The sequence below is a fragment of the Schistocerca nitens genome, chromosome 2, assembly GCF_023898315.1.
Source record: "Schistocerca nitens isolate TAMUIC-IGC-003100 chromosome 2, iqSchNite1.1, whole genome shotgun sequence".
NCBI classification, from domain to species: Eukaryota; Metazoa; Arthropoda; class Insecta; order Orthoptera; family Acrididae; genus Schistocerca; species Schistocerca nitens.
Window position 1 is genome coordinate 1,028,524,900 of NC_064615.1, and position 72,089 is coordinate 1,028,596,988.

Here is a 72,089-nt window from a genome sequence, read left to right on the forward strand (position 1 = left end):
GAAATTTGTTTTGTTACTTACTGAAGGCCCCTCATAGAAATGCTAATGCAGGGTGTTATGGTGTAGATATGGAGATATTTTTATAGGTGACAGAAGACAGTGCACTGAACAACTTTACAAAAGTATTCCCTTCATTTGCAGACTATGGCTATTAAGAGTAGTATATTTTTAGGCTAGTTCGTACCTTCAAGTACATGTTGTCAGAGCCTGCCATTAGTGTATATTTTCTCCAGGGCAGCAGGCCAGATGTCGAAATGTGAACAATTGGACACAAAACTGTTAGCTTATGTAGTCCACTTAGTGGTCCAATTAGAATAGTCCAGAAAACATCAGTTAGTAAATTGTGTGAGGCGTCTGAAGGAAGACTCTTAGATGCAGAGAAAAACAACTAATATACTCAACTGGGCATATGTTAAGATACTAATAATCACAATATCTGTGTACGGGGCGTAAAAAACTAGGTATATAAGATTTTGGAGTTTTTTAGAGGAGAAAAAAAGAAAGACTTATTTATGTGACAAAAGTGTTACAGGTGCACTGTTTCGCCACTAGCAGTCCTTGTAGGTTCTGACGCTAGTGAAGTTCAGAGACGCTGTTCAGTGTAGCGTATAATGAATATTGTTTCTCGGATGTTACTGAATATGTTACGTTAATCCGCAAGTGGTCTCTCCACGTTAATGATTGTCTAGCATGCTCGAAACAACCAGGTTTATCGCAAATAATGGCTGCACCTTCAGCTAAATGTGCCGCCAGCTCTTGTACAGTGTCTGTCCGTGAGTCACAGACCAAGCGCTACATGCTACATCTCTCCAGCCCGCCCCCCCCCCCCCCTTTTCTCTCCTCTTCAAAAAGAAATCCATGGCTCAGAAACATCTCTAAAACAATATTTATTACATGTCAGATCCAACAGCGTATTTGAACAGCACTAAGAGTCAAAACCTTCATGGACACCCAACAGGAGAAAGATGTATCTATGAATTTTTGTCGTATGGTAGAAGTGTTTCTTTTATCTCCACTGAACACACAAAATTTTTGCATGTGTAGCTTTTTTTACACACTATATGTATGGTTTCAAACGGTAAATTACTAACATGGCCTGTTGCTTAAACTGAGGATATTTGTCTTTTAAACAAAGTAGTGTACCCCTTTGAAATTATCACACGAAGTCTACATCAGTGTCACTATGGCCCTCAATTATTTGCTGAAGAATGTACCTGAATATAGAATATTTTTGAATGAAATTGGGCTCTCATGTACTAAGCTCATTTCATTTCAGCTCTCACGTGTACTTTTTCAATCACTATTAATATTAATGCATTTAAAATTAGATCAAATGGTTCAAATGGCTCTGAGCACTATGGGACTTAACATCTACGGTCATCAGTCCCCTAGAACTTAGAACTACTTAAACCTAACTAACCTAAGGACATCACACAACACCCAGTCATCACGAGGCAGAGAAAATCCCTGACCCCGCCGGGAATCGAATCCGGGAACCCGGGCGCGGGAAGCGAGAACGCTACCGCACGACCACGAGCTGCGGACATCCAAAATTAGAGACTAAGAAAAAACTGTCATGGAAACGTTTCATTGAAGAAACTTGAAAGTGAATCTAAAGACTTAATTTGCTGTTTATTTAGATGAAGATGCTATTCATTTAATGAAATGCACATATTATACTAATATTTCGAGGTTTTCTCAATTACTTATAAATCCGTTTGTTCATTATTTCCATAGTCTTGGAATATGGACTACAGTATTATGAGCAGCTCGCAGGCTTATTCTGTTACGGACAGCTGTGTTCGAACAATGACCATTCTTACCGTGCATGACCGTATTTTCTTCATCGATGTCTGCAGATTCCGCAGACTGATAAGTTTTCTGTTGTCAGCAACTGCTGCAGGAACAACGGCTTGAGAATCACTTTCCTCACGACTGAGTTCTTCTAATAATGCTTCCCTTATAGCCTCTTCCATTAGCAAAATGTCATTCCGACGTGCCAATTTCACATAAACCAACTTCACACTCAGCCACAATACAGTTACACAAGTGTACGTCAGGGTCACAGCAGCCCTTTAAAAAAATTTCTGTCAAATTAATTAAGAACAGTGTCTCACAACTTCGAACGTCGGTCCTCCGCATTGGTGGCAGCGGGCTGTATATGTGCAGTGACGCATGTAAATGTCGTGTGACTAGGGCCTCCCGTCGGGTAGACCGTTGGCCAGGTGCAAGTCTTTCGATTTGACGCCACTTCGGCGACTTGCGCGTCGATGGGGATGAAATGATGATGATTAGGACAACACAACACCCAGTCCCTGAACGGAGAAAATCTCCAACCCACCGACCCAGTCGTGAATCGAACCCGGGCCCTTAGGATTTCCTGAGCGGGGAAAATCTCCGACCTACCGGCCCAGTCGTGAATCGAACCCGAAGCCCGCACCCTTAGGATTTACATTCTGTCGCTCTGATAACAGCAGTAATTTAATTTTTCCTTCGAACAACTAGTCAGATGTCAGACCAGTAAAAATTTCGTCTTTTTCTAGTAATTTGGTGGTATGTCGGGAATGGATAATAAATGGATTTTTAATTCATAATTCATTTTGGTATTTAATCTGATGTTCATTCGGAAAATACTGATTATAAGCTTTATTCAAGCCTTTCGGGTGCTGAGTAACATCATTAATAAATGTCTCTACTATATCAACCCCTCGTTGACACTTAGGAAGCAATCAGGCTAGTTGAAACGCATACAGATTATCCAATATTCTTCCTTTTTCTTGAAAGCAACGGCTTTTAAGTGAGCAGCAACGGCATAAAATTTTTGTCTTGAATGTTAAATTAAGTTAACTGATTTTTTTAAATTCGTCGCTTAACTAGGTAATTTGAAGCCTAATGTTTGTCTCCTTTCTGATGAGAGACGACGGAGTGATATGGAGTGGTGTAGATGCGGCTGCAACGTGAGACGGACGACGGTGGCGGTTTGAATGGCTCGCTGTGACCACTCCTGTGCGACCGTCCTTCACTGTTGGGTTTGTTCTCTGAAAAGTGGACGTCTGGCATGTGACAGATTCAGCCACAATTGGTGTCACTGTCGCATTCGTACCTACCATCCGAATTAGTAAGTGGGAGCGAGGGTTGGTTGTATTCTTTTTTCTTTTAATTTTCTGAATGCTTTCATTTTAATTATTTTTTAAAGTTATTTTTTTGAATGTTATGAAAAAAAGACACGTAAACTGAGTGACCTCGACGGAACACCAAGAGTCTGACGCAACTCCAGATTCCCACGGGACAATTTAGGGAACGCTGCATAAAAACGAACGAATCACTTCTTTCAGGATGACGTAATGTCTTAGCTTCGATCTTGTTCGATCTTAGCTTCTCGTTGCAGACATAAAGTTACAATCTGAACAAGAATGTATAATTTTACCTTCTTAGATTCGTATGTGTTCAGCGGCAAGTTTCACAGGAAAGTCCGCATGCAAAAGAGAAGTTACGAATCTCTGTTTATCTTATTCATGATTCAATCGCGCATATGGTACCACCGGGTTTCATTAGTTTTTTTATTTTTTGTTGCCTCTCATCGTTGTGAACAACAAAAAAATGACACTTGACGCTGCAACTACTCATAAGTCCCTCGCGCTCAACAATACAACGAGTAGTCACCAAGTTTTAATTACGACACTGAATTAGTAACTTTATGTAATTAGTTTTTTGTTTGTTTTCAGGTAAATATCTACAGTTCTGGTGCACATTGAAATCAGCGCGCTGCAGTACCGCAACACGCCGCCAGAAGAACCAAAACAGAATTATGTAGTCCATACGTGAGCCATGGCCAGCTAGCGTTGATGCCATTGTTCTTTGGCATTTTGTCACAATCGAGTGGCGTCTTATTCCTCCTTGAGTTACTACCATAAGGAGTTTCTGACTTGCCTCCGTCAGTGACAGCAGCAGCGCTTATCGATACTAGTACTGCTGTACCATCTTTGGTGTGATCGATATATTTCCATGTGGTGGTGTGTGTGGCAGTCGGTCGTTTGGGTCAGAGCAGCGAAGAAGTCTCCATGGGGCGTAGTCAGACCGGGACCACTGGCGGCGTGCATACGCAGTTGGATTGTGAGGGGCTAACTGCGAGAGCTACAAAGTTCGTTGCCCACCGAACCTGGACATTGAGGTTGAGTGATCAGTTAACCTGTTATGAAACCTCAACTGCTGTGACATCTCTTCGTTCATTGGCGGTTGTTGCTTCCTCGACCGTTCCAGCTAGCAGCAACGTATGATATGTTGGAGTCGGCGAAATTTTGCAGCGCTCTTCCTGTATGGTCTTTAAGTATTAAATTTGTTGTTATTTATCAGTAGAGTGCACCAGCGGTATTTTCTGCCTTGTGGCCGTTAACGCCCCAGTTACCTGCCCTGGTCGTCAGCGTAGTTGTCTGGCAGTGTGTTTTTCCTCACCGTGTTGAAGCTCTCCGGCACGGTGTGTAGTTCGACAGCCTTTTAGTTGTTTGTTCATATTTTTTTAGAGTGGTTATTGTGCCTTGGCTGTTTTTAGACATCAATTTTGAAGACATAGTGCTGCTGGTTTCTTCGTCCGCGGCTGATACTTTCCGTTGTTGTGCCACTGGTCGGGCGGAAGGGAATTGATCAAGTTGTTGGTCGGTCCTTCGGCAGTCCATGAGTCGGGATGCCATCCGATTATTAACCTTACTCTTGGCTGCCTGCCTCACTTCACCTTATGTTAGAGCTACCTCCTCAGGCGGACCCTTGGAACACTTCTGAGCACCACTGTTCTGTTGGTTTTAGATTGTGATTTTCATTTTAGTCTGAAGTACTGTGCGAGGCCTTCAGCTATCTATTAATTGACTTTGTTTTAATTTTAAAATAAGGCCTTCAGCCGACTTAATTTTTTTTAAAAACTAAATTTTGAATGTTTGTTCTATCTGAAATTCTTGTTATCTAGGCCTCAAGCCCTGAGTTGTTCAATGTCCAGTTTGTGGCCTTCAGCCGAGCTTTCATGTGAAATATTTTTAAGATAAGGCCTTCAGCCGTCTTAAATTAAAATTCGAAGATTCATTTGTTTAAAACGATATTTTTTAAAAAATATTTTGCTGTATCTGAAATTCTTGTTATCCAGGCCCTAAGGCCCCAGTTGTTCAATGTCTTGAGTGTAGCCTTCAGCCGAGTATTTACGTGAATATATTTTTTAGTGTGGCCTTCAGCCACATGTATTCTTTAAAACAATTTTTTATAACTTGTGTTCAAGCCCTCAGCTGTTCTTGTTTTTGTTGTGGTTTTGGGCCTTTAGCCCAGGAGGTAATTCAAGTTTTCTTAACTGGACCTTCAGCCATATTGTTTTATTTTGATCCTTTTAAGGCAATGTGTAATTAAGGAGTTCTTAGGAAAGTAAAAGTCTGTGTGTTTTGTGCAACTGACAGAAACTGATTACGGCCCCCTCCACAACCATAACCTGATCCGCTCTGTCCTGTGAAACCAGACAACAATACGTAATTAAGCAATTTTGTGTTTTCGAGGTGGCAAAACTTTGCTATACCCTCGTACATTTAAGACCCAATACCCGGATACCGCGGCAGAAAACTACTCTCCAACAGTGCCATACGATGAAAATTTGTTTTATCTTCATCTTTATCGTCGTCCATTAACAGTATTGATACGGTGCCTGTCCTGTAACCAGATGAATTACTGACGCCGGTAGAATATACTGTTCCCTAAATGTTTCTTTCGTTAGAAGGTGTGGCATTTTATGTGGCGACCTATCCCATACCTTAGATAAATTTACTTCATTGTAATTGGTTAAATTAGTCTCTGTGTATGACTGGTCTGTAAATTACAAAATATGCCTATCGAAACACATAATTCAGAATGAATGTCATCTACCTCAGGGACCTGATTTACAATTATGTCTTTCAGTGATCTATCAAATGGTTGTCGTGGTATTACATCTTCCACCTCATGTTCATCTACTTTCTGTTCTCTTCCATAATACTGTTGCCCGGTTCGTTTCCACTGTGTCGTCCTTCTACATATTCCTTCTACCATTCAGCCTTCCTTCTTTGAATAGTACTGGGTTGCCATCTGTGCCCTTAATATTCATACAAGATGATTTCTTTTCTTGAAAGGACTCTTTAATTTTACTACAGGCAGCATCTATCTTTCTGACAGCCGCGCAGGTTTCGAAAGCTCTGCTTCTCTCTTCTAGAAATTCATGATTTGCCATTTTGCACTTTCTGTCAATTTAATTTTTTATACGTCAGCATTATTCATCTGCTGCATTCCGTTAGTTAAATTTAGTATCTTGTGTGTTACATAAGGATTTCTCCTAGGCCATGGCTTTTCGCCTATTTCTGATTCTGTGATTTGACATACTAGACCATTTTATTGGAAAACTTACGTTCAGTTCTTCTATCGAAAAATATACACTATGCAAACCTCCAAAGGTTAATTCAGCGCAGTCTATGGAATCTGCTGAAAACTGCAGATGACAAATTTAGAAACGTAAACGAAACACTGTTCAATTAATATAGGTGAACATAGTTCGTTAAACATTTTTCTCTTATTTTGCAATAATTTATGAACAAAATGGGTTACTTCAGTCTGGAAAGCTACGTCTTTTAAATAAGTGATACAGCAAATCACCACTATCATCGTTGTTATTATTAGCAACAGAAGCCATTTCGCATCCGCTGCTGAATGGGTTACCGTCCTCAACTAAACGTATCCGTGTCTCTCATGTATTATTGCATCTCTCAGTCATTTTTCCATCTTATATATCATCTTATTACCTGATCCTTTTCTTTGTTTCCCTGTCACCCTTAGTCATTTCCAATACTAAACACTCCACTATGTGCTCAGTAACTCAAAGTTTCTGAATCCTCTTAGATTAAAAGCACACGTCTCATTCTCGTAAGTCAAAATTTGTAGTACGCTATGATCGTAAACTTTTCCTTTCAGACACTGCAGTGGATTCGAAAATATTTTGTTTGCTAAAAGCATGAAAGGAAACTTTTACTATTCCGTTTTCGTTTACACGAAACATCCCTTCCGCCAACGATCTACATACGGTTGTCAGAGCTTCCCAAAAGTGATTTATAATTTACTAACTGACGAACAAAATCGCAAACGGACTGCTGGAAGAATATTAGGAAAGTTGCCACCGCGGAGTTCTTAGGGTGCAAAATAGGGAGCATAAACCAACAGCGAACGTTAGAGGAGCGGAGACTGAGTGACGGCATTGTACGTGTGCAACTCATATCTCCATCATTAGCCGTCTAAATCCTCGTGAAGACCTACACGCACGACACTAAATGTTCAAATGTGTGTGAATTCCTAAGGGACCAAACTGCTGAGGTCATCGGTCCCAGGACTTACACACTACTCAAACTAACTTAGGCTACGAACAACACACACACACCCATGCCCTGGTGAGAGGGGCCGCGCAAACTTTGCATTGCGTCTCAAACCGCGCGGCCACTCCTCGTGGCTCCACACTATCTAACCAACGGAGAAAAGAAGCGCAGTTCCTACATCTGGCGCAGACTGAACACTACATCGCACTAATCTAACGTTCCAGTGGTTGTCTGACTAACGGAAACCATAGAATATGATACATGTGAAATACAATTGTAACTTCATCAAGTCGTACGTCCCACAACAGGTGCTAAGAACGACCCTGGAAAGGGAGCATAGACTCTGGAAGTCCGAGTCCCACCTGCAGGATAGCAGGGAAATTGAAAAAGTCTTAGAAGGTGTATATTACAAGATTACAACATACGGTCACTTTTCTCGGACTACCTTCAAGTTCATTTGAAGTATCACTGTAAAAGTAAGTAACTTGCTAATGTTTCCAAGTAAAAGTAACGTTGAAATGTACATAAAAAAATTCTTCAATTTTACACATACTATATATTTTTCGAAAATGTAATATCATGTTAATTGATTCTTCCGTTACTGCTTGCTAGAACAAATCCATATTTATAAATTAAAAAAAACTATAAATATTCCACAACAAGACAGACAGTAATATTTTCTTGCCCACAGCATGTAACAGCATACAAACATGTCGTTTTGTATTCAATAAATAACGGTCTCAAATCCGTTTCAGTTTTCCAAGCTGATACCATGACACTTATTGCGTCCACCACTGCCTATGATCCAGTCTTCTGTGACCATATCTTACATAAGAAAATTACATCCCCCTATTCTGCGCTCCCTGTGCTGTTCCTTCCAATGTTTGTATGAGGTGATGCATTATACAGTACTGGCCATTAAAATTGCTACACCACGACGATGACGTGCTGCAGACGCGACAGGAAGAAGATGCTGTGATATGCAAATGATTAGCTTTTCAGAGCATTCACACAAAGTTGGCGCCGGTGGCGACACCTACAACGTGCTGACATGAGGAAAGTTTCCAACCGATTTCTCATACACAAACAGCAGTTGACCGCCGTTGCCTGGTGAAACATTGTTGTGATGCCTCGTGTAACGAGGAGAAATGCGTACCATCACGTTTCCGACTTTGATAAAAGTCGGTTTATGGTATCGCGACCTTGCTGCTCGCGTTGGTCGAGATCCAATGACTGTTAGCAGAATATGGAATCGATGGGTTCAAGAGGGTTATACGGAACGCCGTGCTGGACCCCAACGGCCTCGTATCACTAGCAGTCGAGATGACAGGCATCTTATCCGCATGGCTGTAACGGATCGTGCAGCCACGTCTCGATCCCTGAGTCAATAGATGGGGACGTTTGCAAGACAACAACCATCTGCACGAACAGTTCGACGACGTTTGCAGCAGCATGGGCTATCAGCTCGGAGACCATGACTGCGGTTACCCTTGACGCTGTATCACAGACAGGAGCGCCTGCGATGGTGTACTCAACGACGAACCTGGGTGCACGAATGGCAAAACGTCATTTTTTTCGGATGACTCCAGGTTCTGTTTACAGCATCGTGATGGTCGCATCCGTGTTTGACGACATCGCAGTGAACGCACATTGGAAGCGTATATTCGTCATCGCCATGCTGGCTTATCACCCGGCGTGATGGTATGGGGTGCCACTGGTTACACGTCTCGGTCACCTCTTGTTCGCATTGACGGCACTTTGAACAGTGGACTTTAAATTTGAGATGCGTTACGACCCGTGGTTCTAACCTTCATTCGATCCCTGCGAAACCCTACATTTCGCCGGCCGAACTGGCCGTGCGGTTAAAGGCGCTGCAGTCTGGAACCGCAAGACCGCTACGGTCGCAGGTTCGAATCCTGCCTCGGGCATGGATGTTTGTGATGTCCTTAGGTTAGTTAGGTTTAACTAGTTCTAAGTTCTAGGGGACTAATGACCTCAGCAGTTGAGTCCCATATTGCTCAGGGCCATTTGAACCTTACATTTCAGCAGGATAATGCACGACTGCATGTTGCAGGTCCTGTACGGGCCTTTCTGGATACAGAATATGTTGGACTGCTGCCCTGGCCAACACATTCTCCAGATCTTTGACCAATTGAAAACGACTGGTCAATGGTGGCCGAGCAACTGGCTCGTCACAATACGCCAGTCACTACTCTTCATGAACTGTGGTATCGTGTTCAAGCTGCATGGGCAGCTGTACCTGTACACGCCATTCAAGCTCTGTTTGACTCAATGCCCAGGCGTATCAAGGACGTTATTACAGCCAGAGGTGGTTGTTCTGGGTATTGATTTCTCAGGATCTATGCACCCAAATTGCATGAAAATGTAATCACATGTCAGTTCTAGCATAATATATTTGTCGAATGAATGCCCGTTTATCATCTGCATTTCTTCTTGGTGTAGCAATTTTAATGGCCAGTAGTATATTATACTTGGAACAGGTATCACAGATTGTAGAAAAAACGCTGAAATCAGAAACCTTTAAAAATTCATATGATGTGGGAACATCAGAATCGAGTATATTTTCGACAGCAAAGGTAATACTCAATTTCTAGACAAAATTTATGTGACCACCTGTCAACAACCTGAATAACCATCTTTCGCGAGGACCGCTGCAAGACGTGCAGCAAACGATCTGCAAACGGTCTGTGATGTTCCGGAAGGTACTGACGGAGATGTGGAGCCATTCTGACTCAGTAGATGTCATCGTACCGAGGAAAAAAAAATGCATGTAGTAGTGTACATGGACGCCATGGATAGATGCATACCTATGTTGATCTTCTGTGCTTTCCAAAATGATGCGATTACGCAGGAAATGATAGGAAAATGTTTCCCAGATCATTACCCTCCTTCCTCCGGCCTGGACCATTCCCACAACCATTCCCACCATTCCCCAGAGTTTTGGCTTTCAATCCCATAGAGCGTAAAAGTGGTTGATCTGGAAAGGCCGCCTATCGCTACTCAGAGGAAGTCCAGTTGCGCTACTGTCGTGCATATTCCAGCATTCGTCGTCGACGAACAGCAGTCAGCATAGGTGCGTGAAACAGGCGCCTGCTGCAGAGTGCCGGCCGAATTGGCCGCGCGGTGCTAGGCGCTGCAGTCTGGAACCGCGAGACCGCTACGGTCGCAGGTTCGAATCCTGCCTCGGGCATGGATGTGTGTGATGTCCTTAGGTTAGTTAGGTTTAACTAGTTCTAAGTTCTAGGGGACTAATGACCTCAGAAGTTAAGTCCCATAGTGCTCAGAGCCATTTGAACCATTTTTTGCTGCAGAGTACCCATAGCAGCAACGTTCGCCGCACGGTCGCTGATGAGACACTGTTGGTAGCCAACTGGTTCATCCAGGCGGCCAGTGCTCAAGAGCTGCACGTCTGTTCGCCCGCACATAAATCTCCGCAGCCGTCATTCACGCCTATCACGTATGGCCAGTGGTGCGGCGGCGGTTCTGGGTAGTGCCACTTTTACATGCACGGTGTACTTTACACACGGCGACACGCGAACAACTTACAAACTTGGCCGTTTCTGAAATGCTTCCAACCTCGACCCGAAAGCCAATGAACACACCATTCTGCCGGCCGAAGTGGCCGTGCGGTTAAAGGCGCTGCAGTCTGGAACCGCAAGACCGCTACGGTCGCAGGTTCGAATCCTGCCTCGGGCATGGATGTTTGTGATGTCCTTAGGTTAGTTAGGTTTAACTAGTTCTAAGTTCTAGGGGACTAATGACCTCAGCAGTTGAGTCCCATAGTGCTCAGAGCCATTTGAACCATTTGAACACACCATTCTGGATGTCAGATGAATCGCTCCATTTTCGCATTACGACACCGCCTGCATTGTTCTCTGCGACCCCCGACAGCTTTATATACCGTCCACTGCTTGTTCTGGCACCCACCGCCTCTGAGTGTTTACTGCATGTTGACGTCGTTGGGCACATCTGGACCGCGTATAATCTATCGTTTGTGCAAGTCAGCCAGATTTGTTTACCATCTTGAAGGAGAGTTACGTGTCCTTTAATTTTGAGAACGATGGCTTTTACTATTTACCGTGACTTACAATGGATTTCGGTATCTCTATGGCCGCCGCTGTTGCTCAACACAGTCAAAAGTCATATTTAGGAGAGAAAAATAAATAAAAGGTATTGTTTGTAGCCACGCGGGGTTGTCGCGCGATCTTGGGGCCTCTTGTCACGGTCTGCGCGGCTCCCCCCGTCGGTTCGAGTCCTTCCTCGGACATGGGTGTGTGTGTCGTCCTTAGTGTAAGTTACTTACAAGGGGAGGCCGCCAATTGTCAAATTCAGATTCGATTCATACTGCGCATAATAAAAGCTCATGGCCAGAGGTGTAATGTGGCAAAGCACCAAGATGCACTTCTTAGCCGTTGTCGAGAAAGTCGACAGTTAAAAGAAGCCGTTACGGTGAAATACTCTCTACGATTAATAATTTTCTACAGCGTCGTGGCGCAGCGGTAAGCGCTCGGGTTCGTAATCCGAAGGTCGCCGGATCGAATCTCGCGCCATGCAATTTTTTTTTATTATTAGTTTTTTGTAATATATATATATATATATATATATATATATATATATATATATATATATATATATATATATATATTGGTGAAGGCGGATCGCTCTCCAATCGTACCGCCTCCATTTTTCCCTTTTTTTAACAGGGTGTACCAAAGCTCTCCCGTCCGCACTGATTTTCGACGATGTTATAAGTTGCGCTAGGGACCGCATCTACCTTCTTTCGAAGTTAGCACGCAACTACGCTGTTATGCGGCGGCTCGTTTCGGCACATTCAACATCTGTCCTTCAAGTGTAACGAGCGAGTAACGGAGTTTATATTTCATACCTGCCACAGCAAATTTGTGTTCGTGGGGTGTCTATTCTAATTCGAACGTTTGATTTACGCTATACGTATTCGTTTCGGAATATCGTTTCTACGTGTTCCGTTAACTATACGTGGATAACATTATGAAGATAATTAATAACACTTGTGAAATACAACTTTGTTTGCGGAAAACATAGTGATGTTCGAAGTCGCCAGTTTTTCCACGACAGACGACTTTCAACAACTTATTATATGCATAACTGTTGCAACTGATTGCCGGGAATTTTATATATATATATATTTGAATTACAAAAAACAAATAATAAAAAAAAGTTGCATGGCGCGAGAGTCGATCCAGCGACCTTCGGATTACGAACCCGAGCGCTTACCGCTGCGCCACGACGCTGTAGAAAATTATTAATCGTAGAGAGTATTTCACTGCAACGGTTTCTTTTTCTTTTAACTGTCGATTTTCTCGACAACGGCTGAGAAGTGCATCTTGGTGCTTTGCCACATTACACCTCTGGCCATGAGCTTTTATTATGCGCGGTATGAATCGAATCTGAATTTCACAATTGGCGGCCTCCCCTTGTTAGATTAAATAGTATGTAAGGTTAGGCACCGATGACCTCAGCACTTTGGTCCCATTTTTATTGTTTGTACCTTTACAGTGAGAACATTGCTGACAAAACTAACTGTGAGCAAAGAGTGCCTTAAAATGAAAGGGAACAATAAACTGGAACACACACACACACACACACACACACACACACACACACACACTTTTTATGGAAGACCTTGAAAAAGTACATTCATCTTCCACGGATAGTCACACAAAGGAATAATTTATTAAAGACCTAACTTGTGTTCATTTAAAGAGTGGAGAATGAGCTAGGGAAGCGAACGACGAGATGAGCTCACCTCACTGTAAAAAGCTGCCCACACGTAGGCGCAGCTGCTTCTATCCAGATGGATTGCATAACTGAAATTTTAACAACGAAATGCTGGTGCCTTTGTACCTTCTCCGTTCAAATTTTTTCGTTGAGCAGCTCTCACACCACCTGGCTCAGATACCAGCTCCAACGGGGGTGAATTGAAGGAACCAGCCAAGACTGTTGACAGAGTAAGTTGATATCCATCTTTTGATTTACAGCTCCTTGTATTGGCGTTTGCAGTAAAAATTTTTGGGATCTGAGGTCCACCAGTTACACGATACACCGTTTTTCTCAGTACCCAAACATGTTTCGGCAGCACTGTGCCATCATAAGTGGTTTTTCGTTTTTATTTATTTTATTAAGTTGTTCCCGCAACTGGCAGGACGGGGGCACACAGTGCAGAAGGTAGCAGGCAAAAATGGTGTGCTGTACCCTTGGCGCCATGCTGTCAGCAACGTGATATCCCTATGTCTAATGGCCAGAACTAGCGCCATTTTTACTGTACCAAGACTTTCGGAACAGTTTCCTTGCATTTACGGACTACGTTATTGTCATTACAAATAAATGAGCCATTGGTGTCGCACTTAATGTGACGAAAGTAAACGCTGCGGACTGTTTAGTGAGGGGATTAGCTGTTCTGGCAGTTAACAGTTATTACGTTTCGCTGGTCGATTAGAGTTTGGTGCTCCAAGGATGAACAATTTAAGATCTTCGGTTTCGTTACATGCGACCCGCAGCAAGAAAACTGCAGCTCTGACGCCACCTGCGGACGGGTGCGGGACGTCAGCCGTGCCGCGGTGATCACAGCACGGTGCAGACCGGTTCGCTGGGAAAATTGATACTGTAGACGTCCAGCACCGTAGCTGAGTGGAGGCCGGCACGGTAGCTCAGCGTGTTCGGTCAGATGACTTTCTGTATTAAAAAAAACTGAGTGAAAGGATCAACGAAGAACTTCAACGGTTGGCATGGGACGTCCGCGTCGAAAAAGAAAAGAAAAGAAAAAAGAAAAAAAAATGGACAGCGCGCCGGCTTCTCATGCGGGGGGGGGGGGGGGGCGGATTCGATTCCCGGCTAGGTTGGAGATATTCTCCTTAAAGGGACTGGGTATTGGTGTCGCCTTCATCATCATCATTACATTCTCATCGACGCGAAACTCGTCAAAGTGGCGTCACCTCAAAAGACTGTTTAGGTTTTTATGTTGATAACGCCACGTAGCGCTCTGTATGAAAACCACTGACTGTGCTGTGTGCAGTGTGTGGCTGGTTAGCATTGTTGGAATTTTTGATATTGGAGTGTTGGGCAGTTGGATGTGAACAGCGCGTAGCGTTGCGCAGTTGGAGGTGAGCCGCCAGCAGTGGTGAATGTCGGGAGAGAGATGGCAGAATTTTGAGAGGAGACGATCTGGACGTGTGTCCATCAGAAAGAGTAAATTTGTAATACTGTACATCATGAAGTGACCGGTATATTTGAAACGGCAATAAAAACTAAACGAGCAGCGATAGAAATACACCGCTTGTTGCAATATGCTTCGGACAACAGTACATTTTCAGGCAGACAAACTTTCGAAATTACAGTAGTTACAATTTTCAACAACAGATGGCGCTGCGGTCTGGGAAACTCTATAGTACGATATTTTCCACATATCCACCATGCGTAGCAATAATATGGCGTAGTCTCTGAATGAAATTACCCGAAACCTTTGACAACGTGTCTGGCGGAATGGCTTCACATGCAGATGAGATGTACTGCTTCAGCTGTTCAATTGTTTCTGGATTCTGGCGGTACATCTGGTCTTTCAAGTGTCCCCACAGAAAGAAGTCACAGGGGTTCATGTCTGGCGAATAGGGAGGCCAATCCACGCCGCCTCCTGTATGTTTCGGATAGCCCAAAGCAATCACACGATCATCGAAATATTCATTCAGGAAATTAAAGATGTCGGCCGTGCGATGTGGCCGGGCACCATCTTGCATAAACCACGAGGTGTTCGCAGTGTCGTCTAAGGCAGTTTGTACCGCCACAAATTCACGAAGAATGTCCAGATAGCGTGATGCAGTAATCGTTTCGGATCTGAAAAATGGGCCAATGATTCCTTTGGAAGAAATGGCGGCCCAGACCAGTACTTTTTGAGGATGCAGGGACGATGGGACTGCAACATGGGGCTTTCCGGTTCCCCATATGCGCCAGTTCTGTTTATTGACGAAGCCGTCCAGGTAAAAATAAGCTTCGTCAGTAAACCAAATGCTGCCCACATGCATATCGCCGTCATCAATCCTGTGCACTATATCATTAGCGAATGTCTCTCGTGCAGCAATGGTAGCGGCGCTGAGGGGTTGCCGCATTTGAATTTTGTATGGATAGAGGTGTAAACTCTGGCGCATGAGACGATACGTGGACGTTGGCGTCATTTGGACCGCAGCTGCAACACGGCGAACGGAAACCCGAGGCCGCTGTTGGATCACCTGCTGCACTAGCTGCGCGTTGCCCTCTGTGGTTGCCGTACGCGGTCGCCCTACCTTTCCAGCACGTTCATCCGTCACGATCCCAGTCCGTTGAAATTTTTCAAACAGATCCTTTATTGTATCGCTTTTCGGTCCTTTGGTTACATTAAACCTCCGTTGAAAACTTCGTCTTGTTGCAACAACACTGTGTTCTAGGCGGTGGAATTCCAACACTAGAAAAATCTTCTGTTCTAAGGAATAAATCATGTTGTCTACAGCACACTTGCACGTTGTGAACAGCACACGCTTACAGCAGAAAGACGACGTACAGAATGGCGCACCCACAGACTGCGTTGTCTTCTATATCTTTCACATCACTTGCAGCGCCATCTGTTGTTGAAAATTGTAACTACTGTAATTTCGAAAGTTTGTCCGCCTGAAAATGTACTGTTGTCCCAAGCATATTGCAACAAACGGTGTATTTCTATCGCTGCTCGTTTAGTTTTTATTGCCTTTTCAAATATACCGGTCATTTTTGAAACACCCTGTATATATATATATATATATATATATATATATATATATATATATATATATATATATATATATATATATATAGGGTGTTTCAAATATATATATATATATATATATATATATATATATATATATATATTTTTGATGACTTTTGAATATTAGTAAGGTAAATACATTGTTTGTTCTCTATCGAAATCTTTCATTTGCTAACTATGCCCATCAGTAGTTAGTGACTTCAGTAGTTAGAATCTTTAATTTGGCTGGCAGTATTGGCGCTCGCTGTATTGCAGTAGTTCGAGTAATGAAGATTTTTGTGAGGTAATTGATTCATGAAAGGTATAGGTTATTGTTCGTCGGGGCCATTCTTTTGTAGGGATTATTGAAAGTCAGATTGCGTTGCGCTAAAAATAATGTGTGTCAGTTTAGTGTTGATCGGAATAAGTAAAGAGAGAAATGTCTGAGTACGTTCAGTTCTGCTCAGCTGTTCGAAAATCAAATAATTTAAGAGGTTTATCGGCACAGTCATTCACTAATTGTTGTAAGGGGATGTTTCAACTTGCACCAGGCGATCAGGTCTACCCGCCGGGAGACCCTCGCCACACGGCATTTCATTTAAGTACCGTAAACCATCCTCATTTTTTTGTTTTTCTCATTTGTACGTAACAACAGACTGTGTAGTGCACTAGCAGAACTGTTATTAGTGAAACTCTTACTGTATATTCGAACTGCAGTATACAGGGTGATTCAGCTGCCCAATAGTTTTAATGCAACCCACAACGCCTTCGAATACGACGCCTGAGATTTTCTTATTCTCTCACTCGTTATGCAAAACTATTAGCCCTACAGAAATAATTATCAGGACTTTTTTGTAGGAAATTTGATGTAGTTAAATTTTGTACTGGAATACGTTTTCACTAGAGGTCGTAGTTTTTGAGTTATTCAAGAAAGAGTCACAAAAGTGACCTTCAAATCCACGATCCCCCTTCCCCCACACTCTCAGACTGAGTCGTCACCAGTCATGATTTTTCGAATAATATGTTGCTCATGGCACTCCCTCCTTCTGCTGTACAAAACTTTGCGACTGCGCGAATTATTTCCCACACTTGACCATTCTTCGTCTTCATGGACTGGTCTTATTACGCTACAGCGATCGTGTGAGACCCAACTCGCTTTATTTGTTCATGAGACCCAGAAAATATTAGATACAGGCTCCCAGGTAGATGCTATTTTTCTTGAGTCCCGGAAGGCGTTCGATACAGTTCCGCACTGTCGCCTGATAAAGTAAGAGCCTGCGGAATATCAGACCAGCTGTGTGGCTGGATTGAAGAGTTTTTAGCAAACAGAACACAGCATGTTGTTATCAATGGAGAGACGTCTACAGACGTTAAAGTAACCTCTGGCGTGCCACAGGGGAGTGTTATGGGACCATTGCTTTTCACAGTATATATAAATGACCTAGTAGATAGTGTCGGAAGTTCCATGCGGCTTTTCGCGGATGATGCTGTAGTATACAGAGAAGTTGCAGCATTAGAAAATTGTAGCGAAATGCAGGAAGATCTGCAGCGGATAGGCACTTGGTGCAGGGAGTGGCAACTGACCCTTAACATAGACAAATGTAATGTATTGCGAATACATAGAAAGAAGGATCCTTTATTGTATGATTATATGATAGCGGAACAAACACTGGTAGCAGTTACTTCTGTAAAATATCTGGGAGTATGCGTGCGGAAGGATTTGAAGTGGAATGATCGTATAAAATTAATTGTTGGTAAGGCGGGTACCAGGTTGAGATTCATTGGGTGAGTGCTTAGAAAATGTAGTCCTTCAACAAAGGAGGTGGCTTACAAAACACTCGTTCGACCTACACTTGAGTATAGCTCATCAGTGTGGGATCCGTACCAGATCGGGTTGACGGAGGAGAAAGAGAAGATCCAAAGAGGAGCGGCGCGTTTCGTCAGAAGGTTATTTGGTAAGCGTGATAGCGTTACGGAGATGTTTAATAAACTCAAGTGGCAGACTCTGCAAGAGAGGCGCTCTGCATCGCGGTGTAGCTTGCTGTCCAGGTTTCTAGAGGGTGCGTTTCTGGATGAGGTATCGAATATATTGCTTCCCCCTACTTATACCTCCCGAGGAGATCACGAATGTAAAATTAGAGAGATTAGAGCGCGCACGGAGGCTTTCAGACAGTCGTTCTTCCCGCGAACCATACGCGACTGGAACAGGAAAGGGAGGTAATGACAGTGGCACGTAAAGTGCCCTCCGCCACACACCGTTGGGTGGCTTGCGGAGTATAAATGTAGATGTAGATGTACCAGCTTAGTCAGCAGTTACATAGCGTAAAACTGACGTGTGTGTAAATTTTATACAACAATTTTGTGAATTTTAACAGCACAATATAAACAATTACATCATTGTATTCATTAGACTGTCTGACTACTAAATAACTGTACTTGTAAGGGTTAAGTTTCGATCGAATGGTCTATGTAAATAGTTTTAGTGTAACATGTATAAAACTCGTTTTTCTTTCATTATTCTCACACACATGTTTCAATTCATTATGTTGGCTAAATAGGCGACTATGGAGACGTCAAAGACGGAAAAAGGTAAAATATCGGGAATAATTAATGTAACTGGAAACTTTTGTTCAGTGGTAGGGTGTGTGCCAAGAACAACGTACTAGCAGTCCCAACTGTTGAGGGAGAACTGTGCATGTGAAGGTGCGTTTGGAGGCCAGTTTTGTATATTTTTATTGAATAACTCGGTAACTGAGATTTCCAGCGAAAACGTATCCCATTACAAAATTTGACTACATCAAATTTCCTATAAAAAGTTCGTGTTCATATTTTTCTGTAGGACTTATAGTTTGCACACAGGCTGTGAGAGATTGTGAAATCCATCGTTTCTGAAAACAGTGCGGATTGCATAAAACCGATCAGCAGGGGCAACTGAATCATCCTGTATATTCGAAATGTATTTATCAAGATTGTATACGATGTTGTTACTGAAACTAAGATTGTACGTTTCTGCCTTGTTAATTACAAGTACTATCTGACAGAGTATCTACACTATTAATAAAAGTGTCCAGACACCCCTACGTAATGCTGAATCGTTCATTAGACGGCGGATCAGCCAGTATTTTAGAGGCGGGGTGTACTCTGTTGTCAGTAGAGAAGCAATAACATTGGAATAATTCAGTCAGGAGAGATCAGTGACTTTGAACGTGCACTATACATTGGATGTTACCTGAGTAACAAATCCGTTAGGGGCATTTTAACCTGTCTAAAGTTTCCCAGGTCGACTGGCGATGATGTGACTGTGATTTAGGAACGCGAGGAAACAACCTTAGATAAATCAAGATCAAGCAGATCTAAAGCGCTGATGGACAGGAATTGTCGAGCATTGCAAAGGTCGCCTGATCAAAATCGCTTGAAATCAGCCGAAGGAATCACTCGTGAGTTTCAAAGTACTACCAGTAGTTAGGTTAGCACAGTAACTGCCCACACGGAGTTAGAAGGAAGGGGGCACAATGGCCGGGCAGCATCTCAGAAGCCACACATTTCTCAGTGCTAAGCGACGCTTACGTCCGAAGATTTATCTGCGTTCTCTTTACTACAAACTCTCAATACAATAACACTAACGGTTTTAGTTTGCTTATCAGATGGCAGTTTGAAACTGCACTGAACACCTTCTGGAAGTCAAGGAACACGGTGTCAATCTGGGCACCGGTATTTGCTGCTTTCTGAGTCTCGTGGACGAACATAGCGGGCTGGCTTTCCCCACATACTTGTTTTCGGATCCCATGTTGGATATTACAAAATGGTTCAAATGGCTTTGAGCACTATGGGACTTAACATCTGAGGTTATCAGTCCCCTAGAACTTAGTACCACTTACACCTAACTAACCTAAGGACATCACACACACCCGTGCCCGAGGCAGGTTTCGAACCTGCGACCGTAGCGGTCGCGCGGTTCGAGACTGAAGCGCCTAGAACCGCTCGGCCACACCGGCCGGCTCAGAAATAAGACATTTTGTACAATAACCTTGAACTTTGTCTATTGATGCTCAACATTTTCGACACTGCAACTGAATTGCCCATGTAGATACACAGGTAATCTGAAATCTGTTTTTTTGTCGTTGCTCTTGGTAACTAGAAATATCTCCCTACGTTTCTTTATTCTCCTGTTTATAGCAGTATTGGTTCAAAAGTGGTTCAAATGGCTCTGAGCACTATGGGACTTAACTGCTGAGGTCATCAGTCCCCTAGAACTTAGAACTACTTAAACCTAACTAACCTAAGGACATGACACACATCCATGCCCGAGGCAGGATTCGAACCTGCGACCGTGGCGGTCGCGCGGTTCCAGACTGTAGCGCCTAGAACCGCTCGGCCACTCCGGCCGGCTATAGCAGTATTCAGCGACGCTGTGACAGTCTGACGACCTTTGACTGCTACGCTGATGAAGAGAACACGACAAGTGCCATAATCTGATTTCCTAGAAACTGAAATTGGAATGTACCTTATAAAGTCTGTTGAGGGATGTATATATCCTAAAACATCCATATGTGCACTCCACGTGTACTAAACTGCCACAGTATTCGCTTCCTGCGTGCAATGTACGCCTGAACTATTAAAGTGTACCCTACAAATTTCCACCCGACAGCGAATGTCGAGAAATCAGCATCTAAACAGTCACAGAATCGTGTGAACTTCTAGTTTATTTTTCAGATCGGCTCCAAAACTTAAGCACTGAAATCGGTTCTGAGAACGATGCTCTGCTTCCACCTTGCGTACGATTCTTGCTTGTCTTCATCAAACAAGTCAGCCGCCTTTAGGAACCAGGTGGCAGGCATCATTCGTGCCGACATGAGCTCTGATTTACAGATGGCTGCAACCAGTGTGCATAATCGCCGTCGGCAGAACCTCTTTCAAATCTTGGACGTTACCTCCCCATCCCGCACCTCCCACCCGCCTTCATAAATAGAGCTGTAACTCGAATTCTGCCCAACCTGTCCACTATTTCCCTGCAGGAATGTTGGAGCATCCAATAACAACCAATTCTACCCTCTGACCTTCTTCTGACCGTTCAGACGAGGCTTTCTGTGTTGGTTCAGATGTTCATTTAGCAGCAGCCAATGCTTCAAACCTGTTTTTAAGGGATAAGGAGACAGCTAGCCGGATAGCCAGGCGTATTAGGCACCACTTCCGGCACGGGGATGTGTGCCGGCTACGGCGGATTAACATCGAGGGCCAATGTGCTGGCTAGCCTTGATGTGGCTTTTGGGCGCTTCTCCACATCCTACTAGGCGAATACTGGGGTAGAACGCAAGTTGCGCCTGTTACACGATTCGCAAACATTTAGAAAACTTATCTGACTTTTGTGTGATTAACACTTCTCACAGACAGCTGGGGTACATACATTACATCCCAGGTGCTAATGGTGTAGCAACAGGAAGGGCATCCGACCACCTCTTAAACTAACCATGCCAAATCCGATAATAACTATGCCTACTCTGGGTAGATGTGGCACAAAGGCACAAGAAAAAGAAGAGGTTAGGGTACAGATGTGTGGCAAGTACTCATTTTCACCTTCCGCCCAGAGATTCGCGACCATGCCACTGTTCGCCATTCACAATCTGATTAGTGTCGACCAGTCAGGACGAACGAATTGAAAGGCGCTGCGATATCACACACTCTGCACGGGCCCATAGGCACCAGAGTTGTCAACGCATTCGTTGCAGGTGTGCCAGCACCTCCGGAGTCCGGGCTAGCAATCTGAAGCCTACTAATAGTAGTGTAAACTCCGTCCACAGGCCATGGCGGGCCCGTCGGTACCGACCGACCGCCGTGTCTTCCTCTTCCAACGACTTCATTTGATGCAGTATGGAGGGGAGTAGAATCAGCACATCGCTGTCCTCGCCGTTGTCAGTTTTCGTGAACTTTAGCCGCTACTGCTAGGTCAAGTAACTCCTTAATTGGCCTCACGAGGCTGAACGCACCCTTTCCCTGTCCTTCCCTGGCGGTACCTGGAATCGAACCCAAGTTCTCTGCATGGCAGTCACCCGCGCTGACCACTCAGCTACAGGCACTGGCCTGTTGATCACCGTCAAATTCCAGCTATTTATGAATGGTGTTCAAATGTTCAAATGTGTGTGAAATCTTATGGGACTTAACTGCTAAGGTCATCAGTCCCTAAGCTTACACACTACTTAACCTACATTATCCTAAGGACGAACACACACACCCATGCCCGAGGGAGGACTCGAACCTCCGCCGGTACCAGCCGCACAGTCCACGACAGCAGCGCCCAAGACCACTCGGCTAATCCCGCGCGGCTACGGATGGTGGCCAATGTCGCCTGCAGAAGTACACAACAGCCACAATTTTAACCAATGTTCGTCTGTACTGCGAAGAAACTAACACTAACCGAACTAGTCGTTGGATGCAATTGAAGTACCGCTGCTACGTTGGATCTGGCTTTTACTACACTTCACAGTCAACCCGCACAGAGTTTAAATACACTAAAATTTGAGCAAAAAATTAGAATAAGTCAGTACACACCGTTCAAAACAATAGAATACGCAGGTACTATTCACTTCTTCGCAGAATCACGTGAGAAAAAAACTGAACTAAATCCTGTGTACAAACAGAAACTGTTGCTGCGACTACACTACAAGCACGTATGCACTTAATCAGAAGCCAGTTGCGCTTATGGGGGCTTGAAGCTACACTAGAATGTCAACTCACACAGCGAAAATGCTCTAAAATTTTCACAAAAGCCTAGAACGAGTTAGTATATACTATTCAACAACAAAATACACAGACATAATTCACTTCTTTGTAGAAACAGGTGAGAACATAAATGTAAAATATCTTGTGTATAAACTAAAACTGCTGCTAGAACTCCTGGCGCGCCCACGCTACTCGACTGCTGCGGCTTGGTGAGGGATCAGAGTGCATTAATAATTCTTCACTGGGAGCCATAGTTTCTCGAGTACACCTGTGCCCATCTCCATTCTGTTCTCTTACTGGACTGCAAGACGGCAGGCTCTCTGGCCCCTTCATACATCCATTACGGGCCATCAGACCAGCCTATCTTGCATTTCTAAAATCTAAATTCGCATCCATAATTAATGTCATTTCACTACCGTGTTACATTGCCATACACAGTAGGTAATCGGATGCTGTGTACCGGCACGTATACGTGATTCGATGTAGGATGCACGCATATCACAAGTCTGTTTATTTCACGTTGGAGACAGAGTGGAAACTTTTGGGCTGTGAGAAGACCAACGACTCACAACAGCCGGTCACTGGTAATTGTCGACAGAGTCCTGCCCCTTGGCTGACGGCTTTTTCCTTTGATGTCGGAAGTCAGGGGCCAGAGCGACGGACGATCGTTATTTTTACAACGGCTGTGGCCAGTTTTCTCACGAAAGCCTCATTTTTTGGGTAGGAATGCGCCAGCTCGGCAACACGGCACGGCTGTGCTACTGTTTGGGATATTTTAGGAAAATGGCCGCTGTGCTCCTCAGGATAGCCAACGTATGGCGCTACACTTAGCACCCCATTTATTATCTTCCATTGGCGACCATCGCCTCCTCGCGGAGGCTGCGATAGGCTGCTCGACTGCTACGTCAGTACACCTTTGCAGTGATCGTCGGAAATTTGTGGGATATAGTGATGTTGGAGCCTACGTTAACGGAGTACAGTAGTTGCAAGGTCATAATTAGTGAAAACTTTGTTTATCGGCACCGACTGGCTGACTTCTGGCACAGTGGAATAGTCGCTCTCTGGGAACGCGGCGGAAGAGAATTTGAGACAGTTGGTTTGTGGCCGTCGCAGGAGCCGGTCACGTACTTTGCTGCCCTTGCTGCAGAGTAATTTCGTTCGCAATTTCACTTGTCTGGCCACCCAGAAAAACAGAGTTTTTTGCGCTGGCGCTTCAATCCGTCTCCAAGGTGGAGCCCATCTTCAGGCAGCGGAACCGACCATGGGTAGGAGCCGTCATCGGCACGCCGCGTTGCCCTGTTTGTCGATAATATACGCCGCTCTGGCCTGTAGGTTTTCACTTGATTTTTCAGCCACCCAAAATTCGAATTGAGTTTTCTCACAAGGGAACCTCCCCATCGCACCCCCCTCAGATTTAGTTATAAGTTGGTACAGTGGATAGGCCTCGAAAAACTGAACACAGATCAATCGAGAAAACAGGAAGAAGTTGTGTGGAACTATGAAAAAAATAAGCAAAATATACAAACTGAGTAGTCCATGTGAAAGATAGGCAACGTCAACGCTAGTGTGAGCCCAGGAGCGCCGTGGTCCCGTGCTTAGCGTGAACAGCTGCGGAATGAGAGGTCCTTGGTTCAAGTCTCCTCTCTAGTGAAAAGTTTACTTTCTTTATTTTCGGCAAAGTAATGATATGTCCGTTCGTTCATTGACGTCTCTGTTCACTGTAATAAGTTTAGTGTCTGTGTTTTGCGACCGCACCGCAAAACCGTGCGATTAGTGGACGAAAGGACGTGCCTCTCCAATGGGAACCGAAAACATTCGATCGCAAGGTCATAGGTCAACCGATTCCTCCACAGGAAAACACGTCTGATATATTCTATACGACACTGGTGACGGCATGTGCGTCACATGACAGGAATATGTTGTCGACCCACCTAACTTGTACACTTGGCGAATGGGTGAAAAGCTGCCTTGCCCGATTTAGGTTTTCTTGTGGATGTGATAATCACTCCCAAAAAATGATGAAAACATAAGAGTTTGTCACATAACCTGCAACAAATGAATGCAACAGTTTCACAGTCGCACAATTTTCCCTGTGCTCTGTTTTTAACGTTTTCAAATTTTTCCGTGTGTAGACCGTCAAATCCTGCATACGTCCAAGCAAATCTGAACATGTCCTGGAATTTTGGAGAGCGAAGTTGATTGTGTGTGAGTGCCTGAACTTTGATAATTGTCTGAAAATAAAACATTAAACTTTTCACTCGAGAGGAGACTTAAACCAAGGACCTCTCATTCCGCAGCTGCTCACGCTAACCACGGGACCACGGTGCTCCTGCGCTCACACTATCCTTGATGTTGCCTATCTTGCACATGGACTACTCAGTTTTTATATTTTGCTTATTTTTTTCATAGTTCCACAAAACTTCTTCCTGTTTTCTCGATTAATCTGTGTTCAGTTTTTTAAGGCCTATCCACTGTGCCAACTTATAACTAAATCTGAGGGGGGTGCGATGGGGAGATTCCCTTGTCAGTGGTGCGATACGTAGGACCAGTTTGCCTCCTTAGGTGACATCCTGGTAGTGCATCCGAGTATCCACTTGTTTATCAATTTGCACATTTCACCTGTTCTCTTTGCTGCCCCTTCTCATAATAGAGAAGCACACAAGATTCCATGCAGTGTCATTTGTACTAGGCTCTTGCCAATACGTCAGGTGAGAACTACACTCCTGGAAATTGAAATAAGAACACCGTGAATTCGTTGTCCCAGGAAGGGGAAACTTTATTGACACATTCCTGGGGTCAGATACATCAGATGATCACACTGACAGAACCACAGGCACATAGACACAGGCAACAGAGCATGCACAATGTCGGCACTAGTACAGTGTATATCCACCTTTCGCAGCAATGCAGGCTGCTATTCTCCCATGGAGACGATCGTAGAGATGCTGGATGTAGTCCTGTGGAACGGCTTGCCATGCCATTTCCACCTGGCGCCTCAGTTGGACCAGCGTTCGTGCTGGACGTGCAGACCGCGTGAGACGACGCTTCATCCAGTCCCAAACATGCTCAATGGGGGACAGATCCGGAGATCCTGCTGGCCAGGGTAGTTGACTTACACCTTCTAGAGCACGTTGGGTGGCACGGGATACATGCGGACGTGCATTGTCCTGTTGGAACAGCAAGTTCCCTTGCCGGTCTAGGAATGGTAGAACGATGGGTTCGATGACGGTTTGGATGTACCGTGCACTATTCAGTGTCCCCTCGACGATCACCAGTGGTGTACGGCCAGTGTAGGAGATCGCTCCCCACACCATGATGCCGGGTGTTGGCCCTGTGTGCCTCGGTCGTATGCAGTCCTGATTGTGGCGCTCACCTGCACGGCGCCAAACACGCATACGACCATCATTGGCACCAAGGCAGAAGCGACTCTCATCGCTGAAGACGACACGTCTCCATTCGTCCCTCCATTCACGCCTGTCGCGACACCACTGGAGGCGGGCTGCACGATGTTGGGGCGTGAGCGGAAGACGGCCTAACGGTGTGCGGGACCGTAGCCCAGCTTCATGGAGACGGTTGCGAATGGTCCTCGCCGATACCCCAGGAGCAACAGTGTCCCTAATTTGCTGGGAAGTGGCGGTGCGGTCCCCTACGGCACTGCGTAGGATCCTACGGTCTTGGCGTGCATCCGTGCGTCGCTGCGGTCCGGTCCCAGGTCGACGGGCACGTGCACCTTCCGCCGACCACTGGCGACAACATCGATGTACTGTGGAGACCTCACGCCCCACGTGTTGAGCAATTCGGCGGTACGTCCACCCGGCCTCCCGCATGCCCACTATACGCCCTCGCTCAAAGTCCGTCAACTGCACATACGGTTCACGTCCACGCTGTCGCGGCATGCTACCAGTGTTAAAGACTGCGATGGAGCTCCGTATGCCACGGCAAACTGGCTGACACTGACGGCGGCGGTGCACAAATGCTGCGCAGCTAGCGCCATTCGACGGCCAACACCGCGGGTCCTGGTGTGTCCGCTGTGCCGTGCGTGTGATCATTGCTTGTACAGCCCTCTCGCAGTGTCCGGAGCAAGTATGGTGGGTCTGACACACCGGTGTCAATGTGTTCTTTTTTCCATTTCCAGGAGTGTATTTACATGTTTGGTTTACGTTCATATACATAATCGTTCCTTGTACAAATTCATCATCAATTTTGTGTACCATTTAAAGAAAATAAATATAATCATAATTTTTAAGATGCAATTCATCTGTTAAACAGTTAAACAGTTACATTCACCAGAATCCCGTCCCATCATCATTTTTGGAGAGGAACTTTGATGAACCAATTTAGTGAATAAATTACGTGAGAAGCTGGTCACACCACATACGATTTATATTAGGACCATTATAAGACTGCAGAATAAGTATAAATCCACTTGCATATCAATTAAGGGCCCAACGCAGCAAACATTCACCTTTTTTCCAGGATCAGGCGACATACAGGAGCTGTCAGCCTTCTTTCTCGGTCCCTGGCCTCGTCTATTGGCCTTTCAGGTCTTTGTTGTCGAGTCTGTTGACTGTACCTATGCCTTGCTTCTTCTGAGACAGGTGCAGCTGGAAGATTTACAATGACAAAATTCTCATTCACTGTTTATGTTGTAAAAAGGTTTACTACTTAAAATCTGCCCGGCTGTTCTGGCTGTATCTTCAACTAGGTAATATTCCAGTAGCACTTGATCTGATGTGCTGAGTTCACTTCAGTCACATCTGGTAATTGTCCCCTTCTGTTCAGATATGTCGGTATGGCCCGTGTCCGCAAAGATAGTGGACCAGTCCCCAACTTCGTTCAGAGTATATTGGAGGAAGCCGTTCATATAAATCAGAAAAAAAAAAACTGATGCTGATCTAGGCCGTTCGTCTGAAAATATAATATTCAACCTCTAAATTAAACAGCTAAATTATTTCGTTCGCATACGTTTACACTGCACATAGGCAGATTTTTACACGTTGTATAGTGGAAGCGATTCACAGTAGTCCTAAAGCTCACGAAGTAATCGAATAGTGAAGATTTCCATTACAAAAACACAATGCAAATCTTACAATCTCTTACACTGAAGTTAACGTATACCTCTTTTCTAGCTTGACTGAAACCGTCATATTACGGTTTTGTGTTAATTTCACTAATGTCAGATTTGTGAGAGAAAGGGAAGCAAAATGTGTAGAACTTATTTGTTGTCCCCCAGTTCGTTCTTAATCATCAAGCGACGACGTAAATTGCACAGCCGTTTACTTTTATCACAGTAATCCATTGTCGGTTGCCATTAAATACGTTCTTACGAGTCAGTAAGACTGCCGCCCTAAGGCACGGTTTCCCGTGCACTTATATTACCTACAATTACGAGACATAATTCTTCACACGGTCCGAGCCAGTGTTTGTGTTGACACGTGATAAAAGCCGTAATAAATGATCGCCGCTTATTACGAACGAGGGGAAAATAAATCCAGCAGCAAACGGGACATGCGAGGTTGCGGTGTTTCGTGGGGCTGCGGAACCATGTACTGCGCTTCGCAGGGTTGCCTAACGACTAAGCAGTAAGGGGGCGATCGTGAACGCACTGCAAAAAACGAAGTAGCACCAGAGAACCGACAACCACTCTACCAACGAATCGGACGTTACAACGAACGAACAGTTGAATAAATTGCCACGCAAATCACTGGTGTTGATAACCCACATTTTTAAGAGTTTTCTCCTGCTACTATACTTCCAGTGCGACTCGAAGATTGCTTGTATAAGTACCACTATCAAAGTTAGGTGAGGACCGTCGCCAACCAAAAACCATCGGCCCTTCAGCCTGCTGATAACACTTTCCAGGAACGGATCATATACCAATAACTTGGCCCAGTAGTCACCGAAGGGGATGTGTGTGATAAACCTGTACCAGTTTGCCTTCAAGCCACGCCTGTCACTGAACTCCAGCTCCTCCGGGTTATGAAGTAAAGGGTATATCAAAAAGAATCGTCCGATTTTTAAAAAAATCATAACTATTATGTTATTTGAAATGTGTGCGTGAACAACATAGTGTTGGAAAGAGCAAATTCTCGAGTTTTATATGGTTCCCCGTAGGTAGCAACAGTGTGTGCCCACTTCAGTTCTAGTACAAATGATGTCGAGACAACAAAAAGCGTTCGTGTTCTACGTTTTGCGCAGTGCGGGTCAGTAATAACTGTTCAGCGTGACTTCCGTACCAGGTATGCTGTGCACAGACGATGGCATGAACAATTTCGAGGAACAGGTTGTCTGTGTAAAGGAAAATCGCCGGGCCCTTCCCGAGTGTCTGACACAGACATCGAACGCATCCGCCATAGTTTCACAAGGAGACCGCAGAAACTCGTTCGCCGTGCAACTCGACAGCTCAACACGCCCCGAAATACGTCTGGCGTGTGTTGCGTCTACGTTTACACATGACACCATACAAAATTCAGCCACTGCAAGCTCTTCGTGAAGGTGACAAACAACAACGTGTGGAGATCTGTAATTTCGTTCTTGGCAAGATGGAGGATAAGAGTTTTCTTCCACGCTTAGTGTTTAGTGACGATGCAATATTCCATTTAAATGGAAAGGTGAACCGTCAGAATGTGAGAATATAGGGTACGGAAATACCACATGAAGTTGTACAAAATGAGAGGGACTCTCCAAAATTTAATGTTTTATGCAGTTTCACAGGAAGATGTGTATAGTCCATTTTTCTTTGCCGAGAACGCTATTACAGGAAACACATATCTCGATATGCTTGAGAACATTCTTTTCCCACAGTTAGAGACTGATTCGAATGACTTCATTTACCAACAAATGGGCTAATGGCTCTGAGCACTATGGGACTTGACATCTGAGGTCATCAGTCCCGTAGAACTTAGAACTACTTAAACCTAACTAACCTAAGGACATCACACACATCCATGCCCGAGGCAGGATTCGAACCTGCGACCGTTGCGGTCGCGGTTCCAGACTGAAGAGCCTAGAACCGCTCGGCCACATCGGCCGGAAATTTACCAACAGGGTGGGGCACCGCCAACCTGGCATCTGGACGTGCGGGATTTTTTAATTCAAAGGATTACTGAACGATGGTTCAAAATGGTTCAAATGGCTCTGAGCACTATGGGACTCAACTGCTGTGGTCATAAGTCCCCTAGAACTTAGAACTACTTAAACCTAACTAACCTAAGGACATCACACACATCCATGCCCGAGGCAGGATTCGAACCTGCGACCGTAGCAGTCGCACGGTTCCGGACTGCGCGCCTAGAACCGCGAGACCACCGCGGCCGGCTTACTGAACGATGGATCGGTCGCACTGAACCAAGTGGTTCAGCCTTACATTACTGGCCTCGAAGGTCAGCGGACATACCTGTATGTGATTATTTCTTGTGGGGATTTAGAAAAGACAATGACATGGCATAACATGAGCTGTGGAAGCTGTAACTCAAGACACGCTCGCTGCAGTGTGGGAAAAATCTTGAGTACCGCTTTGAAATATGCCATGCATCTCAAGAGGGCTTATTGAACACCTGTGAAAAGGTATGAAAATAAACTTTTTGATTTTCCCGTTTATCAGAAAACAAAATTCATTGTAAAACAACAAAAACGTTTTGCATCACCTCGGCTCCGAGAGTTCCGGAACCTGTACAGAAAATTGGAATAGAGATAACATAAACATCATTTCCGTCCTTTTTATTGTTCATGAAAACCACGCACTGAATGTTGTACCACCATACAGCGAAATCTTCAGAGTTGGTGGTCCAGATTGCTGTACACACCGTACCGCCGGACGCTGTGGCCGAGCGGTTCTAGGCGCTTCAGTTCGGAACCGCTCTGCTGCTATGGTCGCAGGTTCGAATCTTGCCTCAGGCATGGATGTGTGTGATGTCCTTAGGTTAGTTAGGTTTAAGTGGTTCTAAGTCTATGGGACCTCAGATGTTAAGTCCCATAGTGTGTAGAGCCATTTGAACTATTTTGAACACACCGGTACCTCTGATACCCAGTAGCACGTCGTCTTGCATTGATGCATGCCTGTATTCGTCGTGGCATACTATTCACAAGTTCATCAAGGCACTGATGGTCCAGATTGTTCCACTCCTAAACGGCGATTCGGCGTAGATCGCTCAGAGTGGTTGCTAGGTCATGTCGTCCATAAGCAGACCTTTTCTATTTATCCCAAGCATGTTCGATACGGTTCACGTCTGGAGATCATGCTGGCCACTCTAGTCGAGCGATGTCGTTACCCTGAAGGAAGTCATTCACAAGATATGCACGATGGGGGCGCGAATTGTCGTCCATGAAGACGAATGCCTCGCCAATGTGCTGCCGATATAGTTGCACTATCGGCAATTACATATCGTACAGCCGTTACGGCGCCTTCCATGACCACCAGTGGCGTACGTCGGCCCGACATAATGCCACCACAAAACAGCAGGAACCTTCATCTTGCTGCACTCGCTGGACAGTGTGTCTAAGGCATTCAGCATGACCGGGTTACCTCCAAACACGTCTCCGACGATTGTCTGGTTGACGGCATATGCGACACTCATCAGTGAAGAGAATGTGACGCCAATCCTGAGAGGTCCATTTGGCATGCCGTTGGGCCCATCTGTACCTCGCTGCATGGTGTCGTGGTTGTAAAGATAGACCTCGCCATGGACGTCGGGAGTGAAGTGGCGCATCATATAGCCTATTGCGCACGACGTCCTGTGGCTGCACGAAAGCATTATTCAACATGGTGGGTTTGCTGTCATGGTTCCTCCGAGCCGTAATCCGTAGGTAGCGGTCATCAAAAATGGTTCAAATGGCTGTGAGCACTATGGGACTTAACTTCTGAGGTCATCAGTCCCCTAGAACTTAGAACTACTTAAACCTAACTAACCTAAGGACATCACGCACATCCATGCCCGAGGCAGGATTCGAACCTGCGACCGTAGCGGTCGCGCGGTTCCGGACTGTAGCGCCTAGAACCGATCGGCCGCCCTGGCCGGCAGCGGTCATCCTTGGGCAGCTTGAGTGGGTATGTCACCAACAGTTCCTGTCTCTCTTTATGTTCTCCACGTCCGAATAACATCGCTTTGGTTCACTCCGAGACGCCTGGACACTTCCCTTGTCGAGAGCCATTCCTGGCACAAAGTAACAACGCGGACGCGATCGAACCGCGGTACTGACCGTCTAGGCATGGTTGAACTACAGACAACACGAGCTGTGTACCTCAGTCCTGGTGGAATGACTGTAACTGATAGGCTTTCGGACCCCTCAGTCTAATAGGTGCTGCTCATGCAGGGTTATTTACATCTTTTGGCAGGTTTAGTGACATCTCCGAACAATCAAAGCGACTGTGTCTGTGATACAATATTCACAGTCATCGTCTATCCTCAGGAGTTCTGGGAACCGGGGTGACGCAAAAATTTTTTTGATGTGTTTAAGTGTACATTAGTTTCAGAAATATAGACGTGCTAAATCGTATGATTCTTTCTGATACACCCTACACATAGCTTAAAAGCCGAAAAAATACTCCTATCGGTGCGCAAAACATGCGAATATGTTCCTCAGTTTTTAAATGACTCAGATTAAAAAGTGGGGCACCAGCTACCTCATTGTACCTTCCTGAGTACCTTTAAAAATTTTCCAAAAAAGTTTGTCATGTGAAGTTCGCGCTTTTCTTAACATGCAACTCACAAACTCCCACAAGCTCCCCTATCTTACAACCACTCCCAGTTATCCTTTCTCACTCACTCATTCAGACCAACTCATTGGCAATATATCTGTGAGCCTCTCTGTCATTTTCTCCAGTGTCGCAACCCCTGTCTCCTTGATGCTGTCCTACTACTACAGCCTCCTCTCACTGTCACTCTTTCTCTCTTGCTCCGTACAGCTACTGTCTCATTCCTTCCTTCCCGCTGTTGCTGTCTCTTCTCTCTCTCTCTCTCTCTCTCTATTCGTTTAGTCGGTTCCGACTCTTCGTGACCCCATGAACCAAATCACGCCACTTTTTCCTGTCTTGCAGTTTCTCCCGTAGACCTTCCAGGTTGGAACACATTGCTTCCGTGATGCCATCGATCCATCTCATCCTCTGTCGTCCTCTTCTTCTAGTTCCTTCAATCTTCCCCAGCATTAATGTTTTTTCCAGCGAGGCATGCCTTCGCATTGTGTGTCCAAAGTAGGTCAGCTTTTGTTTTAACATTATACCTTCCAGGGAGAAATCTGGTTTTATTTGCTCCAATATTGATCTGTTGGTTCTCTTTGCAGTCCATGGAACTCTAAGAAGTTTCCTCCAACACCACAATTCGAAGGAGTCAATTCTTCGCCGTTCAGCCTTTCTAATGGTCCAGGTCTCACATCCATACAACTGGAAAGACCATAGCCCTCACAATACGGATCTTTGTTGCTAGTGTTATATCTCTGGACCTTATAACCTTGTCAAGGTTTGACATCGCCTGTCTACCGAGCAACAGGCGTCTCCGGATTTCATGGCTGCAGTCGCCATCAGCAGAGATCTGGGAACCGAGATAACTGAATGTGGTCACTACCTCCAAGGTTTCTCCTGCTATATCCCACGAATTGGTAGGTGTAGTTGCCATAATTTTCGTTTTCTTCACATTCAGCATAAGACCGGCCTTTTCACTTGTCACTATTTCTCCCTTCCTTGTTGCCATTTCACCCACTTCAGCTTTATCTTTGTTCCCCTGGCGCTGTCTCCTTCACTTCGTAGCACTGTTCTCTCACTGTCAACTATGCTCCACTGCCACTGTCTCCCTTTCTTTCTCTCACACTGCCATTGTCTCCTACAGTGTTTCTATAACACAACCACTTTCCACTATCTTCCAGTATTTATTAGTTTTCTTTCTCTTTGACACTGCCACTGTCTTTTCTCTCAGCATCAAAAAGCGCGAATATGTTTACATGCTAAAAGTTTTAAAGGTGCTTAGGAATGTAGAATGAGACAGCTGGTACCCCAGTCTTTTAAATAAACGTGAAGATATACGCATTTTTGCTGCAGCAGGGCATGTAACTCATATGAAAAGAAATGTATTGGTCAGTAAAATTTAGATAGCTTCTTAATCGAAACTGAAATAACCAAAATTAATTTTACTCCCCAGACCGTAATTTATGTGGGAAAGAATTCTGCATATGCTTCAGTCTACAATATGGGGTTCCCAGACATAATGGAGACAACTTTACAACATATTTCTCTGTTATAAGCTACTTATTAACTACGTTTTCGCCTGACAATTGATTTTACGGATAGGTCTAGGATAACTTTCAACCACTATATCTTGGAATCAGTTAAAGATATAAAAAAAATTTTCAAGTTCTTCGAGATCAGGATCTTAGGAAGGTACCGTAAAAATTTCAGCCGTTTTCTGTGTATAGCCGTCTGGGAATCCTCCTCTTGGATTTGATCCGCTGGTGACGGTGAAAATATACTAAAAAATCCTTTTTGTGGGGTTTTCCGAGGAACCCCCCATGAACTAGTGGTGTCAGCCGGAACTCAGAGACCGTCTCACACTACACAATATCGTCCTCCATTGGACAAATCATTCGAAATACCTGGGAATGATATTGGACCAGAAACTCCTCTTCTTGGAGCAGAGAAAATGGATGTGTTTCACCAATTATACTCACTGCTGTCCGTTCAATGTCTTAACGTGAGGACCGATCTACGTCTCTATTGAACAGCGATCCTGCCATCAGTTTTATATGGATGCTCCTCCTGGGGATCACCTGTAACATTAAACCCTACAAAACCAATAACTAGGCTAATCCTTTGAGAACCTGGAGATGGGCAGGGATCAGGGACCTCCATCAGAACCTGCACAGGGAGACCATCAGGGACGTAGTCGTACCACTCACTCAGAAACAGCTTGCTATCAATGAAGCACTAAGGCCCTCTACGAGACATGTTGGTTATGTGCTGTTGCCCCTGAGAAGTGGCACTGCATCAAAGTCTCCCGCGCCATCATCGAGACGCCGTCACGCTATAACATAGAAATAAAATTTTAAAAAGAAGGAGAAAAAGTAACGTGTGACAGAAATGTGAACTCAATTGGAACCCTGTGTAACATTAAATCATTTAAGTAAATGTAATAAAGTAACCAACATCTTAAGAGGGTCAGAGGATCTAGTGCCCGATACCAGTCCCACGCTAATATAAAGAGAAAATGACTCCATTACCCTTTACACCTACGAAGTCCAGCCACGAGATAGTAGTACTTGTGGGGAAAAAAAAACTAAGTAACAGACGGCGCCTTTTTTAGTCGATATCGTGCAGTACCCAGTACACGACCAAAACATGACGGAGTACACTAAGGCGACAAAATTAATAGGGTAACGAAATGCGCAACTACAGATGGCGTACACGAGGGACAAAAGGGCAGTTCATTGACGGAGCTGTCATTTGTACTCAGGTCATTCATGTGAAAAGTTTCCGACGTGATTATAGCCGCGCAACGTGAATTAACGCACTCTGAATGGAGCTGGACGCATGGGATATTTCATTTCGATATTCGTTAGGGAATCCAATATTCCTAGATCCAAACTGTCAAGAGTGTGCTGAGAATACTAAATTTCGGGCACTACCTCTCACCACTGACAACGCGGTGGCCGACAACCTTCACTTAATGACCGAGAGCAGCTGCGCTTGTGCAGACTAGTCATTGTTAACAGACAAGCAATACTGCGTGAAATAACCGCAAAAATCAATGCCGGACGTACGAAGAACGTATCTGATAGGACAGTGCGGTGAAATTTGGCGTTAATGCGCTTTGGCAGCAGATGACCGACACGAGTGCCTATATTAACATCACGATATCGCCTGCAGCGAATTTCCTGGGCTCGTGACCATATTGGTTGGAGGCTAGACGACAGGAAAACCATGGCCTGGTCAGACAAGTACCGATTTCAGTTGGTAAGAGGTGATTGTAGTGTTCGAGTGTGGCCCAGACCCCACGAAACCATGGACTCAAGCTGTCAACAAGGCACTGTGCGAGCTGTTGATGGGTCCGTAATGGTATGGGGTATGTGTATGTGGAAGGGACTCGGTCCTCTGGTCCAACTGAACCGATCGTTTATTGAAAATGGTTATGTTCGGCTTCTTGGAGACCATTTGCACCTAAACAACGATGGAATTTTTATGGATGACAGTGGGCTGTGTCACCGGAGCCATATTTGTTCACGATTGTTTTAAAGAACATTCTGGACAGTTCGAGCGAATGGTCTGGCCATGTAGATCGCCCGACATGAATCCCACCGAACATTTGTGGGACATAATCGGGAGGTCAGTTCCTGCACAAATCCTCGACCGGCAACACTCTCGCAATTATGGACGACTGTAGAGGCGGCATGGCTCAGTATTTCTTCAGAAGACTTCCAACGACATGTTGGGTGCATGCCAGTCAAGTTGCTTGGTGAAAGGAGATCCGACATGATGTTAGGAGGTATTTCATGACTTGTCACCTGAGTTTATTTCATCTGCAGGGAATCTTCAAGGATCACAATTATTATACATTCGACAGGGGATCTCAAGTTGATTCCGTATTTCTAGATTTCCGGAAAGCTTTTGACACCGTTCCTCACAAGCGACTTCTAATCAAGCTGCGGGCCTATGGGGTATCGTCTCAGTTGTGCGACTGGATTCGTGATTTCCTGTCAGGAAGGTCGCAGTTCGTAGTAATAGACGGAAAATCATCGAGTAAAACTGAAGTAATATCAGGTGTTCCCCAGGGAAGCGTCCTGGGACCTCTGCTGTTCCTGATCTATATAAATGACCTGGGTGACAATCTGAGCAGTTCTCTTAGGTTGTTCGCAGATGATGCTGTAATTTACCGTCTAGTAAGGTCATCCGAAGACCAGTATCAGTTGCAAAGCGATTTAGAAAAGATTGCTGTATGGTGTGGCAGGTGTCAGTTGACGCTAAATAACGAAAAGTGTGAGGTGATCCACATGAGTTCCAAAAGAAATCCGTTGGAATTCGCTTACTCGATAAATAGTACAATTCTCAAGGCTGTCAATTCAACTAAGTACCTTGGTGTAAAAATTACGAACAACTTCAGTTGGAAAGACCACATGGATAGTATTGTGGGGAAGGCGAGCCAAAGGTTGCGTTTCATTGGCAGGAAACTTAGAAGATGCAACAAGTCCACTAAAGAGACAGCTTGCACTACACTCGTTCGTCCTCTGTTAGAATATTGCTGCGCGATGTGGGATCCTAACCAGGTGGGATTGACGGAGGACATCGAAAGGGTGCAAAAAAGGGCAGCTCGTTTTGTATTATCACGTAATAGGGGAGAGAGTGTGGCAGATATGATACGTGAGTTGGGATGGAAGTCATTAAAGCAAAGACGTTTTTCGTCGCGGCGAGATCTATTTACGAAATTTCAGTCACCAACTTTCACTTCCGAATGCGAAAATATTTTGTTCAGCCCAACCTACATAGGTAGGAATGATCATCAAAATAAAATAAGAGAAATCAGAGCTCGAACAGAAAGGTTTAGGTGTTCCTTTTTCCCGCGCGCTGTTCGGGAGGGGAATGGTAGGGAGTTAGTATGTTTGTGGTTCGATGAACCCTCTGCCAAGCACTTAAATGTGAATTGCAGTAGTCATGTAGATGTAGATGTAGCGAAAGGATCGACTAGATCATAAGATAGGCTTTCTTTTCGCGACTGTAGTTCGCCAACAGTGCAGAGGCCTGAAGGAAAATTGAGAATATTGTAGATTAAAAGTAAACTGCAGCTGGTGCATTGTCACTAATTGCACCGAAAATTTCGGGAGGAGATGATGCTGGCAGTAGCAGAATACTGAACGACCGAGAAGACTGAAAATGGTAAGAAAAAAAGAGAGAGAGAGAGAGAGAGAGAGAGAGAGAGAGAGAGAGGATGGGGTGAAAGAGAGCGAAGCAGAGAGAAGAGCAGTATAATGGATATAAATAACAACGGCTGTACGCGGAGTTTTATTACGCGTTTAATTCCGCAACAGCGCTCGTATAATCAGCAGAAATGCCTGCGTCCCATTAGCGAGCGATGATTTGAAGCGGGCCAACAAAACAACAATTCTCCGGACCGGCGAGCCGTCCGCCGCTCGGCGGCGTCGTGATTACCAGACGCTACGCCGCCGCCGCCGTCGCCGCCGCCGTCCGCGCTTAATCGACCCGCCACATTGACGGGGGATCTACCGGCAGCAGACGCGACGCCCTGATTGTATTCTGCCGCCCCACGCCCAGTGCCGTGCAAAAGCGTCCACACGCACGAGTTTTCACGTCGTCCGATGTAGTGCTGACACTTCCAATCTCGAGTGCGTACCGTCGTGGCTGACAAACACATGGATATCCACTAATCGACAGGCGTCGGCCAGACTGCAGCCAAATAAGTACGAGCAATTTGTGGCACAATGCTTCCGGTTGTAATATATTCTTTTGATTGGAGCCGTCGATACTACTCTTTGTTCCGTACATAATCGGAGATACAGCTGGGTGGTACACCACAGCAACTGAGATTGCTTCTACAGTACGTGTGTCTTGACGTTTTCTTCTACAGTTCCGGCACACGATACTAATTGTCTGTAGGACGTAAACAAACTACTGTCGCACCTGATTTGTAGAATCTATGAGACCAGAGGCATATAGCCATACTTGCATAAAAATATCTTCCACACAATCCCAAAGATATCAAGGGCAGATAACGGCGGGAACTATCACAGAATCAGCTTAACCACTGATGACAATAATAATACACGGAAGAACTGAAAACAGAGGATAAACGGAAGAAAGACAAAACTAATAAGGAGCAGTAAAAGTAACATTAGAGATTGACTTAACATCAAAATTGGCTATCACTAAACACATGAAGTGAAGCAATTACGACACCTTGGAAGTAAAATTAAATGTATTCGCAGATGCGAATATAGACGACCATCAGCTGTAGAACGGTTGACGGCAGTGAAAATTTGCGGTGGAGCGGCACTCGAACTCGGAACTCGGTTTTTCCACTCATCGCGGGTGATCACCTTACCATTATTTTTTTGTAATTTTATTCATTATTTTTCGTTGCAATGGGTCGTAGCGGATGTCACATCACATCCGCTGAAATTCGTTTTTGATCGCTGCACTCAGTTTTTTTTTATTACAGAAACCAACCAGGTCTCTGACCGAACAGGGCTATCAGTGCACGACTCACGACCACATCCAACCTTACATAGGTCGTCAACCCTGCGTCTACAACATTTACTCGTATATCCACAATGTACACTCCTGGAAATGGAAAAAAGAACACATTGACACCGGTGTGTCAGACCCACCATACTTGCTCCGGACACTGCGAGAGGGCTGTACAAGCAATGATCACACGCACGGCACAGCGGACACACCAGGAACCGCGGTGTTGGCCGTCGAATGGCGCTAGCTGCGCAGCATTTGTGCACCGCCGCCGTCAGTGTCAGCCAGTTTGCCGTGGCATACGGAGCTCCATCGCAGTCTTTAACACTGGTAGCATTCCGCGACAGCGTGGACGTGAATCGTATGTGCAGTTGACGGACTTTGAGCGAGGGCGTATAGTGGGCATGCGGGAGGCCGGGTGGACGTACCGCCGAATTGCTCAACACGTGGGGCGTGAGGTCTCCACAGTACATCGATGTTGTCGCCAGTGGTCGGCGGAAGGTGCACGTGCCCGTCGACCTGGGACCGGACCGCAGCGACGCACGGATGCACGCCAAGACCGTAGGATCCTACGCAGTGCCGTAGGGGACCGCACCGCCACTTCCCAGCAAATTAGGGACACTGTTGCTCCTGGGGTATCGGCGAGGACCATTCGCAACCGTCTCCATGAAGCTGGGCTACGGTGCCGCACACCGTTAGGCCGTCTTCCGCTCACGCCCCAACATCGTGCAGCCCGCCTCCAGTGGTGTCGCGACAGGCGTGAATGGAGGGACGAATGGAGACGTGTCGTCTTCAGCGATGAGAATCGCTTCTGCCTTGGTGCCAATGATGGTCGTATGCGTGTTTGGCGCCGTGCAGGTGAGCGCCACAATCAGGACTGCATACGACCGAGGCACACAGGGCCAACACCCGGCATCATGGTGCGGGGAGCGATCTCCTACACTGGCCGTACACCACTGGTGATCGTCGAGGGGACACTGAATAGTGCACGGTACATCCAAACCGTCATCGAACCCATCGTTCTACCATTCCTAGACCGGCAAGGGAACTTGCTGTTCCAACAGGACAATGCACGTCCGCATGTATCCCGTGCCACCCAACGTGCTCTAGAAGGTGTAAGTCAACTACCCTGGCCAGCAAGATCTCCGGATCTGTCCCCCATTGAGCATGTTTGTGACTGGATGAAGCGTCGTCTCACGCGGTCTGCACGTCCAGCACGAACGCTGGTCCAACTGAGGCGCCAGGTGGAAATGGCATGGCAAGCCGTTCCACAGGACTACATCCAGCATTACGATCGTTTCCATGGGAGAATAGCAGCCTGCATTGCTGCGAAAGGTGGATATACACTGTACTAGTGCCGACATTGTGCATGCTCTTTTGCCTGTGTCTATGTGCCTGTGGTTCTGTCAGTGTGATCATGTGATGTATCTGACCCCAGGAATGTGTCAATAAAGTTTCCCCTTCCTGGGACAATGAATTCACGGTGTTCTTATTTCAATTTCCAGGAGTGTATATTTCCGTATAGGAGACACATTGTACTTGAAAGTCGTAAAATAACACAAGGCAGACGAATTAAGGAGGACAAAAAAATGGTTCAAATGGCTCTCATCATTATGGGACTTAACATCTGAGGTCATCAGTCCCCTAGAAGTTAGAACTACTTAAACATAACTAACCTAAGGACATCACGCACATCCATGTCCGAGGCAGGATTCGAACCTGCGACCGTAGCGATCGCCCGGTTCCAGACTGAAGCGCCTAGAACCGCTCGGCCACACCGGCCGGCGAAGGAGGACATAAAAAGCAGTTTAGCAAGAGGGCATTCCTAGCCAAAAGAACTCTACTGTTATCAAATATATACCTTAACTTGGGGAAGAATATTCTGAGAATATAGTCTTGGAGCTAGGGATGGCGGTTATGTCTGAAGCAACTGGCTTTCGGTTACACTAGATTTTTTTCATCTCCAGTTTAGCCTGACTGTTAAACCCGCTCAAAATAACAGGTTTCTGAAATAACTGATTTTCGGTTTTTTATTGCTGTGATTTCCAGAGATCGATATGGGGTTTCGACTGCCTCGAGATGACTGGTTGTTGTTGTGTCGTCTTCATCATCATCATTCATCCCCATTACGGTCGGAGGAAGGCAATGGCAAACCACCTCCACTAGGACCTTGCCTAGTACGGCGGTGCGGGTCTCCTGTGTCGCTCCCCTACGCTCTGTAAAGAAGTATGGGACTCATCGTCTGGTGGTGGTTAGTGTTTAACGTCCCGTCGACAACGAGGTCATTAGAGACGGAGCGCAAGCTCGGGTTAGGGAAGGATTGAGAAGGAAATCGGCCGTGCCCTTTCAAAGGAACCATCCCGGCATTTGCCTGAAACGATTTAGGGAAATCACGGAAAACCTAAATCAGGATGGCCGGAGACGGGATTGAACCGTCGTCCTCCCGAATGCGAGTCCAGTGTGGGACTCATCATCATCAGTGTATGACAATGAATCAATGACTGCAGGAAAACTGAAAATAAGAAAGAGAATAGAAGCATTATAAATGTTGTGCTATTAAAGGATGTCGAAAATTATGTGGACTGATAGGGTAAGGAATGAGGAATCGGCAAAAGAAGAAACATGGAAAACATTGACAAGAAGGAGGACAGGATCATAGGACGTGTATTAAGAGATCAGGAAATAACTTTCTTGGCACTACAAGGAGGTGTAGAAGAAACAGCTACAGGGGATGACGGAGATCGGAGTATACCAAAAGTTCGAGGAAGTTGTGTGCAAGTGCTACCTGAGTTGAAGAGGGTGGTACAAGAGAGAAACTCGTAGTGGCCCACACCACAACCGTCAGAAGGCTGATGCCTCAAAAACAAAATCGCACCTATGTTTTACAGACAAACATTCAGGATAGCTGGATCAGGTATACAACCCTGAATCCTCATCACACGATCAACTATTCCACTTTACCTATTTACATTAGTTACAGTTCTCAGACTAAACCAGTTTATTTATACGTCAGCAGTATAGTCAGTTTCCCGATTAATGTCCGTGAATTACAGTGACCTAATACAAACAACTGAGCCCTTCAGTGATCAGAGAAACTGTACCAGATAACAAGATCACTACGTGGCCTTGAAGAACTGTGGTTTGTTTCCAACAGCCCCTAAATCGGAACTTTCTGGCAGATTGAAAGTGGGAGGGTGGGTCGCAAGTCGTGGCTGGACAGCTCAGTCTGTAATAGCATTGCCCCAGATGGGCCGGGTTCTCGGTTTGAGTCCCGTCGAGCAGTTGTAATCTGAAAGAAAGTCTCAAAACAGCGCACACTTCGCTGCAGTGCGAAAGATTCAACACCGAATGGATGCTACCCTTTCTCTCAACGGTCTGCGTGCTGTCGACAACGGATCTGGTAAGCGAGAGAAGCTCTTACAACCCCAATTTCTCGCTTTTGGGCTAAAAATATTCGCGCTGTATCTGAGATGAGTTGCCGCTAAAATTATCGGATGCGAATACTAAGGATTGCAAAAAGCAAGACTAGTAAGTTTCAACATGCTTATTGGTGCTGACTGTGGGTAGTACTGTAAGTGTACAGTAGTCTGAGGTGAGTCCTGGTTTCGATGTTAATTGGCAATATAGGCGATAAATGAAAGTTATTCAAATTGTGGTTAGTATGTATCGTGAAAAACGCTCAGAAACAATACGACCTCATTTTTCTAGGTTCGATTTAAGAAGACTAAATAACATAAAGAAAAAACACTCATTGTCGTTTCTTATACAGGGTTCTTCCGTACGAGCGTACAAAAATTTAACACGATGCTCCACTGAATAATCACAGGTAGGGAACCTGGTGTCGGAGAAACCAGCTTAAAGAGATAATAGGAATAAAATCACATTACTGTATACTTTTTTATTTACATTAGTTACATTTAACTGCAAATACCATCACTGACACAATGAACGTACCATTTACACTGTATCTTACAAAACGTGCTGAAACTGACGGATATCAACCTCAATCCAAACGTGACATCGGCGAACAAGATTCTGGAAGCACGCTGACAAATATCCCTAGTGCGTTTGGAATCACAACATAGGCAGCTACAATTCTGGCAGCTGATTCCAACTGCTTATCCACTGGGGTCTCATACACGAGTGAATTTAATTATCCCCATAGGAAATAATCAAGGGGGTTTCAGGTCAGGCGACATCGCAGGCCATGGAATAGGACCTCCAGTTCCAATCCAGAGAACAGGAAATACAGCACTGAGATGGTTGCGGACATCCACGCTGAAATGAGGCGGTGCACCGTCATATTGTATCCACATCCTCTAATGAACAGCCAATGGTACATTCTCCAACAACTCAGGTAGAACTCTTTGCATGAACGTCAAGTATATGTGGCCATTCAGAGGTCACACAGATTGTCGCCTACAATGGCGGCCAAGATATTCACGGCAAAACGTACTTAATGGTGTGACTCTACTACAGCGTGAGGGTTTTCCTCATCCCACACATTGGCTATTCCTACTGTTCGAAACAGTACGATTTGGAGGAAATCTGGTCGATTAATCCATTGCTGGAGCAACCACTGACACAATGCGATCCTTGGTGCAAACTCAGTCACAAGCATTGGATGGACTCGTTGTGGGTGATATAGGTGTAATTGTTGTGGGGTCCGGTGCAACACGTTCCAGCACCTCCTCTTCAAATCCTGGTGTGCGAGTGGTCCTCGTGTTGCCAGGTCCCTTGTTTCTTCGTAATAATGAACCAGTCTCCCGCATTCGTCGATCGAGAGAAATTAACACTCGTTGTGACGGTTGATGCCAGTTAGGCAAATTGTTCCTTGTACATCCTTTCAGCATCGAGAGCATTGCAACATACTTTCCCCTACGCAAGGTGCATGTCAGTGAGTATGCAAAACTGTACCGGTACCGCTCCATCACATTGTACTCTATGTTCCTAAACAGCACTGAGTAATGAATAGATCTGTCATTGATTCATAGGAGATTCTGTCATGGGACAATTTAAATACGTAAGAACAGAGTCACCTTATGGACAAGTAAAGTTAACAAAACTCGCAGCGCGACTTCCTAGTAAGCAGGCTAGTCCTCCTTGTTTCCATGCACGAAATAAAGAATATACATGTAAATAAACAGCACAGAACATAAAAACTTGTACACATGTTAGTTGTAAATAAGCTGCAAACGGTAATATTAGAGAAAGCTGCAGACAAGTTTACTTCCATATCTCCGTAAGCTGGCTTCTTCGACCCCAGGTTTCCCACCTCCAATTGTTATGGAAACACCCTGTATACAGGGTGTCCCAGAAATGTTACAGTAGTCTTCGGGGAGATTTAGAGTGTCTTGAGGAACAAGTCGAGGATAGGAGCCCGTGTCCAGAAACGTCATCCAACGACCCTACAGAACGTCGAAGTTATAGACGCCGGCGCCTAATACTAGGCCGCCCCTTCGGCAGCAAACGTGACTTTTTACGCTGGCGGACAGTACGTGGAACATCTCGCGATGTTATTTGTTATTCAGTGATAGCGACTCCTTGCCACGATTGCCAGTGGAGCAGTGGAGAAGACGGAGCTAGTGCTGCATAGGCCTTAATCTCCTACAAATACAAGCGATGCTCTGTAGAGGGTTTCCATCTACAGTTTATTTTTCTCCTGTTTACTGAAAAACCTTTGAGATTTTAGATGGTCCATGAAGAAAAATAAACGGTGGATGGAAACCCGTGTTCGAAACCTTCATTCACTGAGGCAACAGAGCGTCACATTCATGAGAGACAAGGGCTTCCTACGCAGCAGCTAGCTCCATCTTCTCCACTGACGATCGTGGCAATCAGAAGCGTTCACTGAACAAGTCACATTGCGAGACGTTCCGCCTATGGTCCGCCAGCGTACACAGTCACGTTTGCTGACCAAGGGGTAGCCTAGCGGCAGGCGCCACCTCCAATAACTACGGCGCGCTGTAGCGCTGCTGGATGGCGTTTCCAGGTTCGGGTTCTTGTGCTCGATTTGTTTCTCATGACACGCTCTACAACCCTTCGAAGTTTGTCCCAATATTTCTGGGACACCTTGCGCAAGGCGATCCCAAATCTTCCTCAAAAACTCCTTATACAGTGTAATGGAACGTCTTAATATGACTGATAAGATTTATTGCCAAAGTACGGAATGAAAAATTAGCATAACTTTCGTGACTTAATTTATCGACTTCTAACATGCCTCGTAGTAAAACTGGCCCATTGGGAGTCCTTGTTTATCTCACGCGTCTATACATCTTTATATGGAACGGCGGATATGTTTGGTAAGGTCTGAATGTAGAAATAGTTTAAAAAAAAGCCCAAGTGGAAGGGTTAATGGTTTCCTATCCGAAATGAGTGCGATGGCTGTTGACAAAGGGAAGGCCTAACAGTTCTTTCCGTTGTATCAAAAAATAAAATAAATACCATCCTGAGTCACTGAAACCGCAAACCATAAAATGCTTTAATAAAGTCAACAGTAAAGAAGATGTTAAGGTTATAATATTAATACACATTCCATTTTCAAGTTCCATCCACTGTGTCGAGAGCACTCCGCATATTGTGCGTACTATGTTGGGAAGGATGGAGCCCGACTGTAGATAGTACACTAAGAAGGTTTATCTACATTAATGAATTGTAGTATTATTTTAATGCATTTTACTGTTGTCGGCAGTTTCAATGGCACAGGACGGAAGGAAGAAATATTAGTGTTTAACGTCGCGTCGACAACGAGGCCGTGAGAGATGGAGCACAAGCTCGTATTGTTCAAGAATGGGGAAAGAAATCGGCCGTGCCCTTTCCGAAGTACCATCCAGGCATTTGCTTGGAGCGATTTAAGGAAATTACGGAAAACCTCAAGCCGTACTCTCACGGGACATGTAAACGCACGTGCCCGAAAAGCTGATGACGTCACAGTGTGGAATTCCACTTTCCACTTCAGTGCAAAACGTGAAATGAAGAACCTGGCTGGTCAGATTTTTGCCTTTTGGAGTAGAACGTGGCCAGTGAAATGCGACGTAGTTTCACAAACAGAACATGAGTGCCGCCATATTTGATGGCGCTGAACATCGAATTTCATGGGTTTTCTTCCTCATAATGAATATAAATTGTTTCAGAGCATCAGCAAATTGACAATTTCTCGAAAATGCGTTGTTTCAGCTACAATTTATTATAATAAAATAACAGTATGCTACATATGGGTAGGTAAAGGCGTCTTGTAGTTTATATTTTTAGTGCTATAACTTGTGTGTTACGGACGTAAACCGCTTCAATCCTACGGCACAATGATGATCTATCAAAATTGCGTCTTTTGGGCACAATTTACATATTAAATATCAAATAATATTTGTAGGTACAGTCTTTACACAGTTATACCATTTAATGTCGAATGGGTAGCGCACATGATAGCGTCGTAAGTTCTATAGCAGTGAAGTGAATGCTAGGAGATTCGCTTCCACTTATTTCCAATTTTTTTCGCCTTTTGTTTTCTAGAAGATTCTGAATCTTTCTTATTCATTTAATACACGTATTATCTCAAAAGTAGGTGTTATTTACTATAAATAATGTATCCGCTGCAATCGTTGTTTCCCCAGTAGCCAGGAATACTAACATGTCTGCCTGTCTATGTCCGAAAGTAAATAAAAGCTACGCACTGGAAGTTTTTCCTATTACGAAACTTTCTGTAAAATATATATGCCTATCTCTCGGTTTATGGACTAGCCCATGTTTCTACGAGGGTCACTCCACACTATTTTTTTAAAAATCCATCTTTTATTCCACATGTTTGAAAGTTTTACAGTGTGTAGATACATCCTTTAGGAACAATATTTGCATTTTTCAACATAATTTCCATCCCTCTCGACTGCCTTACGCCGTATTGGAACCAGCGCCTGTATAGCCGCACGGTAAATTTATGGACCAACCTGTTGGAGCCACTGTTTGGCAGCGTGCACAAAGGAGTCATCATCTTCGAACCTTGTTCCACAAACAGAGTCTTCCAGTTTTTTTATAGAGATGATAGTCACATGGAGCCAGGTCAGAACTGTAAGGAGGGTGTTTCAGTGTTGTCCATCTAAGTTTTGTGATCGCTTCCATGGTTTTTTGACTGACATGTGGCCGTGCATTGTCGTGCAACAGCAAAACATCCTGCTTTTGCCGATGTGGTCGAACACGACTCAGTCGAGCTTGAAGTTTCTTCAGTGTCGTCACATATGCATCTGTCAGCAGTCACCAATTCGTTAACTCTCTGCACATTGTCTGGAGTGTGTGCAGTACGAGGCCTGCCGCTGCGAGGACAATCCTCAATACTACTGTGCCCGCTTTCATCACGTAACCTGCTTACCCACCGACTAACTGTACTACGATCGACAGCAGCATCTCCATACACCTTTTTCAATCTCTTGTGGATGTTCCCATTGTCCCGTTTTCACAGCACAGGAATTCTATGACAGCACGTCGCTTCTGACGAACGTCAATTGTAGCAGCCATCTTGGAGACATGCTGTGACGGCTCCACTTGAATATGTAACAGTTTGAACTAAGTTTGAAAACAAGCGGAAAGGATGTATCTACACACTGTAAAACTTCCACACATGCAGAATGAAAACTGTATTTTTACGAAAATAGTGTGCATTTCTTTTGGAGTGAGCCTCGTATGTTAGCGATAAATATCTTTTCCAAGATGGTGAACAAATTCGAAAAAAATCACCTTTTCCATTCGAATGAAATTCCGAAACCAATCTCGATCTTGAAATCTGTATGATGAAGTGCTTTACTTCGGGGTGATGATAGACAAATTAACACCGAGAATATGGATATTATGGATGCGCAAACTGACATTAGACACTACAGCTGAACTCTATTCAATTTAAAACCAAAAACGGGATGACAATTTAATTGGGTTAACAATAACTTCGCTCAGATCATCGTACAGCATTATGCAGTCTTCCTGTATCAGCAAGCCGTCAGTGAATGCAGAATTCCCATCACGATTTTTTCCGCTCTGTTTCGACACTCATTAAAAGAGTTAACGCTGCTATTTTACGCGTGTCCATCTTAGTAAAGGAACTGTTTGGTTTCCGAGCCGAATAAAGCCGACAAGGGCCGCTGGAAGGCGCTGAGGCCGTCCCGTGTTCCGTTGTACGGACTTCTGTCCCTCGAGAGGTCGCGTTATGAGGTACCCCTTATTTGCTGATAAGAGCGCATTTTACTTTATTTCCAGTTTTGCTGTTTCGAATACGTGAAGTGAATGAATTAGCACTACAGCACGTACGGAGTAAGGAACGAGCTGTAGGTTGCTGCACTGGCTGGCTTCCAGAGGCTGTTGGCCATCAGGCGCTTTCAGAGCCAGCGGGATGACATATCGTTGCAGGAATCGCTTGTGGCGTCAGAACAGAGATACGTAGGGAAAGTACATTTATTCTGACACAAATCAAGTGATTATTATTAATAAACAATTGCTAACAAAAGCTACCTTTTGCCACTCAGACAGTGGCATAGATACAATCTTTCAGTAATTTTACGATGCCAGGAAACGCTGATATTAATACAAAAAATTAATAACTTCGGCGTAATCGAAAATGTACGATCTTATACGAACTATACCGATAGTATGCTCAAGTTACAGACTGTGCACGATAATCAGCAGTCGTCGATATGATGCCTTTAGATATAGCCATGCAGTAGACCACGCTCTCTTACCGTTAATAGTTAGCTTATAATCATTGTGAACAAATTCAGTTTACGGCGGTTCTTAAATAAACGCACCATAATGGCACCTTGCGTAAAAATTATTTCCACAAAAAACTTCTGCCTGCTGATTACGTAAGACATAAACAGTAGCATGGCACTTTCGGAATGCGACGTCGCTACTACGGCTCTGCAAGGAGATATAAAACTACGAGACCATCTCCACTTAACAGGCGGCTCACTAAGTCAGTTCAGTTATCGCAATGTCCCGTCGGCATCCACGTCAACGTTAGCTACCTCGCCCCTTGTGAGGACGGCTTAAATCTGGATGGTCGGAAGTGGATTTGAAACGCCATCTGCCCGAAGGTGAGTTATGTGTGCTAACCACTCCGACACCTCATTCAGTCAGTGACACTGGACTGACTTTGGTATTGATCTTTTAATGCCATAACAAGAATGTACCACAAGGGCAACAATAAAAACTTTTATATTAGCTGCGAGTTGTTGGTTGATTTAAACTAATAGTCGATAAAGCTGTATTTCATCATAAGCTCCTTGTGGATCTTAAAATAATGTGACTTCCTTCAAATACTGGGAACACACGAAAAATTAGAATTCGTACATCACTTGGAAAACACACCACAGACTGTAGTGAGTGAAATATAGCGCTGTGAACAATAGGTAAATGTGAAAAATACTGACCATGTTGTCAGCAACACAGATTCGCAATGCCGTTGACATTGCCGAATCAGTTTCATAAGAAAAGAAATGAGAAAAAGGAGTAAACTGGACATGTCCACAGTCGCGCCAGCACTCTCATATCATATTCACGCTTACACATCGAAGAAACAATACGTTTGAATCACAATAGACAACAAGTTCCCGCAATACTTAATGTTAGACACACTTGGGTGCAAATGTATCTGCATTGTTTAATTAATCCTGCGCTATTTTGTGTACTGTCTGCGGAAACGCAGTGCAGTGATGTACGTAAAAGAAATTCAGAAGCTGTGTGCTGTGACCGTATCTCCGCTGGTTACGTATTTTTTTAGAAAAATGATTAAGCCAATAAATAGAAGGAAGTCAATCTCTACCTAACATGTAGGTTCTTGTCACATAAAAATCCCTTGACCATGGTGGAGCATTCGACTCCTTATTACAGTATTGGTAATTCGTTTCTGTCCCTCTTGTATGGTTTCCTCAATTTGCCAATAACGTTCTGGGTCAAACCTCAAATGCCGGCCGCTGTGGCCGAGCGGTTCTAGGCGCCTCAGTCCGAAACCACGCGGCTCCTACGGTCGCAGGTTCGAATCCTGCCTCGGGCATGGATGTGTGTGGTTTCTGTCCCTCTTGTATGGTTTCCTCAATTTGCCAATAGCTTTCTGGGTCAAACCTCAAATGCCGGCCGCTGTGGCCGAGCGGTTCTAGGCGCCTCAGTCCGAAACCACGCGGCTCCTACGGTCGCAGGTTCGAATCCTGCCTCGGGCATGGATGTGTGTGGTTTCTGTCCCTCTTGTATGGTTTCCTCAATTTGCCAATAACTTTCTGGGTCAAACCTCAAATGCCGGCCGCTGTGGCCGAGCGGTTCTAGGCGCCTCAGTCCGAAACCACGCGGCTCCTACGGTCGCAGGTTCGAATCCTGCCTCGGGCATGGATGTGTGTGGTTTCTGTCCCTCTTGTATGGTTTCCTCAATTTGCCAATAGCTTTCTGGGTCAAACCTCAAATGCCGGCCGCTGTGGCCGAGCGGTTCTAGGCGCCTCAGTCCGAAACCACGCGGCTCCTACGGTCGCAGGTTCGAATCCTGCCTCGGGCATGGATGTGTGTGGTTTCTGTCCCTCTTGTATGGTTTCCTCAATTTGCCAATAACTTTCTGGGTCAAACCTCAAATTCCGGCCGCTGTGGCCGAGCGGTTCTAGGCGCCTCAGTCCGAAACCACGCGGCTCCTACGGTCGCAGGTTCGAATCCTGCCTCGGGCATGGATGTGTGTGGTGTCCTTAGGTTGGTTAGGTTTAAGTAGTTCTAAGTCTAGGGGACTGATGACCTCACATGTTAAGTCCCATAGTGTTTAGAGCAATTTCAACCATTTTTTGAACCAAACCGCAAAAAATTACACAGTGGCTCGGAATGTTGTCCTGTGACACAGATGAATGTGAGCTGTCCATAGAATAAGGAAGCAAAACTCGGTAGCTTCTTTGGCTTTCCAGGAGAGGAGTAAGTTACTTGCCAGCACTAGGATTCACGCCTCTTCTCCTCCATCACGTTCTTTTCATTGAATAATCATCTGAAACAACGTAACGCTACACTGCAAAAGTTTAGACATAAATCAGATACACGCGACACCACACTTTGAAGGAAGGCAATGTCAAAACAACTTTACAAGTGCATTGAGTTGGATAGGGAGATTATTTCGTTTGTTGCCACCATCACAAACGGTAGAGTATCGTGTACCCGAATAGAAGAGAAGAATGCATATGGTACGCACCCCGGAATGCGGAGGAATTTCCGGAACAGTATCAGTTATGGAATGCAGCGGAAATATACGGAGGAGAATCAGCAGCACAATAAGCAGCAAATTGGAATTGTATCGATATACAGGTCTGTGCCGTTGGACATTTCCGACGGAATAGACACCACGTATCGAAATATATGTATGTCCGAGGACGGCTGTAGGTAGTTTCAGAGCGGAAGCACCATATCTTGCGAACGCCCATATCTTGCGAACGCCAGCGGAACATAAAAAAAAGTTCAAATGTGTGTGAATTCCTAATGGACCAAACTGCGGATGTCATCGGTCCCTAGCCTTACACACTGCTTAAACTAACATATGCTAAGAACAGCACGCACACCCATGCCCGAGGGAGAAGAAAAGTGGTTCAAATGGCTCTGAGCACTATGGGACTTAACAGCGGAGGTCATCAGTCCCCTAGAACTTAGAACTACTTGAACCTAACCAACCTAAGGACACCACACGCATCCATACCCGAGGCAGGATTCGAACCTTTGACCGTAGCGGTCGCGCGGTTCCAGATTGAAGCGCCTAGAACCGCTCGGTCACAGCGGCCGGCGGCATTTAAGGCAAGTGTTCTAGAGAAGTGGAACATATGAGTTCGAGTCCCGGCCCGGCACAAATTTTCAGTCTTCTCCACTGATTTATTTCAATGCCTGTAGACGGCTAAAGTCCTGACGTCTCTTATTATAAACTGGAATTAAGCGATATATCCAGCTGACGTCGCTGTGCGGCTCGGATTTGTCGGAACAGCAGCATCGCTGCGTACTTGAACTTGGTTGCGTTTTTAGGTGAAAGGAGTATAGCACGTGTGGCAACTGATTGACATAAGAGAGCTTCCAGGGTAATTCACATCAAACTGCAGCGCCGTGGATGCCACGCGAGAAACAATCATAGGCTGTTGGAGGTCTTACAATAACGTTTTCCATGAGACATTTAAGTCTCATCTTTATCTGCGATAATGATAGAAACACAAGAAATGAATTAAAATTTTTGCCACAGCCGGGACTCAAAGCCGCGTCTTGCATGAACTACCGAAGTAGAATGCCATTGGGAAGGGCAATCGACTTACGTAGTTCGTGCAGCACGGTTGACCATAATGCTGCGGTGGTGTAATGGTTAGAATTCCTGCTTAATAAGTAAAAATAGCCCTGGTTCGAGTCCCAGCCGTACTACAAATTTTAACTCATATCTTCTGCTTCCATCATTATCTCAATCAAAGGCTGGTGGGGGAGCAACCACTAGAGGCAGAAATCCATGTTAACGATACGTTACTTGTGATTTTTCGACTAGGCATCAACTGAGTGCTAGTAATGCAATACACGGATATTCAGGTAACAAAAAATTCCCAATTTTTAGCACAATCTCCTTTCGGCACTATTATGGAATGATAATAATATATACTCTAAGACCATAAATAAAAAAGACAATTATCTGAATGGGTCGGGAATTGGTAGATGTGATGTACATGCACAGACAAAAAGGTGATTACAGTATCAGAAAAACTGGATGACTTATTCTAGAGAAAGAGCTGCACAAATTGAGCAAATCCATTGGTCCACCGATGGACCTAATGCAAGCAGTTATCCGATTGCCATTGATTGATAGTGTTGTTGGATACATTCCTGAGGGATATCGTTCTCTGCCTGGAATCTCACTGACTGGAGTAGAATTATCTCCAGTGATGAGTTTCGCTGATGACCAGCGAAGACATGTCTGGAGACTCCTCGGACAGTGGTGGAATATCAACCTAACTGATACCTTCCACGCGGCCTTATAGCACAGCGGAACGTCGACGATATTCTACGCCCCGTTTCGTTGCTCTTCATGACAAGCCATCCTCGGCTTACATTTCAGTAAGATAACGCCCGCCCGAACACAGCGAGAATTTCAGCTGCTTGTCTTCGCGTTTGTCAGACTCTGCTTTGGACAGCAAGGTCACCGGATCTGTCCCCAGTTGAGAATGTTTGCAGCGTTGTGGGCTGGACCCTGCTACCAGCTCGGGATTTTGACGATCTAACGCGCCAGTTGTGCAGAATTTGGCACGATCTTCCTCAGGAGGACAGCCAACAACTCTATCAGTCAATGACAAGCCAAGTAAATGATTGCATAAGGGCCAGAAGCGGACCAACGCGTTATTGAGTTGCTCAATTTGTGAAGCTCTTTCTCTTGAATAAGTCTTAGGATTTCCTTTTCTGTACATCTACATCTACCGCTTTCCGTCCCACTCGAGTAGGTCGTTCGTGGTGCGTCGTTATTTTGTCCTAAAGTCTAGTAATCATGATCGTACTGACATGCACAGTAAAACTATGCGCCTACTTAACAACCACATTCGTCTGAAGAATATGGACTCCTACGGAGATGTTGCAATTATCGTATATTTTCTTCAATATTCTCTCCTTGTATATTTTTGTTTCTATCAGTGTCCAAAGCAACGCTTCAGCGCGTCACCTGTTATTCTGTGCAAAAGTTCCCCTATTATTTATTTAATCTCCATTTAACTCTTGAAGACAGATATGTTGCTTGGAGAGAGAGCTGGGGAATTAAGTACGGGAATACATAAAATAGCCTATCGTTTGTACCTCTTCCTCAGATGGGGCACTGGGATGTCGTTCAATGTTCTGGTAGACAATCAAGTTTCTATCACAAACTTTGACGCTACTCTTTCCAAAACTGAACAGAATCTCAGTGAAGCACATACGGTAATTGTTCAGCTCGTATTATCCATTCAGAAATGACCATAGTCTCTCTATCGAAAAGATCTGTTTTTTTTTTTAAGTTTTATCATTCTCTTTAGGATATTATGTTTGTGAGTTGATCCATTGCATCCACTTAACGATGCCTTCGCGTCGTAGTGTTAAATCCATGTTTCATCATCTGTTTTGTACGCAGCTCGTGGTCTTGCGGTGGCGTTCTCGCTTCTTGCGCACAGGGTCCCGGGTTCGATTCCCGGCTGGGTGTTGTGTGTCTTTCATCATCATTTCATCATCGTTGACTCGTAAGTCGCCGAAGTGGCGTCAACTAAAAAGAACTTGCAATATGGCGGCCGAACTTCCCACATGGGGCCTCCCGGCCAACAGTACCATAGGATAATTTCATTTCATCATCTTTGTTTTTGCAGGAAATGTACAAGAGGCGTTCAGTCAGTGATGCAACACATTTCTTTCTGAAATCTGGTTGTTTTTTTCAGGATTCCAATACACCACATCCATTGCGACCACCTTAGGTCACCTTACTGCGAGGGCCTGCAAGCTCGCATGGTACCGCTCGCTAGTCGACGTCGGAGCATCAGTAGCCGTCCCGTCATCCACGCACTGCTTCCCGCAGAGTGCATGCTTCACTGAGCCAGACAAATGGAAGTCGGAAGGCGCGAGACCCCGACTGTAGAGTGGATCAGAAACAACGGTCCATTGATGTTTTGTGAGCTCCTCGCGGGTGCACAGACTTTTGTAAGGCCTTATGTTGTCATGGAGAAGGAAAAGTTCGTTAGCATTTTTGTGACGACGAACACGCTGCAGTCATTTCTTTAATTTCTTGAGGGTAGCACAATAGACTTCATAGTTGATCGTTGCCCCATGAGGGAGGGTACCAAACAGAATGCCCTCAGAGTCCCAGAAGACCGTCGCCATGACTCTACCAACAGAGGGTGTGTCTTTGAAATTTCTCTTCGTAGGCGAGATGGCGCCACTCGTTTCGTTTCGGTTAGAAGTGATGAAACCATGTTTCGTCGCCCATCACGATGTTCGACAAAAATTGTCACCATCAGCTTTGTAAAACACAACCAGTTCATCACAGATGGTCCTTAGTTGCTCTTTATGTCTTCCATTAGGCAGCAAGGGACCCAATGGGCACAAATCTTTGAGTACTCCAATAGGTGGACGAGTGCGTCAATTGTACCAACAGAGACGTCGAGTTGTACAGCGAGGTGTTTGATTGTGGTCCGTCCAACAGCGCGACTGCGAATGTCCCCACTTTTCAGAATTGCAGGAGTCACAGTTGTGTACGGCCGGCCGGCACGTGGGAGATCGGACACATTTGCGTGACCTTGTTGTGGTGATAACAGACACCTCGCTCAACGACTCGTCGTGCTGTTGTTCACTGACAGAGTTCTACAGACGTTCTGCAAGTGCCTGCGAATACCTGCGATGTTCTGGTTCTTGGTCAAAAGAAACTCAAAGATACCTCATTGTTGGGTGTATGTATAGAGCCGCCACTGTCAGAATTTCGTTAAACTATAGGAGCTGAAGCGGGAATATTTCATGACGTCCCACAACAAATTCCGCATTTTTCTCAATGGAAATTGTCCAAGAAAGAAATGAGTCTGCATTAGTTATTGAACGCCCCTGATAATTAATTTGGCTATAGCTCTTTAAATGGCACGGTTCTGTTATGTTCCAAAACGAGACTTTACGCAAGCCTTTTTGTACACATTTTTAATATTATGAAGGTATCATGTAAAATTTAGCCCACTGCCTCTTTGTTAGCGGTCAATATGTCTCAATTAAGAAAATCTGAAGGGTCCAATGACAGTCTTTCACTACAATTCCATTAATTTTCTGCGTCTTTTAATTACTTCTTACAGTCACAAATCGACCAGATCATTCATTTTGTTCAACCTTTTCCTAACTTTGAGAAAAAATGGACCCACTGAAAAACTTGTGCACGATACATGGCGTTATCACCAAACGGTTTCACTAAATTCGAAAGCTTTTCATCGACTGCCTTTTTATTATAATTTCGTAAGGCACATGAGATTAATGAATTGTAGACTTTTAGGTTAATCACGATTCAAGCGTATATAAACTACGGTGACCACCAAAAACAGTGCTCAGATGTGAACTAAAACTCTTAATACGTCCAAACCTGTCGAGTAAGTGCACTGATTCATGTTGATTATATCTCAATTTCTAGCTATTAGTGACTGGAACGTGGTAGAGTGTTCGTGGCTGTTATGTTCAATGTCTGGTTTATGAAAGCAACTATGCAATTCTAAATTTTAAGTAAAAGTGGAGAAAAAATTTACAGTACTGTTTAAACGTTTGCAAAAAGTATGTGAAATAATGCTCTACGTCAGACACCGTACTATGGCTACTTCTCATGCTTTCTTCAGCATGATAGCGACCCACTGAAACTTTGCTACGCTCCAATAACTGAAAAGTTCAATTAATGTGTCATTTTCTAGTGAAACCAATTTTTATGCACTTAGCTGCAGACTGAAAGAGAATAGAAAATTATAGCTTATCTGTAATTTCTCTGGGGACGAGTCGTCTTTATCGTAGCTCTTCATTATGCATTAACATCAGGTCCACAGGTTTTCTTAGGTCTCGCATGCTAGTTTGGGTTGGGTTAACGTAAGTATTTCTAAGATTTCGTTTCAGAATTTCATTTCTTCGTGTTTTTTATCCAAATACTCGTTCGATTACATCGACTGTCCTGATTGAGCGTCTTCCACGAAGTTCTCTCAACTATTGTTTGCTACCAATTCAAATTATTAGTGTGTGTTCCTCGACAACTTCTCGCGCAGTTTAGAGAATAGACATCTTCTGCTCTTCAAATGTTTCAACATTTAAAGCACATAGATTGAAGAACAATTGTAGCACTGAAGGGGGTGATTAAATCGTAAAGAATGAACACAAAAGTAATCCGGCAGACATTACTCACATAACTGGTGAAAAAGCGATTCACGGATACATAATGGTAGCATTAGATACAATGACACAAAAGATTGCTCGCGAAAGTAGAGCGCATATGTATTCCCCTGGGGCTTCAAAACACAATCAAACTTTTATCAACATTTGGGCGTAAAGCATTCGTCTACCGGAAGACTATTACCACGGAAGCTTGTTCCGTCTGCTCTAAGTCCAGACTAGGTAATATATTTAACTGGTTAACATTGGAAGAGCGGAGGTTAATGTAAGCACGAGATAAGCCATTGAAAATCTGAAATGCAGATACATTAATAACCGCTGTAACCGCCAGAATGTTGAATGCAAGCATGCAAACGTGCATGCATTGTGTTGTACAGGTGTTGGATGTCAGTCTGTAGTATGGAGTTCCATACCTGTTGCACTTAGTCGGTCAATACAGGGACTGTTCTTATTGGTTGTGCATGGCGCTGCAGTTGTCGTCCGATGACATCCAGTATGTGCTCGATTGGAGATAGGTCTGATAATCGAGCAGGCCAAAGCAACAAGTCGACGATATAGAGCATCTTGGTTACAACAGCGATATGTGGGCGAGCGTTGTCTCATTGGAAAACACCCCCAGGAATCCTGTTCATGAATGGTAGCACAACAGATCTAATCGCCAGACTGACGTAAAGGTTCGCAGTCAAGATAATTGGGATAGCCACGAGAGTGCTCCTGCTGTCGTACGACATCACACTCCAGATGTTGGTGCAGTACGTCTAGCACGCAGAGATGTTGGTTGCAGGCCGTCAGCTGGCCTTCTTCTAACCAACACACGACCATCCCTGGCGCCGGTGGAGAACCACCTTTCATCAGAATGCACAACAGATCTCCACCTCGCCCTCCAGTGAGCTCTCGCTTGACACCACTGAGGTCGCAATTGGCCGCGGTTTTGGAATGCACGCTACAGGGCATGTGGCTCGGAGCTGTCCTCGAATTAACCGATTCGTGACAGTTCATTGTGTCACTGTGGTGCCAAGTGCTGCTGAAATTGCTGCTGCAGATGCAGTAGAATGCGCCAGAGCCATACGTCGAAGACGATGGTCTTCCCTCTCGGTAGTTCCACATGCCCGTCCGCAGGGCGCACCTCTTGCGGCCGTACAATCCCGGGACCACCGTTGCCAGCAATCGGGTACAGTGGCTACATTCCTGACAAATCTTTCTACAGGATCACAGAAGGAACATCTGGTAGCCCTGTTACACGACCTCATTCAAACTCAGTCCTAGTCGCCTTAAAGGTATACTTGACTAACATCAACTCACCGTGTCCAATCTCAAAGGTAACAACGAAAGGCGCAGTATAGTACGAGTGTACGTTGCTGTGTCTACTGAAAAATATGTAAATGAGATCTTTTTTCAGTGAGATTTAATTTTCTTCTTTTAATGAAATTTTTTTATACAACTCTACATAACATACGTTGTGGTGATAACTGCCCATTCGATAAATATCTTCTTTCCAAATCATTTTAGACGCTAGACTACAGAACAATGTCTCATGGAGCCAGACCATAGTTGAGTAATTATTTTCGCCACAGCAACGATCGATGTGCGGGCGCACACATTTTTAATGTTAGTTGCTGAGTTTCAACTTATTATGGTAAAGATCCACTAACTTCGAAGTATAGTGTTATATTTTTGAATCAGGACGTCCTTAGAATAATGAAGCACCTATTCCAAATACGTTTCTGAAATGTGCTCCGTAGAACGTTTTTGCCTGACGTCAAGTAACGCGATACATTCATCTTCTTTACATGCAGAATTTTAATATGTATGCCTACCACAGCAGCAGTATATTTAATTAAAATACCACGACCTGTCACATTTTTTCTTGTGGTCCACTTCCTCAGCAGAAACTAACACTGAAGAACCAAACGATCATGACCGCTTCCTTAATAACGTGTTGGTCCACCTTTGGGACGATTACTGTCACAGCTCCCATGAAAGCCCCGGCGAATTCCCACCATAACATAATACTTCTCCCACCAGCCTTCGTCGCTGGCGTGGCGCATGTTTAGAGCAGGCGTTTGTCGTCCGAAACATTTGTGCCTTCACCAGTACTGTACCCTGTAGTGATATCTGCTACAGCTGGCCTGCTATCTTGCTTTACAGAATGGTCAAACCTCCGACATACACGTTCTGTGACGGGGCCTGACTTCCATCACCTTGTCGCCTAGTGCTCTTTCACCGGCCCTTTAACTGTCTTTCAACCACTTGCCATCCGTGCTCGTGACAGAAGAAAGTAACCAGAATACCAACCTCGATGTTTTCGAGATGCTCGTTCACAGGTCCGGGCCATAACTATCTGTCCTTCCTCAAATTCTCTTATGTCAGTGGATTTCCCCATTTACTCACTAGAATGATCCTCCATTCGTCTCTGCTTCGCTTATGTACTTCTCCTATCATATCACGTGTCATCCATTCTCGCCTTGGGCAGTCGCCGTAATGTTTGGCTTGCCAATGTGTGTTGGGAGGTTAGAATGTGCCAAATTTCCAGATGGTACTGTAATGCAGTTCCCTCATGGGGCAGTGGTAGTACTCGTAATTAAACTGCACACACAATCACCTAGAAGAAGTAATAAAAGCTAAAAATTAATAGAAAAGGAGTAAGAGTTGTGTAGTACGGCCATTTTGAGACTAAATTCTTGTGTGTTTCCGAGACAATCGGGAGATAACATAATGTAAAAATGTTCCTCAAGTTTAGGGGTATTTTACCCAATTTTTTATGGTTCAATGAATATTACTAGGAACGGTTACTAGGTTAGTTACACATTATTAAATAAGAACCGCCTCTAAGGATGAGTCATATTTGACTGCAGCGTCTGATGTGAAATTACTGACAATAAAACTCTGTTCAAAATGTCTCTGAGCACTATGGGACTTAACTTCTGAGGTCATCAGTCCCCTAGAACTTAGAACTACTTAAACCTAACTACTTAAACCTAACTAACCTAAGAACATCACACACATCCATGCCCTAGGCAGGATTCGAACCTGCGACCGTAGCGGTCACGCGGTTCCAGACAGTAGCGTCTAGAACCGCACGGCCACTCCGTCCGGAAATAAAACTCTGTCCAAAGTCCACATTGCCCATTAAGCATTACGCTGACCAACATCAAATAAAATTTACATGGCTAACAACCCGAAATAGTAGACAGGAAATACGCTACACAAGAACCATTACAACAACAGTCATAAGCTACATTCACTTTACCTGAACCAGTAGGGCCATGGAAGTCTATCGCAAAAAAGCATTAAAGCGCGCGGTGACTGGAAACAGAGAGGTCATTGGATCGATTCCCGACCGGACCACCCACATTTCCCGTCTGCATTTATTATGTCTTTCACCTTTCAACGATTTGAGTAGTCGCCAAGAACGGCATTTGGTTCAGATTTCACTTTAGACAATAGGTCCCGTTTTCCGGTATTATAAGTGTGGTAGGTTAGAGAATGCAAGTCGCCCAAGTGGTGTCCAATGGAAAGATTTGCACTCATCCATTGAGCCACATGTATTTACCGTATTGTTAGTAACTGAAATTTGAACATTTTTGGTAAGTTCCTAGGGGACCAAACTGCTGAGGTCATCGGTCCCTAGGCTTACACACTACTTAATCTAACTTAAACTAACTTACGCTAAGGACAACACCCACACCCACGCCCGAGGGAGGATTCGAACCTCCGACAGGTGGAGCGGCGCGAACCGTGGCAAGGCGCCTGACCGCTCGGCTACCCCGTGATGCAGAAACTGAAATTTAGTCCATCTAAGAGAGTTAAAATAATTAATTAATACAAAAGGAGGGTTGATAACATGAAGTAACTTATATAATAACTATATTGTGAAAGACGTATGCGTCGCCGGCGATGGGCGAGGCATGGCAGAGTCTCTGACCACAGTTGTTGCTTGTCGCGAGTCGGCGTCAGTCGGCTTTAGTCTTCTGTCCGTGCTAGTAAGCAGTAGTTTTGAGAAGTCGACAGTAGTCTGCGTGAGTGGGCGGTAGTCGGCGCGTGTCGGCAGTCTGCTTGGGACTCTGGTCAGAACTCTGGAAGATGAGTATTGTTGTGGAAGGTAAAGAAGCAGCCTTACGCATATCTAGTAATGTATATTGTCTTTTAATTTCTTTAAAAAAATGCCCCAATAATAATTTTTATAATATAAAGTAACTTTTTTAAAGAAAAGCATTCATTTCAATTTAAAGAATATTTCCAATGCATGATCATTCCTTCCAAGAATAAAAAAAAATATATATATACGCCAGCATTGCATGAAGCTGTGTCGTAAATTTCTACATAAGAGCAGATATATTTGCAGTTTTTATTGAGGTAAGAATTTTTGTTTCTTTTTTTATTCAGAATACAAGGCCGAAGGGCAGCGCTGCTGTCCTCATAAAATTTACCAGGTTACTAATTTTTTTTATTATTTTTGTGTTTAGGAATTTTTCTGTTTCGAACTTAACATTAAATGAGAAAAGAATTTTGTGGGAACATTAAATGTGAATGCATTTTTGCACACAGATTATAAATGGGAGCCAATTTTGTTCTGAGGTTACAATATTAAAAAAATTCAGTTAATTAATAATTTTGTGGGGAGTTTACGCATGGTCCATTTTCATTATTATTTATCTGTGGGGAGGTTACACTTGGTTCAATTATATAAGATATATTTCTGTGGGGAGGTTACACTTGGCGACATCCGGCCAGGATCGTATTTCTTTGTGAATCTTCTGATAAGTAGTCATATATCTGCTCTTATTTACTTAAATGTAGTTTGCATCTGGCGCAACGCATTTACTAATTTGTCACCCTTTCTTTCACAGATCATCGGCAATTTGTTGCTCTTTGTTGTAATTGTGTTTGTTGCATTTTGCATTGTCCTTGTTTCTTTTGTGCTTAATTTTGATTTGTGAAAAATGCCGCGAAAAACTGTTGACAGTACATCGCGATGTGTAATGAGCGAAATAACCGACTCTAATAATTTGACCGACAGTACTTGCGACACTCAGTGTAATGATGACAATCCTCCATTTACAGACAATCAGTGCGTACTGACCACTAGTAATGATTTTTATCCTAGTGATGAGCAAACAAATTCAATTGTGTCCATTGTTAATTTAACGACAATTGATGACGCGGCACGTTCCGTTACAATGAACGCTGCCCAGTTTGACACACACGGTTTGCAAAATTTATGTAATGAACAGACAAATTTTTCTAACGAAAATGAATAGTGTACTCAAAATACGACAGATTTATTTGATTCCGAAGTAGTGACTAACAGTGCACATCCGATTGGAAAACCTTTTCGAGAATCATAGAATGACCAAATGGTTACTCAAAACGTGATAATTGCAGGTACGCCATCAAACAGCACAGAGAATAGAGTAGGTAATATTGGCTTGGATCAAATTATGGCAATATTGCTACAACAGAATGAAAGACTAGAGAACAATCACAAACAACTTAGTGTACAGAACAAACAGCTTAATGAAAATTTCAAACAACTTAGTGAACAGAACAAACAACTTAATGAAAAACAAGACAACCTTAATGAAAATTTCAAACAACTTAATGAAAAACAAGACAACCTTAATGAAAATTTCAAACAACTTAATGAAAGATATGACAACCTTAATGAAAAATTAGACAACAATTCCAGACAGCTTAGTGAACAGATTACAGCCGTTGCCGCGCAGTGTCATGATACAAAAGAACAATTACGTGAAGAAATTAAGGCTTGTGCAAGGAAAAGTAGTGAAGAAATTAGATCCGTTGCACAAGAATTAAGTAATATACAAGCAGCCACAACAGAATCACTTAGACACGAAATTAGTGCAGTCGGTAAACAATGCTCTGAAAACGCAACACAGTTACGCGACGAGTTTAAATTAATGTCAGCAGAACTTTCGCGCACACTGGATGCAAAAGTAGACGCGAAATTCGACCAACAGAACAGCCAAATTGACGAACGTTTTAATCACCACCTACAAAACAGTGAACCGCGTTACCGTAAATTCATACAGGAACAAAATAAAGTAAAACGAGAAGTTATGGAAACAATTACCGCACAGAGACAGGAAGATAAACGTAAATTGTTTACGAAAGCAAAAACATACGTAGACAACAATATTGCTACAGTATCAGATGAAATTAATACAATCAAACAGTTGAACACCGAATTGCGTGATGAGATTTCCGATCTTAAAACAAAAACAGATACACATACAGTAGACTTTCAGACAGTGACCGACAAACTCGAACAATTAGAACTAATATAGGATTCCGATGCCATCAAAGCACGAAACCACACGTAAAATACAGAAACAAATTAATGCTTGTGACACTAAAAACGATGATCAGGTAAAAATACTGACTGAAAAATATGATGAATTGGCCAGCCGTATTGACGTTATCGAAAGTAATAATGACAGCAAATCAGACGATACTTCACCGATTTCGTTTAATCAAACACCTGAAGTTCAAAATTTACAGCAGACGATCAGTGAGATAGATTCGTCTAATAATACATTACGTAGAAAATTGTCGACTTTACAGCAAGAGGTGACAGAGATAAAAAATATTTCAGTTAATAACACGTCAAAGCATACGGCAAACTCCGAACATTTGACACACTCACACAGCCAGTATAATTTAGGGAATTTACAGAGAGTACGTGACTTAGATTCCGAACAATCACAGACAAATAGATTCTTATGCAATCCTAAACCAGTCGTTGACTCACCTCCGAAGATGTTCTCCGTAGTTGAGAACGAAACGTCAGGGAGAAGAAGTTTTACTGATCGACCACGGCAACTTAGCCCGGAAGTGTTTATTGATGAAGACGCCGGCCGTGAAAGCCTACATGGAATGATTCGACGCCTCTACGGGGAGGAAATGTCAACTAGGGTACGACGACTGGAGAACCTACGCAAGAAGAAAGGTCAACAACTTTGCTCACTCACTTTTCTGCTACGCTGTCGTGATACCGGTATAGTTCCCAAGTTTTTAAAAGTTAGAAGACTGTTTCATTCGGCACAAGCTAACCGTATTTACTCTCGTATGGAACTGGCATTACTACGTGAGCGGATACATCAGACACGGCGAGGACTGGCGGTATGTGATGGTCAACTGCTAAATCTTCATTTACTTATTAGCAATACTATGCAGTTTTGTCATTGGAACAAAGTGGACAGTTTAACATTTAGATCTATGGAGATAAGTGCGGAAGTGTCTTCCAATAGGCAGAACGAGAAGTTTGATCGTCTACAAGAGGGTCGACAGGAAACACCGATTCCAAACAATTCCCAAACGGTTATTAATTTATCAGAAAAAGAATTGTCTAAGGAAGAACTTTCTGTTCTGTCTAAAGGAGGTACTTTTGCAATAACTCCATCCAAGATTCCTATGGAGGACATTATTGCTAATATAGAGGCAGGAATTCGTCAGTTACCATCATATTCTGCTGACGAAATTAGAATGGAAACCTCCAGGATATTACGCAAAGCTAAGCCACCCAGCAGCAATCTGTCTCAAGGGGAAAGGAAGGCATTGCGAGAGATCAATGCTGACAAGAATGTTATTATAGTTGCCGCTGACAAGGGAAATGCTACTGTTTTATTGAATACTGAGGATTATCACAAGAAGATCAGTGATCTCCTGGAGCCCAGCACATACAAGAAGTTGAAAAAGGATCCCACAACGAATGTGCTGAACGCCACCAATCGTCTGATAAAACAGTCTTCCATTCCTACAGAAGTTAAAAAGTATCTTTGTAAAACGGAGGCTTATCCTCCGAGATTATATGGATTACCAAAGATACATAAGCCTGATGTTCCTTTGAGACCAATAGTCAGCGCAATTGGAGCTCCTACCCAAGAACTAGCCAGACACCTTGCCTCTTTGTTACAACCGTACATAGGCAAAACTGAAAGTCATATTAAAAACTCTCTACACTTCATTGAGAAATTGAGGGAAATTACTGTCGGTCCTAATGACATCCTTGTCAGTTTTGATATAGTGTCTTTGTTCACGATGGTTCCAGTTGATGAAGCTCTCTCCCATATAGCCGATATGTTCCCTACTGATGTAGTAGCCTTGTTCCAACACTGTCTATCCTCGACCTATTTTCAGTACAATGGTGAATTTTATGAACAGATCGATGGGGTAGCCATGGGAAGCCCCCTAAGTCCCGCAATTGCGAATTTATTCATGGAGTATTTTGAACATCAAGCACTGCAGTCGGCAAAAAAAAGCCCCTCGAAGTGGTATCGGTATGTGGATGATACCTTTGTAATATGGAATCATGAGGAAGAAGACTTGAACGATTTCCTGGTACACTTAAATAGCATCAACCCAAAGATTAAATTTACTATGGAGAAGGAGAAGAACGGACAACTTAACTTCTTGGATGTATCAGTTATCAAACGGGCAGATGGGACCTTAGGCCATAAGGTCTACAGGAAAGGTACACATACTGATCGCTACCTCCATAAGAACTCAAACCACCACCCTAGGCAAAAGAGGGGGATCATAAAAACATTAGTGGATAGGGCCAATAATATTTGTGAACCAGGCTACTTACAAGAAGAACTAAATCATTTACGAATGGCCTTCGCGAAAAATGGTTATACGAAAAACGAGGTTAATCGAGCACTTCACCCAAATAGAAAAATGCCTAAAAATAGGAGACAGCAACAACCATCAGCTGGAAAAGTATTTCTTCCGTTCATCCATAATATCACGGATCGCATTGGGAAAGTACTAGCCAAGTTTCACGTAGAGACCATTTTCAGACCTACTAAGAAAATTAGTGAATGCCTAAGATCAACAAAAGATGCTCGTCACCCCCTAGCCACCTCAGGGGTATATAAAATTCCGTGCAGTTGTGGCAGGGTTTACATAGGAACTTCAAAAAGAAGCATCAATACACGGTTGACGGAGCACAAAAGAAACTGTCGCTTGGGACATATCGACAAATCAGCAGTAGCGGAACATGTTTTTAAGGATGGAGATCACGAAATAAAATTTGGTGAAACAAGCGTGCTAGCGAGGACGTCGCATTATTATACACGTATGTATAGAGAGGCAATTGAAATCCACAAACATCAATACAATTTTAATCGTAAAGAAGAAGGACTAAAATTGGATAAGATATGGCGGTCGACGTTGCATCAATCACGTGACAATCGATTACCTGCAATCGAGAGAACAGACGATAGCCAGAGATAGCTGCACATCGACGCCACGTGACGTGCGGTGGCGCCCTCTACGATATCCATATAAGCGGCGGCCCCAGCTCCTAGCAGCCAGTCGTTGACTCACCTCCGAAGCTGTTCTCCGTAGTTGAGAACGAAACGTCAGGGAGAAGAAGTTTTACTGATCGACCACGGCAACTTAGCCCGGAAGTGTTTATTGATGAATCCTAAACCTGTTCACACATTCAGAGACGATAACGTTGATTATAAGCAATTTTTATCCGTAAGAAAATCTAAGGAATTTGAAAATGACAGAGCACAGGTACACGCTTTGAACTCTATACGTCGATTTATTTTTGTACTTTCACCAGCTTGGCCTGTAATGCAGAAACTAGCATTAGCATGGATACAGCAATTTGCTTTTGAATTTTCACCGCCATTACCTGTAACGCAAAAGCTAAAATTTATTTGCAGCGCGTAATCGACCTCAGGGGATTCATTACGCTTTGATGAATATGTGCCGTAGCGTGCACAGGGCCCCGAGCCATAGTAGTGCTGTTTCATCTTTAGTTTTCTGCACTGCTGCCTTCTCTTCTACTATCCTTTATATCTATCTGAATAGCTCTTTAACTATCGATCTATCTATAATTATGAAAGTGTAAAGAAAACCTGATAAGACAACTTTTACCGAAAGTGATAATTTTTCATTAGACGCTTCAGAAATGACAACCACGAGAACTTTAATACCTGCCAAAAAATTTAATCATCAGTATGTGTAAGATTATCAGCAACAGCAGACACATTTTGGTAACAATAGAGGTTTTTCACCGCAACAGCATCAAAGCCAGCCGGTTAGCATACCTAACCAACAATGTAATGTACAAGGTCAACCAAGCTTTAATGTTTCGCCGCCTGCACGTATAGCATCAGCTCCAACAAATAGTAACGCACAGCAACAAGGAAACCAGTACGTACAGAAAACACACTATTTCAATTCCTATCGCAATGCACCGTATAGAAATGACTATCATGACAGACGTAAAAGTAATGAACACAATTATCAGCGTACATTTAATAACAGTCGGTCTTATCAGCAGCAAGAACATTCGCAACAACATATTATCATGAATGAACCAGACAGTAGATATCATCCCGAACGTAATACGTCAGGAAGAAATAACAGAACAGTACAAATAGTGGAAATGCCACAGCATCCTCCCGAAAATAATAGCACGTCAGATAGGATTTGACTAGATACAGTACAGGTTGCATCTTCCAGCAACGTAAGCAATACTTCAGATACACAAAATCTTGTTCACGAAAATGTTATTACTTTTGACGACATCCGAGACACTCTTTTGCAGGAAAGACCAGTTATTCAAAAAACCGTTTCACACCCTTGTCATCGAAGTAAAAATTGGATCATCGAAATTTTCAGCAGTAATCGATTCTGGATCTCCTATGTCAGTCATAAATGAAGAAACTTTCAACGAGTGTAACAAAGAGAATACCTATCCTACGTTACCATTAGGCAAAACGAAAGTAAAAGGAGCAGTATCTGGTAAGGGAGTAGATATTAAATTACAGACACATTTATCATTTTGTATTGCAGGTCATACATTTCACTCAAATTTTTGGATTGTTCCCTTATTGACGACAGACGTTATTTTAGGTACGAATTTTCTGGTACAACACGACGCAATTATTGACTTTCAAAATTCCTATTTAATGTTAAAGGATGAGAATGTACAACTGGCTTTAGAATTTCAGCACTCTTTATCTGCAGAAGAACAAACAATTAATCGTACAGAGGTCATTTCCGCATCACGTAAGTTAGACTGTCATTCCACATTGTTCACAGATACATACGTACACAATTACAATACTCCAGACGAAGCCAACTATGACGTTATACAGATAATTTCTGATAAAGTTAAGCAGAGCAGTGCAAATACAGACGACGAACGCACGCAACTACGCAAAATTCTTTTACAGCAAGCTCCAGTTTTTGACAACGTTCCTGGTACTATGTCCGGTTTTATGTATGAATTTCAAGTTAAACAGCACGACACATTTAAAGCCAAACATTATCCCATTCCGTATATTCACAGAGAACAAGTTAAGAAAGAACTGCAAACTATGCTTGACCAAGGAATTATTGAACCGGCAGTTAGTCCGTACATAAACCCGCTCCATATTGTTAAGAAAAAGGATGGTTCACTTCGCCTCGTACTTGATTCGCGTCACATCAATGACATTATTATTAATGAAACAGATCGCCCACACACACTAGAAGAACTTTTACAAAAATTTCATGGTACTGCTATTTATTCCACATTAGATTTGAAATCGGGATTTTGGCCAATTCAACTCCATCCGAACTGCCGAAAGTACACGTCTTTTCTCTGTTTTGGTGACTGTTATCAATTTTGTAAATTACCGTTCGGTTTAACTATTTCTTCAGCAGCATTTATTCGCGGTTTGAACACAATACTTCCGACAGAACTTAAAGACAGAATCACAACGTACGTAGATGACATTCTTATTGCAGAAGCTAACTGGTCTGAACACAATCTGATTCTTGAACAACTGTTGCAAACTTTTCGTGCACAAGGACTCACAGTTAATCTCAGTAAATCGCACTTTGGTAAAACTTCTATAAAATTTCTTGGACATGTAATTTCTGCAGAGGGCATTACGCCTGACCCGGAAAAACTTCAAGCTTTATGTGACATTACTGTTCCTACGACGAAGAAACAATTACGCAGCTTTTTGGGTTTAATTAACTTTTTTCGTAAATTTATTCATTACTCTGCTTTAGACACCCCTAGATTATGTCAATTGACAGGTAAAAACACTATTTGGTCCTGGGATAAGCAAGCACATTCTGAATTTATGAACCTGAAACAAGCTTTGTTGAATGCACCACTTTTATCACATCCAGATCTTACTAGAAATTTTTCCATTGCCACCGACAGTTCTAACACCGTTTTAGGCGTACACATTTTTCAGGAAAATGAAGAAGATGGTTCTACAGTAATTAAAAACATAGCCTTTGCGAGTCGCATTCTTTCACCTGCTGAACGCAATTATTCTCTTACAGAACTTGAAACATTATGTGTTGTATGGGCTTTTACGAGATTTCGGTATTTTCTTTATGGAAGACATACCACCGTTTACACAGACCATAGAACGATACAGTTTTTACTTTCGGCTAAATTTACACACGACAGATTAAGCAGATGGAAACTTTATTTACAAGAATTTAATTTTACAATTGTTCACATTCCCGGTAGACAAAATATTGTAGCAGACGCACTATCCCGCTCTCTTAGTAAGAATCAGCAAGACATCGCAACCAACTTCTGCAAAGCAAATTTCAGCGTCATGTACATTCAACAAGTTGCATTTGAAAATTTCATTTCGTCGTCATTACAAGACATAGCACAAGAGCAGAGTAAAGACAATGTGTGGAAAGAAATTAAACACCTTTGGCAAGATAGGGATAATGTTACCATTAGAAACCATTACACTGTATGCAATAATATTCTGTTCCGCCGCTCTCACCCTGACAGCAACAATTGGTTATTATGCATTCCTGATGAACTTGTTAACAAATTAATCTGGTATACTCATTTAAGTTACGCACATTACGGAGCCAGAAAATGTTTTCTTATACTGAGATAGAACTATTATTTTACCAACATGGAGAAACGTATTCGACGAGTTTTAGCGTCATGTAAAATCTGCCAGAAAGCTAAATCAGACACGACTTCACATATTCCTCCATTACATCCCATTGTACCTGTTAAATTGAGACATATGGCCGCTGTAAACATTTTTGGTCCGATTCCCAGAACTACATCTTTGTCGCTGTTGAACTCACTTCAAAATTTGTTACCTTCACTCCGTTACGCAAAGCTACTACTAAAACTGTTTCGAAAGCATTTGTAAAACATTTTCTATTTCATGTAGGGCATGTGTTGAAAGTAATTTCCGACAATGGATCACAATTTCGATCTGCTATATGGACACGTATGTTACGAGCTAGAAACATTTCTCCGATCTATATATCCAGGTACCATGCTTCTTCGAACCCTTGTGAACGATTAATGAAAGAAATTGGTAAACTGTGTAGAATATACTGCCATAAAAGACATATTGATTGGGACACACACATACTCTCATTCCAGGATGTAATTAATTCCATACCAAATGAATCTACTATGCTATCTCCGTCTGTTATACTGAAAAATGTTGAACCACCTAACAAAATTAAAGAATTAGTAACCTTTCCTACATCTCGTCGACTAAGACACCATGAAATAATTGACATTGCGCTGAACAACATCAAACGTGCCGCAGAGCGCCGGAGAAGACAGCAAAAACAGGTTTGTACACGCCGTGACTTTCATATTGGGCAGAAGATATTAGTACGTACACATTATTTATCCAACAGAGGAAAGAGTAGATGCAGTAAATTTGAGCTTCTATACGCAGGTCCATATCGAATTCGCAGTATTCCTCACCCCAATGTAGTACACGTCGAAACTTTGAGAACCAGAAAAAACAAAGGGAACCACCACGTCTGCAACATCAAACCCTTTATTGAATGAACATACTTTATGATTTATCACACTGTAATGCCATTTCCTAATTTTTTTATGACCACTTATGCAATTATATTCACATGAACACTTACTGATGATAATCGTATTTTTTCTTGGCAAGTGCCTGGCAAGGTAAGGTTAGCAGGTCGCTCTTCTTGTCGTTACACATCAGACGGTGCATATTTTTCCAGATGAAGTTACACGTTTTATGACCACTTATGCAATTATATTTATGTGTCTACTTACTGATGATTATCGTATTTTTTCTTGGCAAGTGCCCGGCAAGGTAAGGTTAGCAGGTCGCTTTTATTGTCGTTACACATCAGACCGTGCACATTTTCCAGATAAACTTACTTATCTTATGAATAATTATGCAATTCTATCTAGTGACATATTAATTTTATTAAATTCTCTCTCCATTAAAGTCTTCAATTCTCGCCTCTATTAACTACACAACATACTAGCTGAACACAAAGAAGGTCACATTTCTTGTCGTTATATATCAGACCGTGCATATTTTCCATTTTTCATGTATGTATGATTGTTTTCCTGTTTTGTTTGTATGCACTATGAAATATTTAAGATATAACAAACACCAGTTGACTCTGACATTTTTGCCTTATGATATCTCAACATCGTGACTGTTTTACACTTTTTTTTTGCTGCTACATTGTGATGCTCTGTGTACATTTTTTGCACCTGCACACTGTCTATGTTTTTGACATATTACGTTTTCTGTCATGCTATGCTGTATGCTCAATTATGTTACTATAAACCAGTTTTTGTTTAGTGGGTATATGATTTAAATGCAAGACGTTAATCTTTGTTCATCATTTTCAGAAAGAAATAACGTGTAAAAGAAAAAAATTAAACGGAAATGGGAATTTCACCTTCGGAATGAACGAAAGAAGATGCAATACCTCGTCATGAAGAGTAAATGGATCAGAATTAACAAGCATTAACAAGAATATACTATATACATCGTAGATTAGCAGTCTTAACTAATTTTTTCTTTCAGAATACGAGGCGATTGATGCAGGCTGTCAGACAGAACTACACATCTTAGTTTTAGTGATGAAATATGCTACAAATAAGGAATAGTTATATAATGAATAATTAAGCGACTTTTTGCAGATGATAATGAATGGTGATGAATAATGATGAAGAATATGCTACTATGGATAATGAAGTTTTTCTTTACAGGTGATGATAATAATGGAGTTATAGTGATATGAATTATGAAGTTTTTCTTTGCAGATGAAAATAATGATGAAGTTTATATATTTACTGTTAGTTAAGAAATGCTATGTAGTTATTTAAGTAGTTGTTGCAGTT